Consider the following 66245-nt stretch of genomic DNA (forward strand, 5'->3'; position numbering starts at 1 on the left):
CGGCGCTCTCTGTGCGCCACATGCCTTAGTCTCCTGGCGGGATGTCTCCCGGCCGCGCGCCCCGCACACGCAATGTGCGCGCCGCCCGCGCGGCCGCTGTGCGGTACCCCGCGCAACTCTGCGCTGCGCCCGCGGCATGCCGCCCGGCCTGCGCGTCCCACACCCGCGCGCAGCGCTCGGCGCTGGCGGGTAACGGTGGCGCCCGCGTGTGGCCCTTGGCGTTGGTGAGCGGCGCTTGCACGCGCGCACGCCTGTGCCGTTCAGCCCGCGCGCCCAGCACGCGCAGACCGTACCTGATCCGTCCCGCCTTGGGCGCGGACGGGCGCGTGCACAGTCTACAGTGTATCACCACGTACAGTGGTAATGGCCTAATAGATCAGGTGTTCGGGCATCACTACCCGTGATGACTCAGTCCTTTATAATGTCGTGAGCCGAAAACACGGACAATCCTTCCCAATAAGCATGCAGGCCTCTGGAAAAGGAATGCCGCCTAGTTAGGGGCCTAGCACGTGCTCTTAGTCTTATGTTGGAGTTAATTGAGAATAGGGATGGCTTATGTACCCACTAGTGAGGGGAGGCCCACGTGTGGCTTAATTGAAATTCAAACAGCTCCTAACTACATATTTGCTTTTGACAAAATGTCCCAGTTTGGGCTAAAACTTGTGAGCTTTTGTTCATTGTTTAATTATACATTTAAATTAAGTTTTATTATAAACATACCAAATTATTTAATGTGAACAGTAATTTAACATATTTTATTTTTATAATAATAGAAGTAATTAATAAATGTTTTGATATTAATTTATCACTTTAAATAATACTTTTGAATAAATCTATGAGTCGGTTAAGATGCAAAAACATTAAATTAGCCCCAATTCTTTTCATTAAATATAGCTATTATCAGTCAAAATTAAATAATATTTAGTCTTAATGTTGCCCAAAGTGCTTAATAAAAAGCTAAACAAAACATATACTAAATGATAAAATATACACAAATATAAAACACTATTGTAACCGCATCAACCGCCAACAAGAAGTGTGAGAAGCCATGCAGCATGTTGTTACATCATAGAATAAATCTAACGTCAAGTAATTTACATATAGTCAGCATGTCATTTCAAGTATGAAAAGCGTTTTTGTAGAGTTTAAAAACATTATCCTCAAGTATCTGTCGCAGGAAACATGAATCTGCAAATTGTTCCTCCTAGGAACTGAACAGAGAAAAGTACCCTGGATGTTTTCCTTTGTACATACATTAGTATAATAACAGCTATTAATATGTCGATAACAAATCAGGTAAATTCTAGAATAAGAATATGAGAAGAAATAATAAAAATAAGCGTTTCTGAGTTTTCACAAGGAATTTATAGTATATATAGTATCACACTTTCTTCTTACTTCTAAACATTAAATTTGGAAGTATATCATAAAATACTTGAACCAGGAAGCATATGATTTATAGTTTGAGATTGATAAAGTAATGTCTCACGATTTAACTTTCTACGAAAACTTGATCCAAATCACGCAAGTAGTTACGTTCAAATTTAGATATCTATCCTCCAGTAACCATGGTAGAACACTGGTTTTTCCTCCATTTACTCCATAGGTTTACTTGCATGTAATGCATTTTATGAATATTCATTATTGTGTACAAAGCATAAAGCAAACCATTTTAGAAAATTTCTGCGCTAAGTTATTGAAAGACGAATTACGAAGTACATTTACACAAACATATTTAAGATCACTAAAATATTTATTCACACTTTCATTGCAGATAAAGAAATCTAACAGCAAGCCGTATATAATGAAAGGCTTTTTATGTTTTACGAAGTGAATTTACAGAAACATATTTCAGATCACTTAACTTGTTCTTCCCACTTTCATGTAATGTTTTCCCTAATGTTTATTTATAAGTAAACGTCGTTGTAGACTTCAGAACTCCCAAATTTATGCTGCAAATAAAGTAATAACTCGCGATTTATATATTGACGTAAATATACAAACACAAGAACCAAATCAAGCAGCCACAAACCCACCAACAAGAAGGTGGTGAAGTGTGGCAAGTTATTACAAAAGGGAAGAACAAAGATGAACAAGCAACATGTTCTGTGAAAGTCTAGTAAACCAGGCGATGAAGATATTCATTTTAGTGATGTCCAGGGAGCTTCTCCTTGATCTTCTCCATCATCCCCTTCTTCTCAGGCTCCTGGTGACTCACAGCGCCTTGAGGAGTGAACCCTAATCCTTGTTGTTGATGTGTCTGCTGTTGCTCTGTTTTTTGACCCGGCAACTTGTCCTTGATCTTCTCTTTCAAGCCCTTCTTCCTCCTCCCTCCCATCCCATCGTCTTCAGACTGCACCATAACACAATGAAAACCATCTCTCTCACTAGAAAAAAAGTGCATGCTCAAATGCTTATGATTGGACCACACTCCCCACAATGAAAACCCTTCTTCCTCTCTCCAGAGAAATAATCTCTCTAGAAAACCCTTCTTTCTCTATCTAGAAAATAATCTCTCATGAAATAGTATTCACTAAAAAAAGTGCATGCGCAACCGTTTATGACTGCACCACATTTCCCATAATGAAAACCCTTCTTCCTCTCTCCAGAGAAAAAATATCCACACAAAAAAGTGCACGCTCCCCACAAAAGAACACTTGTTTCGCTCTCTAGAAAATAAGCACTCATAAATGAATAGGCACTACAAAAAGGCATGTGTTTATGCACTAAAAAAATGCCGAATCTACTAGATATCATAGAGGGGGGGGAGGGGAGAGAGACAGAGAGACATAGGGAGAGAGAGAGGGAGAGAGACAGAGAGACATAGGGAGAGAGAGAGGGAGAGAGACAGAGAAACGTAGGGAGAGAGAGGGAGAGAGACAGAGAGACATAGGGAGAGAGAGAGGGAGAGAGACAGAGAGACATAGGGAGAGAGAGAGGGAGAGAGACAGAGAGACATAGGGAGAGAGAGGGAGAGAGACAGAGAGACATAGGGAGAGAGAGAATGAGAGAGACAGAGAGACATAGGGAGAGTGAGAGAGACATAGGGAGAGTGAGAGAGACATAGGGAGAGAGAGGGAGAGAGACAGAGAGACATAGGGAGAGAGAGGGAGAGATACAGAGAGACATAGAGGGAGAGAGAGAGGGAGAGAGAGAGACAGAGAGACAGACAGAGAGAGAGAGAGAGAGAGAGAGAGAGAGAGAATGTGGGAGCCATACACACCACAGTGACAACCCCGCTTTGCCCAACTATCAAACTAGCTACCCACCTATCAGTCTATCTAATAATTTATTTATCTCTCTCTATATCTCCCAAAAAAGTAACTTTCCTTCAACTTGAGATCAATCTATAAATACCAAGAGAAAACAAATATGCACCCAAAACAGATAGTATAGAGATGAAGATAGAGAAAGAGATGGAGTAATAAAGAGAGACAGGCAGAGAGACACAGGGAGGGACAGAGATAGAGATATAGAGTGCTAAAGAGAGACACATATATATATATTTATATATGAAGTGATAAAGAAAGACAGAAACAGAGACACAGATTGAGAGAGATAGAGATAGATATAGGGTGGTAAAGCGAGACAGACAGAGACAGAGAGACACATAGAGCGAGATACAGAGCTATAAAGAGAAACAGACATAGAGACCCATAGAGAGAGATATAGAGAGTGATAAAGAGAGACGGACAGAGAGACACATAGAGCAAGATACATAGCGATAAAGAGAGACGGATAGAGAGACACATAGAGAGAGATATAGAAATAGATATAAAGAGAGATATAGAGAGAGACAGACAGAGAGACACATAGAGAGAGATACAGAGCGATAAAGAGAGACAGAAGAGAGACACACAGAGCGAGATACAGAGAGATAAAGAGAGACAGAAGAGAGACACACAGAGCGAGATACAGAGAGATAAAGAGAGACAGACAGAGAGACACATAGAAGAGACACATAGAGCGAGATACAGAGGGATAAAGAGAGACAGACAGAGACACACATAGAGAGAGAGAGAGAGTGATAAAGAGAGACAGATAGAGAGACACACAGAGAGATATAGAGTGATAAAGAGAGACAAATAGAGAGAGATATAGTGAGAGACAGACAGAGAGACACATAGTGATAGAGATAAAGCAAATATCCGGCCGATATAAAGAGACAGTCAGATAAACAGAGATATAAAGAGAGATAGAGAGAAAGAGGGAAAGAGAGAGTTTTTTTACCGAGCTCGAGCTCGAGCTGCCAGATCGGCGCAGCCCCTGCGGCTGTGTAGCGGCATATCCGGTCGTCGCTGTGATCGGGTTGCCGTATTCATCTCTCATCTCCGACATTGTAGAAACTCTAATTCTCTTCTTACCCACAAGAAGAAGAAGAAGAAGAAGAAGAAGGCAAACGAGGAAGATGAAGAAGGCAAACGGAGAAGGAGACGCTTATGATGATGAGCGAGCTTGCAACTCTCGGTCATGAACTGCGAGTATAAGAAGGCTACGTAGAGGAGCTTTGCAGCAGCCCAGGTGCATCAGGAGCTGACGCGTGTTGACACGTGTCGAAGATGTAAGACGTGTTTATCTGAATCCACCGCCCTCTTGGGTGGGCCATGGACGGTGGGGCTGATTTGTTCTGCGGTAGGGTGATGAGAGATAGATGGGATACGAGATGGATGGTTGGATCAGATAGATTACATGGGTACGTAGATGCATGGATTCTATCAATCAAATCAAAGAAATATATTTTAGCAAATATAGATATATAGATTGATTGCCATGTATATAGGTGGAACGACAGACATGTGGAGAGTCAAATAATTTTATATATTGGTAGAAACATAGCTACATCGATCGATGGATAAATAGGCAGATATACATATAGGTCGGTAGATTGTTAGATGGGTAAATGTGAAATTATATAAATTTGTAGATTGGTCAATTATTAGATGGATAGGTTGGTGGGTAGATATATGGGTACGTACGTTGGTAGACAGATTCACAGGTATATATACATGTGGATACATACATTTATAGAAGTATACATAGAAAGAAATAAGTAAATGAATAAATATAGATACATACAATAAAATATCCAGAGGAACATGGACATGGAGAGGTAAGTGAACTAAGAAGAATGAAAATCCCACTCTGGAAAGTAGGTGATGATGGTAGAGATGAGAACTCCAAAACACATTCCACAATACAGATGCATGATTGTAACATAGGTATTAAATGTATGCAGAAGCAGACAATGCAGCATTACATCAAATGTTTATTTTAAATGATGGCACTACATTTAAAAATATATATACATAGATATTTTTTTAGGTGATTTGTAGGTAAATACATAGATGAATAGATGATATGTTGATCCGCTAGGCTTGCCAGATTGGATACCAGGAATATGAAGATCCACTGTTCAACATGCATTGGAGGGAGTAATTGGAAGGGGTGACTTCCCAATAATGTATCCATAAAAATTCGTGTATAAAAGTATATCTGGCCGCACTCATATGAGGAGTATGGCCAGATTTGTAGCCATTAGTATGGAGATACTAGTGATAGATAGTGGGTGCTCTTTAGTGAAAAGAGTTCACTGAGTTGATCCGTACGAGACGCTGAATAGTAGTATACCAAAATGATAACCAAGTTCATTCATTGTGTAAGTGGTCCTTAGACCTAAGGCACCAAAGATATCTTGTGGATGCACAATTACACTTTCACTATGACTTGCGAGTCCCTAATCATGGGATTCTAAATGGTCTTTGTTTGGGTGCATAAGTGGAGAAAATTGAGTGGTCGATTGAGTGGTCATCCACCATCGGTATAATAGAAGACAGCTCAATAAAGATGATGCGACAAAGTCCTTGGCCAACAAAATGAAATATCAGAGAATAGTTGTCCAATGATTTTAGAATGCATTAGCATCTACTCGTATGAACGATTTGGGTTTGAGAGTTGACCACGCCATAAGTCATCCTAGGCGCATCAAGTGGATGAGGGACTATAAGTACGTTATAAGTACAAGTGGATGAGGTTCATTAACTAGACTAATACATGGGCCTAGAGGACCACACACAAATGGTATTTTGGACATCGAAAGATATATTTAAGTATTGGAGATTTTATGAAAAATAATAATTTATTATACATAAGGGAAGGCCTTTAAAAATTCATGATAACACCCTAAATTTGGAATTTATTTCAAAAAATTAGTACAACTTTATGCACTTAAAGAGTTTAAAATGGGGTTGTTATCATATAATACTTGTTACTTAATTTTTCCAAGTGAATTTAGATTTTTCCCTAATTTTCTGTTAATTATATGAATTTAATGGAGTTAATTTAAGCTTGGAATAATGCTTTTTAATGAAAGTGACATGTTTAAAATTTAATTTTGAGGTTAATTAGTGTGGAGATGAATTACTGAAATTTCTAGAATTTTCTAGAATTTTCAGGAATTTTCTAGGAGTTTTTAGGACTTTATTGGATTTTTCTGGGATTTATTTGAGGAAGAAATAATTTTTTAAAGAGCAAAAGGATATATTTGCAAGGTGAAAATGAGTTTTAAAGTAATTTGAAAACTTTCATGGGATTTCGTAAATTTGTGTTGCAATTATACCCTTAAAAACAGCTCACTGTCGTTTCGGCAGGGGCATAGATCCAATTATGAAAAAATTTCAGGGATTTAATTAAAAATTGCCATGGTATCTTTGTGATTTCAGAAAATTTGGAGGATAGAGAGTGTGGAAAGGGGCATAGACGCAAATACTTTTGGGCGGCGTCAGGCGGCAAATCTCCCTTTTAAGAAGGACTTTAGCGCAAAATTTCCAGCAGTTTTTTTCAGCGTCGACGTGGCTTCATTTCAGTCGTCGAATGAGAATCCGACGATGCTTCATGAAGGGGGCCACCGGGCAGTAAGCTCACCACCCGTGCAGTGCATACAATGCACACGCACAGGCAATGGCATGGCGTGTTGTCTCAACACAATGAAGAAACGCACTGTACGTACGTTTCAAAATTTACAAGTTTGATTGTTTTAACCTTTTCTCTTTATTTTTATTTTTCGCTAGGGGGTACGTGGCGCTCACCGATCAAACCCGAGAAAATAATTGAAAATGTGTCATCCAATGATGAATCAACACATCATTGCGTGTTTCAAAAGAAAATAATTAAATAAATGGATTTAAATCCAATGGTTAAAATTGGTTTAAATTCATTTATTCATAACTTTTGATCCTGAAGTCTGATTGAGATGATTTTTTATGGATTTGCTTGTCTTGACCTCCTCTTTATATCTCTATGTTGGATCATTCAGATTAAGCCTATATTGATAGATAAAAAATAATTACTAAATAGGGGTAAAATGGTATTTTTTACCATGTAACCTAAGTATAAAAGCTGAATTTCGAGAGGGGGGGCTCATTCTGGATGGTGCTCTATCACAGCTGGATCAACCTATTTGGTGCCTTTTTTTCTTATTTGTATTTGAACTTATAGTGTATTTTTGATGATGTTTTAGTTAAATTTGTTCTTCGTTCTTCTCGATCTTGGTCTGAACTTCTAAATCGATAGGCTTGAGCGAAATGTACAAGACCTTACTGAGATTGAGAGGAGAGATTGAGAGATTTCCCTAGATATTCCAAGTGCACATTAAAAAACTATAAAAAACTTCAATTTCTAGAAGATTAAATTTCCCTTTTATTATCTACTAGTGTAGTTATTTTTTGAATTACCAATCTTCAGAAAACCAACCAAACCTAATCACATTTCTCCTCTCAACCTCTCTATTTGACCCCTTTGACCCTTCTCTTTGGATCTAAGAAGCCAATCTAGAGCCCTTAACTTCTTCTATTCTTCCCATCTCTTCTACACCCTTTTCTAAATTCATCATTTCATTAGGGTGGTTTGATCTTCATTCAAGATCAAAGTAACTATAATTAGGCCCAAATTACTCAAGCAGATCATCAATTGGAGTCCTTACTAGCTTCCCTTGGATGATACCCTTTACTTATCACTGCACATCTTAAGTAGGGTTTTAATAAATTTTACTGTATAAGCTGAAATTGACAACGACAAGGGATTATAAAATTGCATATAATTTACCCCTATTTTTGGCTTATCAATTCACCCAAGCCAAAATTGTTTAGGGTCCTTCCCCTTCTTCTCCCATTGCCCACACCTCCACTTTACTCCCAATGCGATCGAGATGGTATAAAGATGACAACGTAGGGTGAACGGATTTCGTCAAGGCAAATGAAGAGATTTAAAGTGACATGGACCACGTGGATACGTCTATAGGCTGATCAGATAATCAGCTTGACTCATCTCCCTCGAGGATCTAGTAAATCACGAATGTATTCCGTTCCAAGGTTATTCATGTCTTGATTTTGTTGATGTCGTTATGATTTTGTTATAAGTGTTCTTTTGCATAGAGTCCTTATATTCATCCAGATACATGCCTCTAGATCCCAACACCCTGTTATGTCAAATTCCCCTTGGTCTCATGGTCCATGACTGCTAGTGGCCTTTGAGTGTAGTTGTGATGGCTGTTGTTGTTGTAGTGGTTGTGACTATTGTTGTTGTTGGAGTTGCAATGGCTACTATTTCTGCAATTGTGGTGGCTATTGTTGTTTCTGTGGTGGCTTCAATTGCTACATCTAACCTTAGCCTACACCTACGGTAGGGTGCTGCAGTTGCGACTGGCCTTTTCCTAGGGCTAGGGTGGTTACTAATGCTTCAGCTACACTGTATGGGTAGGAGGAAAAATATTTATATGTATATATTTTTTCGTTAATAGTTAAACTTTTGTAAAACTCCAAAAAGCCGTTTCATCTTGAAATCTTCATCTGAAAGGTCAAGAAAATGAGAAAATGAGAAGTTGTTTAAATGATGAATGTTCAGGCACAAAAATAAAATCATCACTAACTAGGCCATTAAATTTATTAAGTATACTGTTACATGTTCCTAGAGGGTAACATACACAAAATCTAAGGCCATTGGTGGATATATTTTAAGTTATAAAGACTTTTTTGAAAAGATCATAAAAAGTAAAAATAAGAGGGGACCAATTTTATGTGTCTATACCATCTAGACCTGGGTGCCCCCCTTACGGTATTTTCTTCTCAAGCCGCTCCATCCCCTAGTGAGACTTGATGGTGAGAAGATCTATCTGATCTTCAAGGAGACTTGAAGATAGAAAAGATGATGACAATCATTACACGATTATGTGGTTATTGAGACACCCATGGCTTGAAGAAACTCTTATAAGGAGAAAGACAAGGTTTCAATTAGTTCCACATAATATGATAAGAGATAAACCTAAAAATGGTGATTAAAAAAATATTTTATTGTGTCATTGGTGTTTAGACTTACATAATAAAATTTACAATTCTCTTTTCAAAGACATCAATCATACGTTGAGAAAAAAGCAACTAGGTATAACCTTTTGAATTTTATTTTTTTCTAAATTAAGAATGTTCAGAAAATAAAAAATGCAGAATTAATTTAATGATTTTTATTCAATTATTTTATAATATTATGAAATTTTCATACATTTCTAATGTTCGGTTCTTGAATTTAAGAACTGCCGCTTGAGATCAAACCGACATTAAATTGTAGAACACAAATATATAAGATTAAAATATATATTTTTCATCGCAGCATATATATATATATAGAGAGAGAGATAAGCGTCAAGAAGCAAGCAGAAGTTCAAATTCAAGGTCAAGATCAGTGTATATTTATGAAAATTTTAAAAGGAGATATTATAGATAGAGCATTGAATTTCAGAACAATCCAATCTCCGTTCTATAGAGAGAAAGTAAAAATAGTGGTCTATAGAGAGAAAGTGGTAAAGTTAGGGGAAAAGTATCTTTCTTACTGCATTTCACATGGATCTTCAAATGTAAGATGATATGTGAGATAAGGAACATAACAGAATAATGCCCTGCACTTTGTATATTAATTTAGATTGAAATTAACTGCTTTTCACCTTCCCAAAATCCTCCAACTGCATGATTGATTCACCCATGCCTTGGCATTTCGGAAAGATTAAATAATGAAATCAAAGATCAAGAAGAAACTTACCAAATCAAGTAATGACCCTAGAGAAATTTTGACTCGAGAAGCTTGCAGTGTCCTTGGCCAATAAGGGTTTGTACAAGTTCAAAATAGAACCCGCCCCCCTTTGCTGACCTAATTTAGATAATACAAACATATGGATGGAAAGAGGGGGAAGAGATAAAACTACTCTTAAAATTTCATGTCGTTACTATGGTTGCATATCCAGATATAAGGGTTCGAAAATCATTAATTTGTAGTTGTATATTTTCTTTATTTAGGGTTTTTGCATCCTGATTCACCAAGAAAATATGTGTGCAATCATTTCCACAGTTGGTCATTTCTCTCTTGAAATTCAATGAGTCAACGTGTTACATGTGCAGAAATCAAGGTGGTTACATAACCAGAGGGAGATAGAGAATGAGAATATACATGATCCATGGTTGGAATGGCACCATGTATCCTCTCATTCTCTCTGCAGGGCAAGGCATTAAGTGCAAATAGGTAATTTCCTTAATGGTTTAATGATTCCATGTGTTCTAAGACAATGTGCATTTATTGCAAAAACAAGAGCGTCCACAGTTTTTCATTGGGCCATGTAGGGAATTCTGGTTTTCCATTAGTATGGAAATAAAAATCCTCTCTCTCTATCTCAGCTATGTGCCTGACAATCTAAAGAAAAACACTAATTAGATAGTAATTGGTCATTTTGACATCGCAAATTACAAATTCAAAACTGATGTGGCGAGCCATACCAGTCCAAATCAAATTATTGATGAAAAAAATTATCACAGCGCATGGTGGAATAACACGTAGACCAACATTTAACTCTAAAAAATGTATTAAATGTTAAATTGAACACTGAAATTTCACCATCGGAGTGAATAAATCATTGGAAACATTGAGAAAAAATGGGAAAAACCCAAAAAAAAATAACTGCCTTAATAATTGATAATTATTATTCTTTAGCTCATACAATTCGTTTTGTCATGAATATAATGTTGGAACAATCAACAATAATAGCAACAAAATCTAGAAAAAATCATGAAATCAGTCTGAAGGCTATTTCAAAAGATTTTAGCCATGATAACATGCAAGTATGAACAATATGGCTCAAATATTTATGTAATATGCATGAGTTCTCTAAATTGTTGTGAATGTCTCTATTAAGGTCCTCTATTAGTTTATTGATCAATTTTGAGGTGTTTCCATCTTTTTCTACATGAAGTATGGTTTTAGTGAATGATGGAGAATTTTATAATACCCAGTGTCATCCTTGGTAGGGAATAGGGTTGGGAGAGAGGAGAGAGAGAGAGAGAGGGAGAACGGGGATCTCTCTCTCCTGCCCTCCTATCCCGTCTACTGTGCCCCAACCTCTCCCCTCCCTCCCTCCCTCTTTTCACTCAGTCTCTCCACTCCCTCTCCCGTGCCCCCTCTCTTTCTCCCCGAACCTCTCTTCTGCTTCCCACCCCTCCCCCACGTGCCCTACCGTGTGTGGCCGTGCCCTCTCTCTCTCTCTCTCTCTCTCTCTCTCTCTCTCTCTCTCTCTCTCTCTCTCTCTCTCGCTCTCTCTCTCTCTCTCTCTCTCTCTCTCCCTCTCTCTCTCTCTCTCTCTCTCTCTCTCTCTCTCTCTCTCTCTCTCTCTCTCTCTCACTCTCTCTCTCTCTCTCACTCTCTCTCTCTCTCTTTCTCTCTCTCTCTCTCACTCACTCACTCTCTCTCTCTCACTCTCCCACTCTCTCTCTCCCTCTCCCTCTCTCTCTCTCTCTCAGTGCTCCCCTCCCACTTGCTCCCTCTCTCATTTCTCTCTATCTCTCTCTCGCTCCCCACCCCCCTCTCGTGCTCCCCTCCCCCTTGGTCCCTCTCTCTCTATCTCTATCTCTCTGATCATACATTTTTTTACCGTTTTAAAAAAGTGTAGCATTCGTGATCGTTCATGAACCAGACACAAACCGAAATTTTCATCTGTTCGTTCGTCGTCAAAACACAAACATTCCCATCTAGTTCCTTGGAGTGTCACACAAATGCTGTATTACGCAAACATAGCGCTAGGGCCAGAAAAGTTGAATAAAAAGGAATTATGAACTGTTTGAACACTCTAGAGCATGTGATGTAACTTGAGACCTCACGTGGTGATGACTCGACCTATATACAAATTGAAAAAACGTATAGGTTAATTTCATAGGAAATTTAATTAATTAATTACTTATTAAATTTATCGAACCTATATACAAATTGATTCTGGAGGGATAACTGAATATGGATTGAGCTGTGATATTGTACAGAGACAAGCTACAAATGAGCTGTGATAACTCCTGCTATACAAGGTACAAATGAGATTATCACCTGTTTCGTCAGCTATTGTGTATGTATTTTCTCTCATCGGCATGACACTCCCACAATGACTCAAGGTAATCAGTCACTCCAATTAGTAGTAATGCATTGAAAAATTATAAAAGAACTCCCACTTAGATATTTTAACTACCTTGGCCAATGACTTCTTTGCATCATCTTCCTTGAGCCATCTCGCATATTTAGAGAGGACAACACCTCTATAATCCCACAATCACCTTAAATGAATTATTGCTGCATCAAATTTGAAATACTGAGAACCCTGGGAATTCATTTGTACATAAACGAAATGTAATTGTTTATCCACAATGTTTTTAGTGTTTCAGGTCTAAGGATCACTTAACAATTTTGACTTTCCTTGAACTATTTTATAGTTGGGAGTAAACCTTTAAAAGGATTCATAAAAATGAATTCGATGCTCTTTTTCACTATGAGGACATGCAATCTTTCCATTATGTAACCACACAAACAACTAAAAGGTTTAACGTACTCATCAAATCAGTAGAACTAAATAGTGCTAATATATCCCAATATGTTGACTTCTGAGTATCCTATATATGTCTAGTTAAACTACATACTTAAAGATTAGAGATCGCTGCATAATGATTTCATAATTATTCATTTTTTCATTAAAACTATCAGTGGACTTCATTTTAAACACCAATAGTGGATTATATAAATATAACCTTATAAATAAAGCTTAAACGAGGCATGAAATCTTAAATGATTGGCTTTTTTGTAGGACACATTATCCATCTATGTATTATTTTAAAAATTATAATAATATAGCTCTATAGAGCATCAGACATTCCCATCACTAGGATCAACTAGGGAACCAAGACGATTCCGAAAGACTATTTCAATAAGCTAGCCAAATACTAGAAAAGGGAAGCAAGAGAAAAGTTCTGACATTCGAGATAACAGCACAAAAGTTAATTTTTTTAAAAGTGCTGAAAAAATAACCCCCTCCAAAGGAAACATCATAGGACAAATTTTGCAACTGCAGTCAGATTTCTCCAAAAAAAAGATGGAAAAGTGGGTGAACACAGAAAGAAACGAGGCGATTTAATTTTTCAAGCTAAGTTTCCAAGGCCAAGTGAAGACATCTCTGACCAAACTCTTTACGACTAGTTGATATCTCTGCTACGAAGTTCATTGAGTGTAAGCACTATGAAATTTTAAAGACATGAAGAAAACATATGTTACGGCATGATGCTAAAACATATGTCTTCGAGGTGCAATTAATAAGATATAAATAAATTTTATTCTGATTTTCACTCATAAAAATTTCCTGGATCAAAATCTTCCAGAGGAGAACACAACCTGAAAAGTGGGAATCCGGTTGACAGATGTGAAGATAATTTTCAGACATTACTTGAACATGAACATGAGCGAACAACTGAAGCCAGATCAGCAATGATCGAGCGCATTAACTTTCAAAGATCAATACAACAAACCTAAAGATGGAAAAATGGAGGAAATACAAAGATTGTTCTCCAAAAGGAATGACGAAAGAAGTATCTACATTTTATAGGTTCATAATCGTAAATAGGATGGCCATGCACAGAACACCCAACTGAACAACCAACCAAATATGTCAGGATAGAGAGCAAGAATATCAATAAAATAGTCCAAGATAAATCTCAAGAAAATGAAAAGAAATGATTACTCAACCACACATGCTTGAAAACACACACAAGGAGGCAGCTCCAACACGAAATGATTTTTTTTTTATCATAAATGTATTTTGCTACCAAACGTAGGCAAACGATGTATTTCTGCACTTAATCTACTGAAAACTGATAGGTATATTAATTGATCGAGACATGTATTTTTACAAAAATAGTTTGATGCACTGATTGACACAAATGTAGGTAGACAGATAAACACACATTTAGATAGATAGAGAGAGAGATGATCAAGAAGCATATAATGAAGTAGGAAACACTAGATACTGATTATACTGATGGGGTGTTCCCAGAACTGGTCCTTTTGAAAAGACAAATAAAAGGGTTGATGGCAGTAATATTACAGAAATATTTTCTAAAACAACCACATATTGCTAACTAGAAACCAGATTATTACTTACCACTGAGACCCAATATTTAACCTTCATCCTTAATCCATCAAAAAGCCCTCTTATCCTGCACTTCTGGTCAGGTAAAGCCCACGAAGCCCGGTTCAAAACTCGCCAAATCTATCACAGCTACACACTGAGAAGCCATTCGTTACAATCTTCCATCGCTTACCAGCCAGAGATAAATAAGATAGATGATCCCAAACTATATCAGGCTTATTTACTGAATCTTATCCCCAAAATTCTACCAGTAATTCCATTCTTTCTCTTTGGCAGGTCTCCCTTGTAAGAACCTCGATCCGAATTGATTTTCCTCTTTTGCCCTTCCCTCTCCGGCATAATGGGCTGACCTGAACAGATTGGACAAGGAGGGTCAAACTTGTCCTGCTCTGCTGTAACATTTTCCAAACAATCCGCGTGGAAAACGTGCCCGCAGCTCAATACACCCACCACGGGCGGCCCGCTACCAGTCAACGGAGACCGTGCGCCCGTTGACTTTTTGCAGATCCCACAACGTTGACATGAGTCTGTTGACTCGCAACGTGCCAGACAACTAGAAAGTGTTAGCTTTTCTACACTTGGATTCTCTGGGAGAGAACAACTCTGAGAGGAGGAAGACTCTCCTTTGCTGGCCGAGGCTGGCGATGATGGGTTTTTGATCGTCGGATGTTTCGGGATTTGATCGTTGGATATCTCCGGGTCTTGAATTTTTTCCTGCGTTTTATTTTAATAAAATTGATTATGTGCCGGATGTGAACGGAGCACTTGCTTAGGAGACGGGTTTTGACTAACCTTCACTGCTGAACTGTCCTTATGGTGTGATTGGATGGGATTAGAAGCTGCAGTTTAGATGAAATGGTGTTAATAATCGTCCACCAATTAACTCAAATGACAATTTACGATTTGAGTTTAAAAAGTTGACTTTTACATAGGGATTATTATCACAGGAACTCAGATCAACAGTTCAGATGATGTTTAAAGAAGTTAAGTTAAGATATATGTGAATTGGGAACTGAAACAAGTACTATTTAATTATGTTTTCTTCCCATGAGTACACGAAAATTAAGATTGGTAAATTAAGATATTTGTGAAGTATAAACGGAAATAATTAACATTGTTATGCATTCATCCCAAGAAATACACGTATTTTCAAATGAAAAGTAAAGAAAGATATAAGTTTCGTCATGGAGCAGGATCGATGGTCCAGATGGGTACTTCAGGAACATAAATTAGATGAATATGAAAGAAAACTGAAATAAATGATATTTAAGCATGTTTTCTTCTCACGACATATACATAAATTTCCGATGCAACTAAGTAAAGATAGATAAATTATCGTCAATGAACAGGATTAATGGTCCAGCTGATGTTTTGGAAACTTAAATTTATAGGAGTGTGAATTAGAACCAATGAAACCAATGACATTTAAGTACGTTTTCTTCCCACAAAATATGCAGAAATTTCAGATGCATGTATGTAAAGAAAGATAAATTTTCGTCATGCAACAGGGTTGATTGCCCAGATGATGTTTTGGGAACTTAAATTACGATAAATGCGAATTTCGAAGTGAAATAAATCGCAAGAAAATTTCAAAGGCAAGTAAAGAAACCTTACTGCCATGGAACATGACACTTGGTCCAGATAATGTTTTTACACGAATTAAAACACACTAAACGATGCTTTCTTCCCACAAATACACGACTTTTTCTGATGCAAGTACAGAAACCTTATTGCCAGAGAACATGATAATCACTCCAGATAATGTTTATACTAACTTCAATTAAAATTATAGTCAACTACAAAGGTAAACAAGAAACATTTGTCTGGGTCCTCTGCGTGGGCAATAGAGATCCTCCGATAATGCATGTGTAGACCAAAAAACTTTTTCGTCAAGGACTAGGATCGATGGTCTAGATGAAAGAAGGCAAAGCCAGCGTAGATCAGATCACCATCAGACAGCCGAGATTCATGAAACTCAAAAGGAGGAATATACAAATTGATAAGGTGAGATCAACCGAGAAGGATTAGGAAGAACCTGGTTTAGAACCTTCAGAAGTCAACAGTGACTCAGAATCTGTCACTGTTTTCTTAAACTTGGGGGAAGAAAATTTATCTTTTCCTGTTTCGCCACGGTTCTTAGTTTTGGAATCACTAACATTCTTCCGAATTCTGTGAGAAACAATGTGATTGCTGACTTGGGCATCTTCCACATGAGTCCGATTGTTCCGCTGAAGAGCCCACAGAGGAGAGAGTCCAACATTTCTGTGAGCTGACACTTGTGTCTCTCTTCTTTCTGAGAATTCTTGATTTCTTGACGCAACACAGCATTTGGCCCCCATTATCTTGCAGACTGAATTGATAATCTCGCTGAGATTGAATAATCAGGATGGCTGGATCATGTGTTGGGAATCAAAAAAACAAATATCCAGATTATGATTTCCCGATTCACGCAGTTTGTCGAATAATCTGAAAATGTTATCAGAATAATTGAATGAGTGAATGTTCCGTTTTAAATGATGCATGAAGGGAATTACAGGGAATAGAACACAACATCCCAATTAATTCGAATTTTCCTCTAGTCTGCAAATATAATCTCAAATATTAAGAACGTTTCAGAATAATTGATTGAAATACGAATAAAATGTCAAGAGCTATTGATTCGCCCTCTTAAATTGACAAATAATACGGATTAGAATCAGGTTACTCAGTCGGTATGGGAACAGAAAGCAGAGATTATTAGGTTGATCAGTGTTTTCGGTGTGATCTTCCCTCTTTTCTTCAAAAAAAAAAGGAAAGCAGAGTAAAATCCCAATTAAATCGGTTATACCCTTATTCTGTGAAATAAAGACACCTAAGAACATAAATGATGACACGGTAAAACAAAATCCTGCACCAAAGATTTGAGTGCGATAAATAGCAAGGAAAAGAAGACAGCCACGAAAAAAATTCAGTTTCAATAATTAACTCACACGGCCAATGATACTGGCGATTTTTCGAGAGATATATACTCACAGAAACGATTTTCATACAGTAGAAAAAAAGAAGCAATTTCAAAGTCGACAGATAGTAATCAAATCCATTCAACAATTAACACATACCTGTCGTCACGAAGACAGGTTTGTGTTAATTCAGTTTCCAAATTCACGGTTACGCTAAAAAACAGAAACATAATTCATTTTGAAATAAATCAAAGTCAACGCGGGGATCCAGAAGATGAAACACCAAAGGTAAAGACAATCATCCCCCAAAATCGAAAATATCGGATGAAAAACCAAGTCGACACATTCCAAAATAGAAATATTTCCAACAATCGAAGAAACTCCACAAAACAAATACAAAACATAGAAAAAACAGTTCACCAGACGCAGTTGCCGAATCAGAAGGCAGAAGAAGGACGATCCTCACCGATTGGAGTCGTCCGCGGTTTCATCCTCGGCCGTCAATCTCTCCGGCGAAGAGAAAAAGAAGACGAACAAGTCGCTGAAGAAAAAATCCGATCATCAAGGACGAGTCGAGATCTCGAACAGCATCATCTCCCAGTCCTGCACGAAGAAAGAGGATCGCGGAGATCACACGCCGCTTTCCCCGGAATCGTCGCGGCCATGGCAGTATCGATTCTCGCGTTCGAACTACGACACTCTCCAATAAGAACTAGAGAGATAGAGAGATAAAAGAGACTCAGGAGAGAGAGAGATTTAGAGAGAGAGAGAACGATATAGAGAGAGAGTAGAAAGAAACTGAGAGGGACAGACGTCGAGAGAGATATATAGAGAGAGAAGAGAGAGAGAGTAGAAAGAAACTGAGAGGGATAGACGTCGAGAGAGAGATTTAGAGAGAGAATAGAAAGAAACTGAGAGAGAGAGCGAGATAGAGAGAGAGTAAAAAGAAACTGAGAGAGCGGGATATAGAGAGAGAGAGTAGAAAGAAACTGATAGAGACAGAGATATAAAGAGAGAGAGCGAGATAGAGAGAGAGGGTAGAAAGAAACTGAAAGAGAGATATAGAGATAGAGAGAGAGAGTAGAAAGAAACTGAGAGAGAGAGATATAGAGTGAGAGAGAGAGCGACATAGAGAGAGAGACTAGAAAGAAACTGATAGAGACAGAGATATAAAGAGAGAGAGCGAGATAGAGAGAGAGGGTAGAAAGAAACTGAGAGAGAGATATAGAGTGAGAGAGAGAGCGAGATAGAGAGAGAGAGTAGAAAGAAACTGAGAGAGAGATATAGAGTGAGAGAGAGAACGAGATAGAGAGAGAGAGAGTAGAAAGAAACTGAGAGAGAGATATAGAGAGAGAGAGAACGAGATAGAGAGAGAGAGCGAGTAGAAAGAAACTGAGAGGGATACACGTCGAGACTCGAGAGAGAGATTTAGAGCGAGAGAGATAGAGAAAGAGAGTAGAAATAGACCCAGGAGAGAGATTTAGAGAGAGAGAGAGAGCGAGATAGATAGAGAGAGAGTAGAAAGAAACTGAGAAAGATAGACGTCGAGATATATACGTATAGAGAGAGAGAGAGAGAAAGATGGAGAGAGAGAGTAGAAAGAAACTGAGAGTTATAGACGTCGAGAGAGATACATAGAGAGAAACTGAGAGAGGGATAGATAGAGATATATAGAGAGGGAGAAGAGAGGATAGATAGAGATATATAGTGAGGGAGGAGAGAGAGAGATAGGCAGAGATGTAGAGAGAGAGAGAGAAGGGAGACAGAGATAGACAGATATATACAGAGGGAGAAGAGAGAGAGAGATAGACAGAGATATATACAGCGGGAGAAGAGAGAGAGAGAGAGATAGACAGAGATATAGAGAGAGGGAGAAGAGAGAGAGATACACAGAAAGATATAGAGAGAGATGTACAGAGAGATACGCATAGAGAGAGAGAGACAGAGAGATATACTGAGAGAGATGGACAGAAAGATATACATAGAGAGAGAGACAGATAGATATAGAGAGAGATATACGTAGAGCGAGAGATCAACAGAGATAGTCTAAGAGAGATAGACAGATAGATATAGAGAGAGATATACGTAGAGCGAGAGATCAACAGAGATAGTCTAAGAGAGATAGACAGATAGATATAGAGAGAGATATACGTAGAGCGAGAGATCAACAGAGATAGTCTAAGAGAGATAGACAGAAAGAGAGCGACCAAGAGAGATAGAGAGATACTGAAAGAGAAAGATAGAGAGAGATATGGACAGCGAGACTAAGGGAGGTAGAGAGAGACAGAGAGAGATACAACGAGAGAGGCAGAAAGAGAGAGAAGAGAGAAAAGAGAGTTAAGAGAGAGAGAACTAGAGAGGGACAGAGAGAGACGGAGGAGAGAGATAGATAGTTAAGATAGAGATAGAGGAGAGAGAGAGAGAGAGAGAAGAGTCCTGACGCTTCGTCTCAGCCCAGTGTTACGTCACATCTGACGGAGTAACTGATGTCCAGACTCCAGAATCAGCGAACATATCGAGAGACTCTCCCTCTCTCTCTTAACTCTCTGTCCTACCCTCTCTCTCTCTGCCACGTCGGATTGTCCGCTCTCTCTTAACTCTTTGTCCCACTCTCTCTCTATGCCACGCCGGATTGTCTGTTCTCTCTCTTTACTCTGTCCTACTCTCTCTCTGCCACGTCGGATTGTCCGACCTCTCTCTTAACTCTGTCCTACCCTCTCTCTGCCACGTCGGATTGTCCGACCTCTCTCTTAACTCTGTCCTACCCTCTCTCTGCCACGTCGGATTGTCCGTTCTCTTAACTCTCTGTCCTACTCTTTCTTTGCCACGTCGGATTGTCCGCTCTGTTCTCTGTCCCACTCTCTGCCACGTCAGATTGTCCGCTCTCTCTTCTGTCCCTCTCTCTGCCACGTCGAATTATCCGTTCTCTTTCTCTTAACTCTCTGTCCTACTCTCTCCGCCACGTTGGATTGTCCTCTCTTAACTCTCTGTCCCACTCTCTCTCTGCCACGTAGGATTATCCCGCTATCTCTCTATTAACTCTGTCCCACTCTCCCTGCCACGTAGGATTATCTGCTATCTCTCTCTTCAATGTCCGTCCCTCACTCTCTCTACATGCATCAGAGAGCTTTCTCTCTCTCTCTCTGACTAGGCCGCTACGTGACAGTTGGACCGCCCACGCAAGAGCCATTCTCTCTCTGCCATGTAAGACAGCCGGCCGCATTAATGTGGGGCCCACAAAACCGGCCCCACCTCGGACCGGCAGGCAGTCCACGTCATCGAGATCAAATGAATTAACTTAGACAATAATGGCAATTATTGAGCCCCTTCATATCTCTTGCAAACGAGAGGCCAGGAATGAACCAAAAGTCAACGGTGGGGTCCAGTCAACGCTTCAAGAGGTCGCCCCCGCAGCCGTTGTCGGGACACCAGTAGTCTGGTCGACCCGCAAGCTGCTGTCCCTCCTGTACACCGATTTGACACCCTACCAAGAGAAAAGTCAACTTCTTTGACCGGCATAAGCATTAAAAGGTCAACCTAAAGTTATGCACTCACATGAAGTCATCAACTTTATGTTGAAAAGTCAATCCCACAATTCATGAATCCCAAAGTTCATTTCATGAGTTGGCATAAAATGAAACAGTTAAGAAGACGAGTTTGATGTTTACCAAATTAAAATGAAAATTCAACATCATAGAAAGGAGGTCAAATGAAGTCAATCGGATGAAATTGGCAGGGAAATACACCGTTGACTTTTCATGAAAAGCCAAACGCAATGAAATGGATAAAATGAAAATTCAACATCATAGAAAGGAGGTCAAATGAAGTTAATCGGATGAAATTGGTAAATAGAGCGTTGACATATAATGAAAAGTCAAACACAATGAAATAGATAAGATCATGACAGTATTATTGATTACCTGGAATATAGTACCCAACTTTCGTAGGGCTTTGGCTCTTCGTTTCAGGACATCCTTCGGAACGGAGCCGTCTCTCAGAACCTGTCAAGCAGTAATAAATAGTAAGGCTCGTGGACGGACGACCGACAACGGGTTATAGAAGACGAGAAAACTTACAGAGCCGCACACACGTGAAAGCGTTGACTCTATATCTAGAACGTTGACTTTCCAGAAGGAGTTGATCATTTCTTCTTTTTTTTCTTCGAGCTGCTTGACCAGGTCTTCAGTGCTGACTTCACTTTGCTGTAGCACTTTCACTTCTTCTTGAATTTGCATTAAAGAGATTGCGCCTGAATTCATAACCAAAAGGGGCTGCTTCAAAATAAATTCATTTAATGTTGAAATACTTCAAACAAAAAACAGAAAAACATGAACCAATCATACATAATGGATTTTAGAAGCCAGAGAATCCTCTGTTCTATTTTTTTCTTACTTTTCTTATTCTAGAATCTTCTGGAACTAAAGAGTCTTGAATCTTTGCACTCACAAGTAACCCTATAAATATCGGGGGAGACCATGTGAGAAAGGATAGAATTTTGCCTCGTTCCTCAAACCCTAGCTCGTGAGGAACTGTATCATAAGTGCCGCAAGGAGAGGTTGTAGCTCAAAAAGAGATTTATCAATGGCTAGCAGACTTTTTTTTTTAGTTTTTTGTCATCAGTACAAAAGATTTAATTTATGCCTTCACATAATTTGATTATAAGAAATCTGCAAAAATATAAAAAAAAAACTAAAATTAAACTACCTGCTGCTGCATTGACTTGTGACTTTATGAAATGACCTTTGTCTCGAACCCACTCGGCAACGAAAGGAACTCCCATGAATAACTTGCTCTTGCCAAGTTCTTTAGCGGCTTGTCTTGAATAGATATATCCAATAGTGTGCAGCATAGCCTCCCCAAACGCTGAAAATTCCCATCAATATGATCAGCAAGACAAAATGTCCAACCAGAAATCTACGACTTTGCTTGTATCACACTGCAGAATTAGGGAGTCGCACATCAGGATCACGACAACATGTGACGACGACATCAACATTAACAGAAAGATGGCGAAATCAAGATGATGGAATCACTGTCAACCAGCAGCAACAGTTTCCATCCACAGTTTATAAAATTTGCCATCGTTCAAATTGACATTGCGCAAGTCCAGCCCAGAGTCTCTCCCCATGCAAGTGTCAATAAAAAAAGTAGCGATTGTCTGCCGCTAGTCCTGTTGGGGGTATCTCTCTCGGCCATTTGTTGTCCTCCCCAGGAAGCATCGCCACTCGCCACAAGCCAGAGCGACCATTGTTTCTGCTTTACGCTGGTACTGCCGATCACCATTTCTCTCCTCCGCACAGGAGAGAGCATCAAAATGACCAACAAAATGATATTTTTCTCCATAATTCCAAGACCTGGTGAATAAAAACACGATAATTCTAAACAAGATGTGCCAATAAAATACACAAACTCGTCCTGTGATGACGACAATGTCATGGTAGTTGCCTATTTGTCTACATCATCCATCGACATCATATAGGACATTTGACTGTCATCTTCCTCATTGTTACTGTCATCAGAGGCAGACGACATTGACAGAAGACGGACGGTGACTGCTGGTCCCTATCTAGACGTGTAGGGATTTTATTATTGGGAAATTCTCACAAAATGACGTTTCTATTGGTAAGTGAACAATGAAAAGGCTAAATTTATTTAATATGTTTATTGCACAGTAACCCATGGGCTAGACAAATGTAAAGGATACATGCTTAACTTATGCCCAAGGGTGGAGAGGACCAGGTAGAATGGACGACCCCAGCGTAGGACTGGGCACTTCTGTCATTGATGAATATAGTTCTCATTAAAACACCCAAAGTCTGATAGGAACCTCCCTAGTCCTATCAGAAAAGCCCGCTAAAAAGACTCAAACGGCCTCTTTATATAGTTTGGAGAAACATATCAAATAATTTGGTGAAGAGTACATCCTCTTCACAATGCCGCTTGGTATAGTTTGTGATGGTGGGTAAGGATGGACGGTCAGTCAAATGATATGCTTGACCTTGAGATAGGAGGGTGATCTGGACATACTTGCTTCATTGATAGAGGTTATGCCAAGAAAAAAACATTTCTAGAAGGCACTTGATGACGGGTACGCCATTTCCCCCCAAGTGGGTAGGTATAGCACTTGTTTCACTACCAGGTGCCTCTTCTTCCTTAGCCATATTGATAACGGATGAAGAATTGATCCTCAAGATACTGAAATGTTGTTATCGGAAAATGGAGATGTTTCCTTTATTTTATCTTATTGTAATTAACCCATCAGAAATCCGATTCTGATCTGATCCGTCATATTGGATCTTGGAGACATAATGCATTGTAACCTAGTATATATATAGTGGGGTTGAACGTGAATGAATCTAGAAGCATTTTCTTTTCTGTTTTTCCTCTTTAGCGCTTGGAGCAGCTACAGTCACAATGAGTGACAGAGAAGAAAGACCAAGCTCGGGGAAGACTCAAAGTAGTTGCAGGAGTCAAGAGTCACACAAGGAGTGTGACAAAATGACCCAGATCATTTTTCTAAGTTTCCCAGACCCATTATGGTCTGATGGCCTTAATGTTCTGCATTGGGGACAGAACATTGAGATATATTCCTCCCAGGAGGATACTGAAGTAACTACAAACTTCAACAGATGAGTGATTCCAGTTCCAGAAAAATATCAAGAAATTACCTAGCATGGGAATGTATCCAATAATTGATGAGGGAAGATCCACGAACAATAAAGCAGGAGAGTGAAGTCCAGAGAGAGAGAGAGAGAGAGAGAGGGTGGGGAGACGAGACAAATCACTCGCCTCTTTCCCTGAGGTGGAAGACCTCCCATGCAGATCCTTGTCGTCATGAACAAACTTCAAGAATCCCCTATGATAATTTAGTTCCTCTTACTTATTGGCAAGGATCTCCACGTATTAGTCGCCTTACATGTTGCCTGATGTGAAACCAATGGGGTGGCTTCTCTTTTTCCTCTTCTCCAGGCAGGTCCGATGGAGACCTGCATCACATTGAACTCATTCTAGAAGGAAAGGACCTTTCGGACCATATGTATATAGTTGCCGGTCCTGCTGAAAAGGGCTACAGGGTCCAGGAGAGAGAAGATGTCCTTGTTAAAACCTGGCTGTTGAGTAGTGTGGCATGAGAGGAGTATATTTTTTTTCTGCTTAAAACAGGTTAAGCAATCTGGGATCATGCACATAGAGGGAGCTTGAAAGGACAAGACTGGCACACTTACAGCCTATTAACAAAAGTGGCCAGTCTGGTGCGAAGAGAGAAGACAGTGACAGCATACACCAACCAACTGCAAGCTATTTGGAGAGAAATTGACTATTATTGCTCAGTGAAAAATTCAAATTTGAGAAGAGAGAGGGTATGCCTTGAAGGACAGAATCTACAAGTTTCTGACGGGTTAGAGTATGCAATAAGAGGTAGCGAGAAGCCAACTTTTGAACAGGGAGAAGTTACCTGACATAGAGGAGACTATCAAACATCTGCATGAAGAAGAGAATAGATTGGGAGTAGTGTCTGAACTATCTACCGAGGAGAATGGCACATGTTTGATAACTAAGACTGCGCAACAAAAGCAGCAGAAGCAGCAGCTGCCTCAGGTTGATCAAAATACTAAAACAGTGGCAACCAGGAGAGGGACTGTTCTGCAAATATTAAAAGAGGAATCACAATATTGACCGGTGCTCACACGGTTTGGGCCAGCCAGCCACTCTCAAGGATGAAGGTGACATCTGAACTGGCTTTTTGGGACTCGGCACAGAATTGCGCGGGAAGAGGAAACAAGGACGGTGGCCGAGCTCTAGCGGTGTTGTGGGCCATCTGGTTACATAGAAACGAGGTGTTGTTCAGAGGAAGAAGGGCTTCTACAGATGGAGTAATACATGAAGCAGAAGGAATTAAGACAGTATGGTCCTCCCAAGCAACGGATGAAGGGAGATATTGAAGATGTTTGAAGATGATTGAAAGGATGGTATAGGGCCTCTATGGTCCAAATGGGAAGTTCACCGATTCATTGGGTGTTCATCCCTTGTTATAGTTTCTAAAAAAAACAATATTGACCGGTGCTGGAAGTGGCACAGGAAACTTCGTCTAATCCAGGCCAATGCAATAGCCTCTATAAAAGGAGTAAAGGACGACTGTGAAGTCGGGGTCAGACAAGCAGAAACTGTCACAGAAAACTCCAGGGATGAGATAGAAAGCCCGACAGAGGAAGTTGAAAGCCTAAAAAAAAATGCTTAGCTCTACGTCACTGGTTAAATCAGGGGAACATTTTGTATCTTCTGCCTTCTTATCATGTCACTTACAAATGGATTGGGTAGTCGACAAGGGTGCAACGGACCACTTCACTACCCCCCAATCAGTCTTCTCCCATTACGTTTCTTGTTATTCTCAGAGAATGGCGATTTACTACAGGAGTAGAAATTCTCCGTGTTATAGGAATTGGCTCAGTCTTTACCAAACTGATACGGTCCCTATAAGGATGTATGAAAGAAGAAAGAGAAGAGGACAGAAAGATAGGGGCCAGCTGGCACTGAGCTGGCAAAATAACTAACAGTTTCTTGAATAATAGTTTAGAAAGGAAATAAAGAAAGTGGAGGTTATAAATAAAGGTGACGGGAAGGAGAAAGGGCACAGAGGCTTTGTTGTTTTCTGGGAGCTGGGTATTCTTGAGGAGAGAGGGCTGCATTCGGCATGAGTCTCTTCAGGGGTCGTGGCTGCAGAGAAGAACGAAGACGACGTCGGGGTGTTCTTACAAGAGAAGGAACAAGAGCGTGGATATTCTGTAAGTCCAATTTACAGCATTTTTTTTTACCAATTCGATACAGAGCGTATCACAAACCCGATGATTTCTTCAGGACGTCCTGCACATGCCAAAGTTTAAAACAGAACTTATATCTCCGCAAAGGCTGGTAAAATATTAAATGCTCGTCATTACTGGATTCTGATGGGTGGTTTATATTTGACAAGGTCTTCAATGAAAGGATTGAATCAGTTAAGCTAAAGAATGGACTCCTGCAAGTTGAAGATGATCATGGGGGTGCTATGTTGGTGGGAAACCCTAAGCTGGAGTATGAAAGAGAAAGAACCAGAGAAGTTGAAGATGATCAAGTTTCTACATTATTGTTTTGGACATCTATCTTTTCATATTTTGGGAGACTAGTCTCGTCTTTTGTTGAGCCCTGTGATGTTACTAAACTATTTTGTGATTCATTTCAGTATTGGAAGCATAGAAGTAGCTCACCCTTAATGCTTTTCTACAGTGATGTATTGGGGCCATATGTTTTTTGAAAAAAATATGGGGGCCATATATAACTCCTATAGACAGGAAATGGTGGTTCTTGATTCTGATTGATGACTGCACGCGGACGACGAGGGTACATTTATTTAAAAGAAATCAGAAGTTCACAGGTTGATACAACATTTTTTCATAATGGTCAAGAATTAATATGTTGTCCCATTCACGAAATTTTGCTCAGTAACTCCAGAGGCTATTTCAACACTACATTGTCTAGAGTTTCCCTGGATCATGGAGTTATACATGAATCTTCATGCGCAAATACCCCACTGCAGAATGGGATGGTAGAGACAAAAATTGGGCTCTTAGTGTGATACGGGGCTCACTCATACATACCTGGAAAGGAAGAAGAAGCAAAGTCTTCATCTCACACGTGCCACGTCAAATGAGACACAAGAAGAAGAATAGACCGGAGCCCCTCCAATAAATAAAGGAAACGAGGGATGCCTTGAGATCTTGGAAAATCAGAAGCAGTAGCTTGGGCTGAGTGGGCTATCCTCCCTTTCAGAGTAATAGGTGAGCGATCTGCTTCGTCTGTTGAGTTCCATCTCCTTCATTTCATATCTCTCTCTAGCATCATTCTTCCATCGTCTTATTTGAGAACAGAAGTGATATTCTTGGAAATCTCTGGTATTATCTTGAATTTCTAATTACAATTACTTCTGCCCATTTCTACATCGATATAATCCAGGAAACATATCATAGTGTCTACCGCCCCAACTTTATTATTTCATTGACAGATCCCTTCTCACTTCTAGTCAGACACTCTGCTGACTTCAGCATATCTAATCAATCGGCTACCATGTAAGAAGCTGGAGTTTCAAAGCCTGGAAGAACTAATGTCTAAATATTTCCCAAAGATGACAACACACTCCAACCTTCCACATTAAAATTTTGAGTGTACAGCAAATGCACATGTTCATAGTCCGGGTATGAAACTGTCACCAGATCTCTTAAGTATGTTTTTTATGGCAAAAATGGCAATCAAAATGGACAATTCAACCTTCTGCTATCTTCTTGAAAGAAACTCTTTACCAAATATCGTTTTAAACCAGAACAAGATAGGGAGTTATGATCATTTGGACAAGGTGAATATACAAACGCTGAATGCTAGATACAAGGAAGGATCTAGCTATCCTTCCTTCTGGATGCAGGCTCCTTGTTAAGACCCTGTGAGATCTTGGAATAAAATGGTATAAGAAAATCCCAAACCTTCAAGTGGTCGATCAAATGTCAGAGGAAAATGTAGGTACGTCACTGGAGAAACGAACATACAACTGTCTCTGGCTTTCACTGTCAGAGAATCAGAAAGGAAAGGAAAGAACAATAGATTGGAGAAGGCGCCGGATCAGTCCTCTCCTCCAGATCGCGATTGCAATACCGCACTCCAGCCCACTCTGGTCGTACAACTTATTCATTCGCCTCTTAACTCGAGCTGCCTCCTTTATATAGAGTCTAATAACCCTTTGTCAACTACGTTTGACTTTCCATGTGTCATTCTACGTTATTGGGACAATAAAGCTTCCTTGCATGGTTACTATGACATGAACGGGGATGGTTCGTATCACTCCTCTTCAGCCTTTTCACTCTTGTTGAACTGGACCTCAACTGTTTCTTAACTCGATGCCTGGTGCCTATTCCCTTGACTTTATTTGTAGGCTCATTGGCCCCTTATTCTTCTTAAGCTGACTTGGATCTGCTTCTTTTATTTGCTCATCTTTGATATTTTTTCGAAATGAACACATCCATTTTCTCTGCTATTCTCCAACCCAGAAAGGGTTCAAATGTTATCACCCTGGAAATGGTAAGTTCTTTATCTCCTCTGATGTAACCTCTAATGAAAAAGATATGTTTTATGCTTCCCAAAAGAATAGCAACCTTATGGTGAGTCAACTTGAGATAACGATGAACCTGAAGTACATGGATTACATTTTCCTATAACCGTTATGGCTAGCTATGAGAAGTTGACTCCTTCATATCGAACATTTATCTCCCAGCTCTAGGAAGCAGTCATACCAAGATCTGAGGAAGCGGCAATGAAAGATTGTAAGTGAAAGAAAGCCATGGAGCTGGAAACTGAAGCATTGGAACAGAATAATACCTAGGAAGTGTTTACCATTGCACAAAATGGAAAAAATTTCAGGCGTAAGTGGGCATATGCCATCAAATACAACCTGGATGAGTCACTGGAGAGCTATACAGCCAGACTTGTAGCAAAAGAATACTTAATCATGCGAAACTGACTACAGGGAGACATTTGCTCCTGGAGTAAAATTGAACAATGCCTGTATACTGATAGGTGTGGCAGCAAAATTGGGGTGGCAATTACTGTTGTTTGATGTAAAGAATGCATTTCTCCATAGAGAATTGTCTGAAATTTTCATGGAACTGCAACTTGGGAATCCTAATTAGACAAAAGAGAGGAAAGTATGCTGTCTGAAGAAAGCACTATATGGCCTGAAGCAATGCCTGCGTGCATAGTTCGGAAAATTTTCTCTTGCTATGAAAGACCTGGGATATGGACAAATCACAGGGGATCATACTCTGTTCCTCAGCCAAAACACCTCAGGAGTGGTGGTAGCCCTGATAGTTTATGTTGATGATATAATTATTACTGGCAATGATGAAGAGGAGATTCATCACTTGAGCACTCCACAATACGAGTTGCCTGCATCTTATGGGCAAGTCAAAGATTGGTACTTCTCCTCCGATAGATCTATGAGTTTTTATACGTGAACAAGATAAGGCAAGGGTTCGCAAGATGAACGTTGCATAGAAAGAGTGTTTCAGTAGAGTGGGTGTCCCTGGAAAGGATAGAGATTAGGCAGAGTGGACATAGTTGGTATGCTATACAATTCTTACTTTAACCTATCATAACAGCAAGAAGAGATAGTGCAAAGCCCCACATTACTCAGAGCCTGCACTTGTGGATTCAAATATGTGATATTTTTTTGAAAGATGGATTAAAATATGTGATAGGCGTGACTAGAGCCTATAAAATTTTATATAACTATTTATGTATTTCTATTCCGGTTTTTAGACCATTTTTTGCCAGATAGAATACAAGTTTCTGTTTTCTCGCCTCTTCTGCCCTTCTGCTTCCCAAAGCTCCCTTCATGGAGATCTAAAGTGTCCCATACTGGCTTCAAGGAGGCTTGCTGTGAGGATTGGATCTTACTTTCCCTGTTTTTCTGTTCCACACTCTTTCAATATACAATAAAAATAAAGATCAAGGATTTACCAGCTTGTGATAGACGATGAGCTTCAGAGTCTGCCCATGAAATAAACTCATTTCTATTTCCTGCAACAAATGGTTGAATGAGGTCTTTAAGTTTCTGAGATAGTTTCTCTTCCCTCTCCTGCTGTAACATCTGCATTTATCAAAAGAAAAAAACATTAAACGGAATGTAAGAAAGTAGTTCAGATGAATCCCAAGATAAATCTTAGTGATTTGAAATTATATAGATTTCACAAAAACTGATCGGCCAATAAATGTAAAACCTCGTAAATAATCCAAAAGGTAATATATCAACGTAGGAACATAAGAGATCATGAAAATGATATCTCATTCAGAATCATGCAAATAGAACGGATACCAAAAAAGTATAGCCAAAAAATAAAGTGTACAGTTCTTCTACACAGAGCTCAAGGCAGGTTTGTTAGTACTAGAATTGATTTCACAAATTCCCCTAGATCGTATTGTTTGGGATAGTCCTTTGGGGCCTAAAGGGGCATATTGGTGACATTGTATCTCACTCTATCTTTCTTTTCTCGGTAGTTCAGGTTTAGGCTGCTGGGCATCTGTAGAAGAGATCAGATAACCTTGTAGAGGCAGCTCATTCTAATGAAAAGTTTATTCAAGATTTGGATAACATCTCTTTTCACTTCTGAGGGAAACAGCTGTTCCGAAGAATTCTTCTCATTTTTTATGCCATAATCCTGTTCTTGTAGTCGCCAGTTCCAATTCACTCATAATGGAAAGCTGGTAAGAGATTTATTTAGGATCCTCCTGAACTTTTCCCATCATTATACTCTATATCCATTGCTAGCTGACTCATTGATATAAGAGGTTGTTGAAGATTTCGTGTACTTTAAGGAAGAACCTCGTGGATTGTATCTTAGACAGCATATTAGGCTCAGTTTTATAGTTTGTGCTAGTGTTATGTAGCATGTGAGCCTCATGGGCTACACACAGCTTGAGGCATTATACAACCATTATATTTGACCGTTTTAACTCATATTCGGTTGTGAATTATCCAGCCCAATACTCTCCTGGATATATCCATTTCATTTGGAGTAGAAAAGTGAGCCATTTTTATCTTTTCTGTCTGCTATTCTTCCTTCCTGCATCGACAGCTAAAATATCACTTTGGAAACTAATCTTCCCGGGAACTCATGAACCTAAAAGAAGGGTTCAGTATCTGAATATTGATCAGTGTTCAAGGACCTGACAAACTTTCTCACACATTTACCATAGAATGTTGATGAGAGCACACACCTCCGCAGATAAGAGCCAGAAATCAAAGTTGAGATAGAGAGGTAAATATCAAATGACACAGGAGAAACAAGATTGATTGGGGATCTAACGACTGGCCATTTCCGAACGGCCGGCGATCTCGCGACCTGCCAGCGCCTTAGCGACCGGCCGGCGCCTTCGTGATCAGCCAGCGATCCCTCGACCGGCCGGCGCCTTCGCGACCGGCGACTGCATGACCTACCGGCATCTCACCAATAGACCATTTCCTGTCTTGGCTTGATGGCGAGTTTCTGATTGTGAGCTCTTGATCGCGAGATCTTGATCGCGACCAAAGGTGGATTGCGAGTTCCTGACCTCGACCTCGGGATCAAACGGGAAGGCCGGCGACCTCGCGATTTTTCGGAAGACCATTTTGGCAGAGTTGTGAGACTTATGCGATCTAGCGACGACTTTGCGACCGACCGACCACCTACCATGAGCTTCGCAACCTACCAGCGAACTCGCAACCAGGCAGTAGCTTTGCACCAAGATGTCTACTGGCGACCTCGAGACTTAGCGATTGATGGTGGTTTTGCGACTGAGCAGCCGACGACCTTGAGGTCTAGCAATCAACGACTGTCTCCACTGCGTACGGGAGATCAGCAACCCCGGGAATTCCAGTCCAACGACCCAGCGTTTCTTGGTGATGAGATGCGGCAAGAGCGACATCACGCGAGCGCGTTTGGGGAAAGGAGAGCTCACGAGAGGGAGAGGTCGTGGGGAAGATTGCGACGATGGGGAAAGGATGGCGCCAGATCACAATCGAGATTGATGAGGAGGGCCGAAGAGACACCGGTGCGGCGAGTGCAATCGCGCCAATGGGCATATAGGACCGCATGATCAAGTGAGAGGGCGAGACCATGGACAAGGAGGCTCGATCACGTCTGAGGATGAGAGATGTTGGGCGACGAGGAAGGAGGAGGACTTGTCACGTTCCGTGCGACCTCGCGATCTCTCGAGACAGACAGGAGACTTTACCACAAGGTCGGGAGAGGAAGTTGGCCAAATGGAAGGGAGTTTTTGCGATCAAGGGAGAACTTCCACTATGCGCGTCCACAATATCAAGAAGCCGAAGAAAGGGGAAGGAGCCAAGGTTGCAACAAAAGCTTTGGGGCGTACCCGCCTCGCAATCTTCCCAGAGGACGCGAGAGAGATGTTGTACTTCGCGCACAGACACGAGAGGGAATCCGAAGGCGAGCTAGAAGCAACCACCGGAGGGTAAATTAGATTACATTGCAGTGGGTGGGATCCGCGAAAGAGATACCGTCACGGAAAAGAGACGTCCGAAGTGTAGCGCCACAAGCAGATCCCGTGGAGGGCCGCACGCAAAATGAAAATCCCGCACAAGAGCACCCCACCAACAATGCCGAGGGGGGGAAATGCCGAAAAGACGACGACAAGCCTATCCGGTCGTATGCAACTGCCGTAAAATTTGGGGAAGCACACACACTGCAAGTGGAGGAGATTGACGGATGGGTGGTGGTGGGACCAAGGAGACGGAGAAACCGGCACCCCCCCCCCCGCCCCCCCGCAGAGAGAAAAAGCAGAAAGTACAGAAGCAAGTTACAAATGTCTGAGAAGTGGACACAGAGCGAGGGAGTGTCGGGGAAGCGTGGTATGCCTCAAATGTAAAGGGGTAGGACATCAGAAAGCTGAATGCGCGGGGAGAGATAGAGAAGATGCCAAGACTCAAATTTCCGTCATCGCGAGGGGCAAGACAGCCCCCCAACCAGCGACTCAAGCCTATTTGCCGCCTAACAATATGAGCAGACAGCAGGGGGCCCGCATGGGTTGCCTAATTGGAGAAATCACGAAGGGAGCTCCTTCGCTATTAGAGGTACATCGGGGGCAGCTGGAAAAATTTACAACCCTGGATAAACCTGAAGTATGGCTCCTCGACTGCGGACAGTTCTTCCTGAGGGGGATCTCCATGGCAGCCTACATAGAGGCAATAGGCTGGGAACAGGTGGTTGGAGATGGAAGGCTTAAATGGCGTCCGGTACTGCCAGGGGACGGATCGGCCAGGAGACCTACTCACATATCCATCATTGTAGCCCGTGGCATCCCTATGGGGCATCAGATAGGGTAGGCGCTAGTCCGTCCTTTGGGCACCCTAAGGCATATCATATCTGACGGTTTGGAGTCCGATGACCCCAACATCGTGCTTCTAGAAGTGGAAGGGAGACACGCATCATCCCCACCACCTATTCTAAACCTATGGGGCCCGGATGGCATTTTTGAAATCAGAATCGCCACTATACCACCCCCGCCGCCACCACCAATGGGGGGAATACTGGGCAGTGAGACGATAAAGTATTCAAAGGCGCTCCACCAAGAGGGAGAGACGTCTAGCGCAAAGGACGTCATAGTCAATCTGGGCTGTCTCCAATCAGCTGCAATCGTGGAGACGGAAGACAACCAAACGGATGGAAATCGACGGGTTGATATTGACACAACACGCGACCAAATTTCCGCTCAGGGGCAGCAGAGGCCTGAGTCTAAGGTCACGGTGGAGACATCACAAATCAAGGCAAGGATGGGTGACGAGACCAAGTGCCCGGACACGATGACCCACGCAGAGGAGGCAGTGGAAGGGTTACCCCCTCAGGGCGAGGCTAAATCGGGAGAGGGACCCGAGCGACAGGGCTGCAGTAATACAACCGACAGAAACCTGAGGCCAAGCAAAAAGGGAGAGAAAGGCCCAGATAGTCTTGTCTACAAGCGAAAGAAGCTCGGCATACACCAGGATAAGCGAATCGTCGCATGGGCCAAAGCAGGTAAAAGTGGACGAGTGCTTCTGGCCGCGGAATTTATGACCAAGAGCAACGTTAAAAATGAAAGAGGGAAAGGAGACTACGGGGCACAAGGGAAAGGCAAGGAACCCTTGGGGTCATCCAGTTGCAGGGTCATGGAGTCTGCCGGAGTTGAAAAAGTTGCAGAAGAGGGTTCGATTATGACCCCTCGGGCTCAAGTGATCCGGCATACGATGGGACTGAAGCTGACTCTGGGCGACGGCGGGGGAAAAAATAAAAGATTAATATGAAGTGTATGTCATGGAACGTTCGAGGCCTCCGGGACGAAGGGATTCGTCCTGTAATGGGAGGCTACTTAAGAGAATGGGGGGCCACAGTGGTATGCTTACAAGAAACCATGCTTGAACGTTGCGGGGCTAAGGAGTGGAATGAAGTGGGCAGAGGTTTCCTAGAGGGGTTCCTAGCAGTCAATGCGGTTGGACGGTCCGGTGGAGTACTTATAGCATGGAATGAGGCCTTGTTCACAAAAGTGGCAACATGGACAGGGCAGTTTGCTGCAGCGACCAAATTGAAGCGTTAGAGCGACAATTTCAAATTGGTCGTAGCCTCGATATACGGTCCAGCCAACATCCAGAGAAGAAGAGGCCTATGGAGAGAGCTGGCTGAACTAACGAACACTTTCAGCGGGTACCCTCTGCTACTGGGGGGCGACTTCAATGTGACACTAGAGACAAGGGACAGACCAAATGAAGCTGGAGAGCAGGATCCTGACTCAGAAGATTTCTGGGCTTTGATTGCAAAGACATCACTGCAAGAAATGGGGCCCACCAACTGCACTTATACGTGGAGAAGCACAACGGGACGCAACAGAATGTCGTGTCTAGACCGATTTCTGTGCTCAGTAGAGCTAGCAGAATGCTTCCCTTTAGCAGAAGTGAGATCACTTCCCCGCCCCATGTCCTGGCGATACACCGATAGCATGGGACTGCAACGAGATGACTAGGAGATCCCCTTGTTTCAAGCTGGACAAGTCGTGGCTACAAGAGGTGGGCTTCAAATAAGAGGTGAAAGACAAGTGGTCATCACAACCCCGACTACTATCTGAAGCAGAGACATTAGCCACCAAGCTGCAGGCACTCCGACATCACTTGGAGGAATTTCGGAAACGAGTGTACGGGCAGCGAAAGATATCTAGGAACGAGGCCCTTAGCAGTATCAAATGTCTGGGCGACCTAGAGGGCACGAGATTCCTGGACGAAGAGGAGGCACATGAGAGAAGAAAGTGGAGGGGGGTGGTAATGGGGGAAGACAAGAAGCTTGAGATGGATTGGAGACAAAGATCCAGGCAGCTGTGGCAAAAGGTTGGCGATGCAAACACGAGATTTTTTCATGTCACCGCAAATGGAAGACGTCGGAGAAATAGTATATAGAGAGTGTCGGTGGGAGGCCAAGAACATGTTGGAGCGCAAGGGGTGGGAAAGGCAGTTGCAGACCATTTTCGAGCTTTCTATAATGAGGGCAGACGCAATAGGTGGACGTGGTGCAGTCGGGGGATCAGACTACTGGATCCTTTGCGTAAATTAGAATTAATCAGCCCTTTCTCGGAGGTAGAGGTCAAGGCGGCAATTAAAGGTCTCAACGCAGAAGGAGTGCCAGGTCCGGATGGCATGCCAGTCTTCTTCTATAATGAATTCTGGGAGCTGGTAGGTTCAGATGTAATGGCCACGCTTGAAGAATTCCGCCAAGGGTCGCGCAGCATGGAGAGACTAAATAGAGCCTACCTGATCCTTATACCTAAGCACCAAGGCGCCGAAAGAATTGAAGACTTCCTCCCTATTTCTCTGTCCAACTCCATTTACCTAATCATCGCCAAGGTCTTGGCCAATAGAATGAGGAGGGTGATTGGGGAGCTTGTAGGACCCTCCCAATCAGCATTTATCCCAGGGTGGCAACTAGTCGACAGTTGTGTTGCAGCAGGCGAGATTTTAGCGGCTTGGAGAAGACAAAAAATCAAAGGCTTCATTGGAAGGTTGATTTCACCAAGGCATATGACACATTGGACTAGGGCTTCCTAGTGAATGGATCTCGTGGATGAAGAGATGTATTACAACACACTCCTTTTCAGTGTTAGTGAACGGGAGGCCAGAGGGTGGATTTATACAACCGCAAAGGGAAGTCAGACAAGGATGGCCACTCAAACCCCTTCTGTTCGTATTAGCGGTAGATGCATTAGCCACATGTACTAACATGGCCTGCTTGCATAGCCTCTTGAGGGGCTACCAAATGCAGAGCCACCCTGAGGGAATACCTCTGCTGCAGTATGCGGAGGATACCATTTTCTTTATCGAAGGCTCGGTGGAAGAGACAAAAAATTTGTCCATGCTTATCGATTTATTTGCAGACTTCTCAGGCTTACGTGTAAACCGGGCCAAATCAGCATTTCTGAGTCAGAATCTTCCCCAAGAGGAGATGGCACAATGTACCAGAGCACTGGGAACACCAATAGGCAGCCTCCCTATGAGATATTTGGGACTGCCACTGACCCGAGGGCGGTTGACTAAGGCCGACTGGCAGCCAGTGATTGAGAAAGTCGAGCGTCGGCTGGAAGGATGGCAAGCTAAGGTGCTATCCTGAGGCGGCCGGCTGGTGCTATTAAGATCAGTACTGTCAGCTATTCCTATCTTTCATCTTTCTGTGTACAAGATGCCAGTTGGGATCAGTCAGAGACTCGAAAGCCAGATGAGACGCTTTTTCTGGAAGGGATCCGGAAATGATCAGAGCCGAGGACTTGCTCTGGTCGCTTGGGACACCATTTACAAACCCCTCAAGCTGGGAGGCTTGGGTGTGCTGCACATCCAAAGCATGAATACGGCCCTTTTAGCGAAATGGGTAACAAGGATCATGCAACCAAGCAAGGATCAAATCATTCAGATCTTGAGAGACAACTACGGCGAGGGCCTAAATTGGGATGAGAAAACGGCTACGTTTAGGGGGGCGTCACCGTTTTGGCAAGGCTACAGGAAAATCTTCCCCAAAGTTCGAGATTTCTACTCAGCCCGACTAGGAGATGGCTCGAGGTTTCGCTTCTGGTCACACCACTGGTCGACATGTGGACCCTGAAAGAAAATTCCCGAGGCTATGGGCGCTAGCGCAATGAGCTGAGACTACAGTGGGGGAGTGTTGGGATGACACATGGAATCTGAGATTCGTGGGTGCCCTATCAGACAGAAGAGCGGCGGACCTCTTGGAGATGCAACAAGCTTTGAATCAGTTTCGTCCCAGTCAGGACAAAAAAGATGGTTGGGACTGGACCAATGTTCCTTTTAAAGTGCAGAAAGCCTACGAGGGGATTCGTCAGGGAAACACAGAAAACTCAGAGACTTCCCCGGCATTCCGGATGATAAGGCGCCTAAAGGTCCCACTGAAAGTAAAGCTCTCCGGGTGGCTTCTACTTCGAAAGAGACTGGCAACACGAAGTTTTCGAAGAAAAATGTTCCCTGACGCACCAACGGAATGTGTATTATGCACAGGAGGAGAAGAGGACTGCAACCATCTATTTTTTGGATGCCCTTTTGCTCATATGATATGGGCCACACGAGCTCAGGCGGTGGTGATCACGACCTCAGAAGAGGCCTTTTGGGAGTCAATGCAGAGACTTGGTGCCAGTCGAAATGAAGAGGAGGGCAAAGCGATGACAGTGCTTTGGGGAATTTGGCGCCACCGAAACGAAGTGATATTTCGAGGTGGAACAGCCTATACGGACGGGCTAATCCATGAGGTGGAGGGTCTCATGGAGGCATGTTTCCCCAGAGTCAGGATTGGAGGGGGGCGAAGTTAATCACTTTTGCAATTGAGCCTTAGGGCTTGAGTCATGTACACATTGGGTGGTCACCGATCTTTTCGGGTGTCTGCATTTTATCATTCAAAAAAAAAATCAAATGACATACTGGAAATCATGGACTACTTTGAAGCTGAAAGCAATTTGAATGTTTTGGATACTCGCAATCCATGCCTTCACCAAAGCCCTAAGCAATTCGCAATCCATGCCTTAACTAAAGCTGCTCCCCCAATATCACATGGAGCCTTAAAATTATGGGGATCCATCAGAAATCTTAAAATGAGGATCTTGACAGATGAAGGGCTGATTTTCAACTTCACTAATCAGAATAAGGTTCCCTCATTAAGTTGCCCAATTCAACCAAGCCACAAATTCGGTATTTGGTACGGAAATGGATCATATAGACAGTTGTGACAGGAATATCCGCTAATATGATTCTATCTCTTCTGAACCTTTTAATTTGAATAATTTTAGTCCTTTCCACCTGATCATCAAGACTCGGTTTTGTCTATCTGAAGGACAGAGAACATCAATCATTATTACTCTGCAGCAACTGCAGGAGTATATTCCCTTTCTCTCGATTATTGCCTTGTTTGGGACCATAAAATTTATTCGATCCCTGCATCAAAGCCTGCAAACATATCTCCTTATAGATATTCCCATTTTCACAAAAAATACGGTGGAAAGTCTTACCCAAGGGGTCATGGATCTGGATATCATCCAGCAGTCCAATAGTTGTTTCCCCAGTCTTGTCTTACAAGTTAAAATAAAGATGCAGTTTTTGACTATGTATCCATTCCATAAGACAAGGATATCCATAAAAGAGCATTCAAAACATAGCTGTCTAATAGTTGTTTCTCCAGTCTTGTCTTACACGCTAAATAAAGATGCGGCTTTTGACTATGTATCCATTCCATAAAACAAGGATATCCATAAAAGAGCATTCAAAACACAGTACAGCCATGTCAAGTTCAACGCAATGCCTTTTGGATGAAGAGTCTCAAAAAACCGAAACTGTTTGTCGTGAGTAAAAGCAACATGACATCAGGAAATGACTTGGAAACTGCAAAGGAAAACCATCACAAGGCTCCCAGCTACCTGTACATTGTGAATCATTGCATTTGACATAGCTACACAAGAGCGATGACATTTGACATAACTATACATGAGCAACCTCGGTGATTTGACTAACCCCAATTTATCAGAAAACTGTCCATGAATACAATGAGCCTGGAAAAACTTATGATCCAACTTGAGCAGCTGCGCAAAGTAGATCAGTCATATCATAATGCAGATTCTAATAACTAAGCTCACCATTGACAGTCTCTTGTTTCTTTAAATAGTCAAGCCATTGAATCAACATGTTTTCAACCAATTGGATAAATGGTTCTTGAGCAACCAAACTTATGACATCATCATGTATGCATCAGTATCTCAGGAGTAATCGGAGGGTGGTTACCAACCCTTTTCGGGTGACTGCCTTTTTTGTTATTCAAAAAAAAAAATCAGTATCTCAGGAGTGAAACCAGCATATCAGCTATTCACGATATAAATCCCCTCCCTACTTCCCCGTCAAAGGGCTTCTCTCCTCTTGATAAACATTCCATATTCTTCCCTCAGTCTAGATAAGAACTCATCTCCTCTTGACAAACAGAAAGCCTTTAAGTGCAACTTATCCTCGTTCAGAAAAACAAGATCCTAAAGCTTTAAGGGCACCTTCAGAGGGTTGTTTAGTTACCCAAAGAGGGCACAAATATTTACAAACGTATATTTCAAATTTCTTCATTATTGTGAGCTTCACATTGGAAGAATTGACGCAGCCCCAAGAGCCACACTAGTGAATAGTTCAGGTCTCAACATGATTCTTACTGAATGTAATTTGATTTAATGCTTGACCCACAAACTTTTTCCAAGATAAATGAGCCCAATTAGATTCCAGAGGGGGATAGTAGGATGAACAGTGAATGAGACGGCTTCTGTGTGAGGAAAGAGAGTGGGACAGAAGGGAAATGTGCGGGATATGTGACCCACAGAGATGGTGCTGCTGGAGCTTATGAGGAGAAAGGGAACCTGCTGTGCCAGCGGGTGAAGGATCAAGAGGAGGGAGATGAGAGGGGCACAGATCAAGGAGGCAACTCACAATGTCTCATTTCCTGTCCCTCTGTGGCAGAGGGCATTATATGCTTCGGGAGGGTCACTCCTGGTCCTGCTGGCCCTTCTTGAGACTTCAACACTCATGGATACCGGAGTGAGTTACATCAATAATCTCCCCTATTTTCACCAGCTCGTCCTCAATCTGGAGGTCACGAAATTGGTCACAGAAGGTGGATGTGAGTTTCCATGATGCTTCAAAGTCAGGCAAGGCATTCCGACGGGTCAAAAGGAGTCCTACAGAGAGGAGGGGTGGGGGGAGGAAGAAAGAAGTGCGCTTCTCAGGTATCAAACACCATTTCTGTCTGAAAGAGCTACAGGCAATGGTTGAAGACAGTATTGGGGGACCAGAGCACAACGAAGTTGTGATACATGGAAAACAAGATGAATGCACACCTCATGGGGAAAGTTCAAGTGAAGGCGACCAAGCCAATCAGGTGGACAATCTTGTACGGCCTGAAGAGCCAGAAACCTATCCTTGAACGACTGGCTCTGGAGAGGGAGTTCATGCGGTAGGATCATGTTATGAGCCTGAACAGTATCAATGAGAACAACACTCAATAAACTTCCTAGCTTCAAGTAAACGGGGCTGACCATCGCAGATTCCACATTGCAACAGTACTGGTCAGACGAGTCTTGATTGCGGCTATCACACACTGAAGATGCACCCGAAGAAGGTCAGGGGCTTGTCTTTCCAGAGTTTGTCAACTATCGAACAGAGTGTTGCATCCAACAGAGTGGGGATAAGACAAAATGGTTGATACTTGGGGGATCGAGTCCCATATATGGCTTGGAACATAGACATCTTGATGCTCGAATAGAAGCTGATGGTATAGTTGAGCTCTGCGCATAGCTACGATTCACTCAATCAACAGGCCTGGCGTGCTGCAAACTATCGAAGGTAAGCCTCAAGACTGCAGTTGGTCACCTCTGTCTGGCTGTCCATCTGTGAGTGATAAGCCAAGCTGCATTTTAAGCTTGTTCCTTGTGGGGAGTATAATTCATTACAGAATGCTATCCTAAATGCATTTACTTTGTTGGAGAAGATATAAAAAGGGAACCTCTATATCTTCATCACTTCTTCGGAAAAATGATCAGCCACATCTGGATCCTAAAACCAATAAAGTGGATGAACTTGTTCAGTCAGTTCACCAGCATCAGAATGGAGCGAATTCTCCCAATTAGGTTAAAACTTCAACAAAGTCGATGGAAATGTCCCAATATGTTCCAGCATAGGGAGAGGCTGGAGGAGACCTGTCAAAGCTAAGGAAGAGGTCATGAATTGCTGACACGCATTCATGTCACATTCCATTCCCACGAAAAGAAACTTCTGCTTTATGATCTGGTGGTTCGTAAAAATTCACCTCATCCTCCCACTGCACAGCCATGGCACTCTTCAAGAATCTGTCAGACATTGGCTGACAAAGAGAGCTTTTTTTTGAGAAATATAAAAAGGGTGTACACCCGATGAATTGGTGAACCCCCCATCAGGACCTTACAGTCCCTTTAAACCCTCAATCCGATCATATTAAAATCCTCCCCTCCCAGCCAGTCGCCCGCTGGAGCCATGTCGCCTTTAAACCCTCCACTTTGTGTATGGCTCTATCTGTAGACGCCATTCTTCCCCTGATCAGCACCTCGTTTTGATGCGCAACCAAATGGCCCACAACACTACCAATGATTGGCTACCTTCATTTCCTCTGCCTCTGCAATTCTGGACTGAGTCCCAGAAAATTTCTTCAGATGTCAACCTTCAACTGTGATAATACTTGACAGGCCCAAATCGTGTGAGCAAATGAGCACTCAAAGAATAGATGATTTCAGTCTTCTTCCCCATTAGAGCATAGCAGGCATTGTGCCAATGTCTAGGGATAATAGCCTTTTGCAAAAGACTCTTGTCATTAGTCTTCTTCGTGCTAGAAGCCAGCCAAAGATCCTCATCTTCAGCTGACAAAGAGAGCACTACATCCCTGCCATCATAAAGCAGAGCATTACCGATGATAGAGTAATGAGAGTTGTTCAATGTACCCTTGCACATCCTTAGTGCTATACTCTGGAGTAGGGGGTCTTGGGCCACTTCAACCAAAACTGTGCCCCAGCCTCCCCATGTAGGGAGGAAATGACGAGGAGCTGGCCCTCCTCAAATGCCCACAAATAAGACAGGCTGCCAGAGACCTTGTTACATTTGCCTTGTGTTGGATGATGAACTGATAACCCATCAGTTTGAAGAGCAGAAAATGATATTCCCTGTGGAGTTCACTTTGTTGAGCACATACTTCACACCAGATTGATCAGTGTTGATAATGAACGACCTGAACATGAAGTAGTGCCAACATGTATGGATGGCAAGGATGATGGTGAGTAGCAAGAGTACATATGCCGAGTCATTCCACGTCATAGGAGGCAGTGCCTGGCTAAAAAATGCCATGGATCTGTCTAGGAATATCAGCATGGCTCTCACACCCATACCTGGGGTAAGAATTTCATGGAAGACTGTTAAGACCCCAACCTGATCAGCTCTTACGAGAGGCAAAGGGAGCCCAAACGGCTGCCTTTATTTAAGGCCCAACAATGTCACATCTAATTATACAGAGGGAGAAGATGAGAACCAAGATTAGTATAACAGAAACGATAGGGCAGGAGCATTGTATCGATTCAACCAGGTTGAGATGGGATAAGCCAAGTCAGTCCCCCCCCCCAACAAGAACTGAACGAGGATATCCCGCTTGATGCTCTAATAACCTTTTCTATCGAAGACCAAAGATACATTCTCCATCACGAGCTGCCTTATTTATAGCCGTTGATCTTCCTGCCTTTATGTGTTTAAACTCTCACGCGCACGCTTGCACATGAGTTCCTGCTTCGGGGCCTCCTGATATTAAGTCCTTGAACATAATATACGGCATTGAACTCCGAGTGAACATGCTCAGACTACTTCCAACAGCGTTGACCACATGGACGTGTTGCTCACCTGCATATGTCACACCTGAAGTTGATAAAATACTGGAAACACCAAGCCGCAGCCGAAGCCATTACATCAACCCCCCCCCCACAACTTCAGTCTGCTGCTGCTAGCACTACTGCACCCCAAGAGCTAATGTCGTACCAGTCACTGCCCCGGTGCCTCAGCAGTGGCAGAGGTCATCTCGCAGCATCTAAGGCATTCGTTTTACCACAAATGCTGCCAAGACCAGCATCAGTCCTAACACACCAGCCCATGCAACCACATGAAGCATAACTGTAAGGTGGATGGCCTGCAGCAACCATATCCATCACATCACTGCTGCTTTCATACACTACTCACAAACAACATCCACCACGGTGGCCTAGACCACAACTATGGTACCTCATCTGTTGTGTCAGACGGAAAGATCGCTGGTGGAGACCCCAGGGTTCACAACCTCCCATTCCAGAGTCAGACTACTTGATCTTCCCATGACACACCCCACAGCCCAGTAAGATAGAACCCGCTAGGCTGACCCAAACTGTTTGGCCCACCCGGCCCACCAGCCAGCTGACCATTATACAAAGCCCATGGACCCACCATGGACCTAATCCAGAAAGCCCCTGCCCACCTAATGCCTGCTGGACAGGACAAACCCGGAGCTTGTTGGTCTCACAGACCTCACAGACCAGCACTCATCGACAAACCACCAAATCGACAGCCACAAACTCCCACCACATAGAGCACGCCAAACGCAGTCCAGGCCGTGGACTAGGCCACGATCCAGCAACAGCTGAATCCTGAACCTAGCCAGGTCCATCAACATCCCAGACTATGAGACAAAAAAGATATACCAAAAAAGTATTATTTCCCAACTTGAGATACCTTCCCGATTATGAACAATAGACCAATGTTTGTATCATGAACATTCCCCTTATCTCCCTATTTGTCATGCTGACATATCTTTTCCCCTTTGGGCCTCTCTTATTTTCTCTTCCTAACCTGTTCATCTTACATTCATCCCAACCTTCACTTCTCTTTCACTGCCTCAACCCACTACCACCGTTTTGGCAATGCAGTTGTTTGGACAGAGTTACTCACAGCAGCATGCTGACATCCTCCTTTGTCTCTGTTCATATCTCCATCCTAGGAGTCACCAATCAATCCTCTATCTCTTATCCCATCTCTTAATCCTGTATCTCTTCCCTCCCTTGAAGGCCAACCCCCTACTGCTGTTTCCAGTGCCAACAGTAGCACTTCATGTAATTGCTCTTCCCAAGTTACACCCTTTGAGCCACTATCTTTTCTCATATCGCTGTTTTGTCCCTTTCAAAGGCCTCCTTATCACCCTTGACTCTTTTCCCTTCCACAGTCTGTCATTGAGGTCTTAGCCATCAGAGAGTGCAGTGAAGATATGGATGAGGAGACTGTTGCCTTTTCTGCGAATCACCCTCCACCATACACATCCAATTGGTTGTCAGCTAGTAAATGCAGTTGATATTATACATGGCCAAGAAGAGCGGTACAAGGCTTGTTAGGTGGTTAAAGACTCCACTCAACAGTACTCTCAACTATCTGAAATCAGTTTCTTTGCTACAAAAAGGGCACAGATCACTTGATTCTCGCTACAGCTGACTGGCGGCTTGATTGATTTTCTCTCTAATATAATGTCCTAAAATCCTTATTAAGGGGATCTTCATTAAGAAATCTTTATCTCTGGCCACCAATAACGCGTATCAATACTCCAAATTGAGTTCTTTGTCACAGTATGACCATCTCTGATCACAAATAGTCCCCTCAAGATTGGTTTGGTCTTTCAAGTAGCTATAACCACAGTAAAGCCTATAGCTATAGCTATAGGCTTTTAATTAAGCTCCAAGCACTCCTTATCAGGGGTAATGTGAACCATATTATTCTTGATCACAATTACTCATCTGACATTCAAAAACTTGAGATACATTTTGCTCAAAACTTTTAGATTAAAAGCCTAAGGGTTCTTTGTTATTTCCACTGGTATTATTCCGATTCTGCAGAAGTATAAGTAAGACGCCTGTTCCTTAAACATGTAAAGACGCCTGTTCTTAAAAGAAAACGTCAGAAGAAAGGTGGCCTCATATATGCGTTATAACTAACACCATGAGTGTGGAGAGAGAGACAAAGATAATTTTTTTGCCATAGAGAAACCATGATGATTTTAAAGGGTCGGTTTCATTCATTGGCTCCTTTCTCCTCCTCTGAGCTTATATGGCACAGGATTCCCCTTATGCCCTGACACAACAGCGATCCAGCCTATGGAACCTTTCCTTCACTCCCTATACAAATATATATTCCATCCGATCCTCTACAATTGAGAGGCAGATGTTCAGGAATCGATTCCAAAACCTTTATCATTGGAGACCCTCGTATTTCGTATCGACTCAATCCAGGTGTGTAACAATGTGCCATGTACTTCCAACAAGGGTTTACTCAATAAACTTCTCCCACATGAAAGGCCTGCCCCATTGATGCTCAATATCTGGTGCCAGGGAGGGTAAAAAGGGACATCTCTCTTTCTCTTGCTATCACTGAAGACATAGCCTCTACAGTCGATAAAGATCCTTTTGATCCACCAGACCTAAATGTCACCTTATGGATGCTCACAAGATTTCTTAAACTGGCTTCTTGAACTCTAGAGCAAATTTCTCAACCTCCTACTGGAATCTACCTCGGATGACAGAAAATTCCTATCTTGTATGATCCTTGGAGCTCTGATACCATGTCAGAGTTTTCCGCAGGAAGAATAAGTCCCAATAAGGAGAGGAAGGTCACCCAGCCACCTTCAGCAGTATTTCTTGAAGTGAAAACCCATCAGATACTTTCACTATTCCAGTCCACTAACATATGGGGCATAAATCAAATTAATGGGTCGGGATCATTACTACTTAAGCAGATACATCTGTTACTAATTGGATATACTAAAGCACTCCTGGAAAATAAAAAATAAAAACATAAGTATAAAAATAACAGAAAATAAATAAATAATATGGTTATGAAAATACAGTTATGAAAATTATTTATTGCAACAGTACTAAAAACATACAAAAGAATTTCAGAAAAATAAATGAAAGCTCTTGTTACATTCAGCCATTACAGATATGAAGTAAAAGCATCAGGTTTTAGTTTTATTGTAAAATAAGTAGGTTTTTGTCCACCACCTTAATCTTTTCTTGAATCTTTTGTCTCTGAACAACCGGGTCCTGAATCTCCAATTCAACCTCAATGGAAGCAACAGATGCCAAGGCAAGTTCTCCAATATAATCCTCAAATAAATCACTCCCAAAAAGCATTCCAAAGACAGCAGATGGGTCTTCCATTGTTTCCCTGACATACAAGATGAGACAGAAATGATTATGATCCACAATTTTCAATTTCCTTTATTTCTGTCGCCAAATCTTTTTTGACACTTTACCTAGCAATAAGTTTTTCTTGCCTTAAAAGAACTCTTATGTCAATAAGTCTTTTTAATCAATTTATCTTCACTGCACAGAGGATCTTATTCATTAATTGCTTATTTCTTCATCTTATTGTTGTATCTATGTTCAAGTGAATGAAGTCACAATCATGTGAACTAAACTCACTTCAACCCGCTCCTGGGCCCTAGCCCACTCTAGTCTCTTATGGCCATTTAAACTGGAGACCGTAAGTAAAAAATAAGCCGCTCATTTCCAAACCCAAACGCGTGGAGGATGGCAGCTGGTCAAACCTGTTACAGTAGAATTGACATGGTACCAGAGACATGCTTCAACTGTTCCTGCTTCTTTCTCTGTTGCTGATATTGATTGTCTTCCACTTTTTTTTCAGCCGTGACATGCCAGTTTTCCATTAATTTTTATTATTTTACCCTGTGTATTTATGTCTTTCTGCAAGTCCCATAATAAGGCCCATGCGTTAGAGGTCTTACAGTGGGCCCAGTAAGGGCTATTCAATGAGAAAGACCAACATCGTAACCCTACATATCGTGGGGACTTGTTTTGAGTACATTGATGAAGTCTTTTTGTCGACCACATCCATCAGCTAGGGGTTCCAGGAGGCGCTGCCAGGAAGGTTTCATAAATGCCACATTCGACAGCTGTTGATCATCATCATCAGTCTCCACCACAGGGAAAAGAAGTCAAAAAGGAACAAGACACTACATCCCGAATCAGAGTAATTTCAAAAGTGTAGGACAATGGAGAGAAGCCTCTCTCTATGAAGATTCTACATCCATTGCCTCGGGTAAATGAGAATATTAAATTCTCTAAAATGAAATTCTATCAGTGGCAGAAGTTTATGATGCCATCTTTCAAAAAAGTAAAGTTTGAGATCCTGACATTGAAGGCTAGGCGTATGAGTTAGTCGAGTAGATGACCCAGTGGTAGAAGATAGTGAATGACATAGATGATAACCCATTGAAGGATTAGTGCTTGAGTAAAACACACGGACTTACTTATTAAAGGTCAAGAAAGAAGTCGGCCAAGTCCTCAACAAGTTCTGTGAGATGTCTCAAACTCAATAATGGGTTGCTATGAAAAGGTTCATACCCGACAATGCTAAAGACTACTTCAATTAAAAAAAGTGACCAATTATTTTGAGCACCTAGGTAGTATTCATGAATCGCTATGCGTGAGCATACCTCAACAAAATGGCCTAGCTTAGTGGCAGATCAGATATGTTGTCTGCTGCTAGGACTGTGCTACTCCACTGAGATGTTCCCAGATACTTCTGGGTGAAGCCTTTCTAATGACTACTCATCTGATTAACTGCATCTCATCTAGAACGTTGGCTTATGGCAGCCCTTTGGAAAAACTCTCTACCATACTCCCTAAGGTATAATCGAAAATTCACCTTCTTCCTCATGTATTCAGGTAAGTATCTGATAAGCATCTCTTGAGGACTTACCAAAAGAAGAAAAGAAGAATCACGAACTCCACACGTGCGAGCTGATCCACACGTGCGTGAGGGTTGGAAATAAGGCGGGAACTCAGTTTTTTCACATAACGGAGCACCAGCCTATAAATAGGTGGACCCCACGGCGGGAGAGGCATCGAAAAAGATTATCAAGAAATCGTCGACGAAGATCCTCCTTCACTTGGCTGCCTTCGACCGATCCGGCGGGCAGATCTCTCCACGGATTGAGGAGAGTCATCTTCTTATCCCTTTCGTCTGAATCTGTATTTCCTTCTGTTTGTTCCCCGAACATTACGAATTCGGTGTTGAATCTTCAGTTGATTGTTTCGTGCTAAAGGGAAGAGGTTGAGAAATAGTTATTCTCAATTGTTAGGTAACATGGAGTCCTAACAATTTTGGTATCAGAGCACTTTTCTGGGAATTAACATTACAAATCTCCACGACGGATTATATTTCCAGCGAAAGTATTGCACAACTGTCAACGAAATTTCAAGTACCAGCTAAGGAATTGTCAGATCCTTGATTTTCAAACATTATTCTGATACGAGTTATAATTTGGAGCCGAGAAATTACTGTAATCATGGCAGATCTGGAAGAAAAACTAGAAGCTCTGTCACTCAGGATCGAAGCTAACCAGAGCAGAGTTACAAATGTGTTTGATCATATTATGCAGGAGATAGCCAGCATGTCAGCTCAGCTCAAGAACAAATCACCGATCAATGGGGGTTCCAATACACGCCCTGAACTACCAACACTGCCCCCAGAGAAACGAACGGACTTCGACAATCGATTTAAAAAGGGGTGACCTCCCTGTTTTTTCAGGATATCAACCAGAAGCTTGGCTGAAGTGCGTCGAGAGATTTTTCTGTCTTCATCCTATGGAAGAACACGATAAACTCCATCTGTTAGCCTTACATATGGACGACTCAGCTCTTACCTGGTTTATCCACACTGAGGAAAATTTTGGAATGGTGACATGGATTGATTTTAAAAATCATTTTGAAGGGAGATACGCTCCAACCATTCATGTTCTTCATCAACAATTGTTTGAAATCAGGCAAAACAATTCGGTGGGAGAATACAGGACAGAATTCGAAGTCATTATCATTAAGCTACACTTAGTTGCTCCAGAAATCAAGGAAAGTGCCTATCTAAGAGGGTTATTACCCGAAATCCGGACTGAAGTACTTAGATACAGGCCTTAAGGGCTAAGAGAAATCATGGATTTATCATTGCGAGCAGAAGCGGATTTAGGTGTTTTATACAAAGCCTGGCAGTCGAGGTCACCATATGCAGATTTATCACAAGACAATAAGACCACCCCCCGGATCACTATGCCTTACTCCACTAAAGCAAACCAAGTTCCTACGACTCAACATAAGTCGAATACCAACTATGCTCCACAGTCATCCAATTCTCAAAGCAACTCCAAAAATGGACAATATGACAGATCAGGGAGAAAAAGAAATTTGAGAATCACAGACTCAGAATACCAACAACGAAAAGACAAGGGTCTATGCTATTACTGCAATGATAAATTTACTCCTGGACACCGCTGCAGGAAGAACCTAAATTTGATTTTGGCCAGAGAGGGAGATGAATCGCCAGAGTATTGTGACCCTGTTGAAGAAGAAGATTTAATGCAGACAGACGATGAACCCATTACAGAGGGAGCCCTCTTCTTAGCAAGAGTAAACCTGAGACAAGCTCAGAGGCAAGCTGCTACAGGAGCTTTAAAATTGTGGGGATCCATCAAGGGATCTAATGTGGTAGTATTGATTGACGGAGGAGCCACACACAATTTCATTAATCCGTCTATATTGCATTCCCTGGAAATTCCATTACTAGCTGGACCAAGATTTGACCTAATGCCAGGAGATGGATACATGAGATCTTCCCAAGGAATATGTCTCAATGTGCACCTATATTTACAAGGGATGGACATTATTCAAGACTTCTTTCCCTTATCTCTGGGGAGGTTCGACGTGGTCTTAGGTGTGAAGTGGTTGAGGACCCTTGACTGGTTTTATTCTAATTATAACCTCTTGACTCTCAAGGTGTTATGGAACAATCGAATTTATACACTCCAATCAGATCCTGAGTTCAGACCGTATGGGGAAACTTCCAATCTACCTCCTCAAGCCATCATCAGACACAAACGACAATTCAGAAGACTTCATGAGCTCTGCGACCCCAATCAAGCCATGGTACTCAACCTTCAACTCTCTTCAGTTATTTCAAATTATGATTAACTATACCCTTCGGTATTTGAGTCCAATATGAAATTGCCTCCTAAACGAGAGTTAGACCACCGCATACACTTGATTCCTGGATCAAAGATAGTAAACCTGAGACCTTACCGTTACTCTTATCTGCAAAAAAATGAGATGGAGACATTGATCCAAGAAATGTTAGACGCCCAAATTATCAGGCATTCAATTAGCCCATTTTCAAGCCCGGCTTTACTCATCAAGAAAAAAGATGGCGGTTGGAGAATTTGTATCGACTACAGAGCATTAAACAAGATTACAGTTCCTAACCGATTCCCCATTCCAGTCGTGGAAGAGCTCTTAGAGGAGTTACATGGTACCACTATTTTCACTAAACTCGACCTTAAATCCGGTTATAAGAATGAATGAAAAAGATATTTCTAAACGGCCTTCAAAACACATCAAGGACACTATCAATTTTTGGTTATGCCTTTTGGGTTGTCCACAGCTCCTGCTACATTCCAAGGGTTGATGAATACTATATTCCAACCGTATCTCAGAAAAGTTTTGCTAGTGTTTTTTGATGACATTCTTATTTACAGTAAAACTCTAGATGAACACCAATCGCATCTTAAGTTGGTGTTGGAAGTACTGCAGAGAAATCAGTTGTGTTAATTCCAAAAAGAGTGCTTTCCATAAAGACAGAATAAACTTTCTGGGTCACTGGATATCCGCAGAAGGAGTCTCGACAGATGCAGAGAAAGTGGAAGCAGTACAGAAGTGGCCCTTCCCTACCAATATCAAACAATTGAGAGGATTTCTGGGATTGACCAATAATTATAGAAGATTTGTGAAGAATTCTACCAGTATTGCTCTCCCATTGACTATGCTGCTTAAGAAGAATGCCTTTGTGTGGACTCCTGAGTCTGAAGAATCATTTTCCACACTAAAGAAGGCTCTAACCACTACACCAATACTAAGTTTACCGAATTTTGCACCTTTTACAGTGGAAACCAATGCATCTGGCTTTGGAGTGGGAGCAGTTTTAACACAAGATTCTCACCCTATAGCTTATTTCAGCAAGGCATTGTCAAACCGAGCTCAATCCAAATCTACCTATGAGAGATAACTTATGGCCGTAGTATGGGCAATAAACAAATGGAAGCACTATCTTCTTTTTAATAAATTCTTCATTTTGACAGATCAATCTTCGCTCAAGTTCTTAAATGATCAACAGGGCATTCCGCAACCTTATCACAAGTGGGTTTCCAAACTGTTGGGATATAATTTCGATATCAAATACAAAGCAGGCAAAAACAATACAGTAGCAGATGCTCTATCTGTTGGGATATAATTTCGATGGAAGGAAAGACTTTCCACAGTACTACAGTGACTCATTGGTGGGACAAAAGGGTACTTGAGGAAGAAATTGCACTGGATCCTTTACTCGCCAAGATCCGTACTTTGGTACTGGACAAAGATGGGAAATATCCGGAATACTCAATACACCAAAACTTATTGTTTTATAAAACAAGACTGGTACTCCCGAGCTCATCCTCTCTGATTGATAAGGTTCTACATGAGTTGCATGACGCAAAGGTGGGGGGACATGGAGGATTCTTGAAGACCTACCAACATATATCCCAACAATTCTACTGGAGAGGAATGAAGAAAAAAATTAAAAGTAATGTCTAAGCCTGTCAAGTTTGCCAAACTCACAAGGCATCCACCTTGAGTCCAGCTGGATTATTAAATCCCCTCCCAACCCCCGACAACATTTGGGAAGACATCTCCTTAGATTTCATTGAAGGTCTACCTCCCTAACAAGGGTTTAACACAATACTGGTTGTGGTTAATAGATTGAGTAAATATGCCCATTTCATCTCTATTAAACATCCATTTACGGCATTTGACATAGCCATGGTGTTCACTAAGGAAATTGTGAGATTAGATGGAGTACCCAGATCAATTGTCTCTGATAGAGGCAGTGTCTTTACATGCAGATTTTGGAAAGAACTTCATCAACTACAGGGGACAACTCTGAGACTCAGTTCTTCTAACCATCCAGAAACCGACAGGCGAACAGAAGTAACTAACCGGACACATGAAGGCTACTTGAGATGTTTTGCATCAGAGCACCCAAAACAATGGGTAAAATGGCTGCCATGGGCTGAGTATAGTTACAATACATCTTTTCACACCGCCATCTGGATGACACCATTTAAGGCCGTATATGGAAGAGATCTACCTCAACTTTTAAGATATGAAAGCCCCACTACACCACTTGATTCCTTGGATGATTTGCTTAAAGAAAGAGACCACACATTAACCATACTTAAATCTCACTTGGCTAAGGCACAGCAAACTATGAAGTATCAGTCAGATAAACACAGAAGAGATGTGAACTTTGAGAATGGAGATTGGGTTTACTTGAGAATTTGCCCCTATCGTATGAAGTCTATTGCAAGGAAACCATGCGAAAAATTGGCTCCTCGATATTATGGACCATATAAAATTATTCAGAAGTTGGGATCAGTGGCTTATAAACTGGAGTTACCAGAGAATTGTCGATTACATCCTGTCTTTCATGTTTTGCAACTTAAGAAGGCTATTGGTAATAATTCAGCTAGCACTAATATTCCGACTAACTTGTCTGAATCCTTGGAATGGCAGGTATATCCGGATTGCATTTTATCCTATCGATTCAACAGAGAAGGGATGCAAGTATTAGTCAAGTGGAAAAACCTGCTGAATTATGAAGCTACTTGGGAGGATGTCAACACGATTAAACGTCAATTTCCTAGTTTTCCAATTGGAGACCAATTGGTCTTTGGGGGGGAAAGTATTGATAAGCATCTCTTGAGGACTTACCAAAAGAAGAAAAGAAGAATCACGAACTCCACACGTGCGAGCTGATCCACACGTGCGTGAGGGTTGGAAATAAGGCGGGAACTCAGCTTTTTCACATATCGGAGCACCAGCCTATAAATAGGTGGAGACCATGGCGGGAGAGTCATCGAAAAAGCTAATCAAGAAATCGTCGACGAAGATCCTCCTTCGCTTGGCTGCCTTCGACCGATCCGGCGGGCAGATCTCTCCACGGATTGAGGAGAGTCATCTTCTTATCCCTCTCGTCTGAATCTGTATTTCCTTCTGTTTGTTCCCCGAACATTCCGAATTCGGTGTTGAATCTCCAGTTGATTGTTTCGTGCTAAAGGGAAGAGGTTGAGAAATAGTTATTCTCAATTGTTAGGTAACATGGAGTCCTAACAGTATCCTATGTGCACAGCCACTCTCAAGGATGGATATGTATTTCCAAACACAAGTACATCCTAGATCTTCTCAGGGAAGCAGGCCAACTGGTGTGTAAACAAGAAAATACTCCAGTGTAAGAGAGAAGTAAGAGAGATAGGGAGGCTGAGGGGGAGACGAGAGAGAGAGAGGTTCCTGGGGTAAGAGAGAAGAATGGGAATGGGAGGAGATGACAAAGGAACGATGAAAGAAGGAATGAGTTGCTGCTTTCCAGGGGGATAACATCAAGCCTGCAATCCAAGGATGGAGAGGAGTTACAACTGCAAGAGAGAGAGAGGGGGTGACTCCTAGGATTGTTTACTTCTCAACTCCTGCTGGGCCACCTTGAGGAGGGGTTTAAGAAGCCTCCTTAGTGTCCTGGAGCTCCATGTTGGGCCCGCTTGTCTGTCTGGGCCTCTTCCAATTATCAAAGGAATAAGATCCAACTCTGAATCATTTGAATACTCAGCCGGTATGTTGACCAGCTTGTCCTCAAGCTAGAAGTCAGGGAACTCAGTATGGAGGGTGGATGCCAATTCCCAGGAAGAGGTTGGGTAGGGTCCAAAAAACTGGTGTGAGAGCTTCTTGGATGCGTGCCTGGCAAACTTCAAGCGACACGGGCGAAGCTATAAATAGACGCTGTCGTGCAGTACACATTCCACATGATAATGATTTGTCAGTAATTGCTTTTATGGTAGATTGTGGTTGTTCTTGACCATAGATGGCTTGGAATGGTGTCATCTTTATGTCATAATGATATGTCATGTTGAAACATAGCCCAGCCAGTGAAACCATGTGCTCTAATCTTTTGGTTGCTCAGCCCCAAAACGGGAAGATAAGCCTCCAGGCTGCAACTGACCACCTACGTCTGTCCATCCGATTCTGGTTGATAGGAGCCGTGGTGCAACCGCATGCCCTGCAGCGCATGTAACTCGCAAGAGAAACTGCTCATAAAGATGTTGAGGAGATCCAAAACAGCAGCCCGGGGTTCCAGTGGGCGCCTTGAACTGTTGGCATAGCAACAGGACTATAACCTTTAATGTTTGAATGCCAATGCTATGTCCAAACACACCAATGCCATACTGGTATGTTCAGGCCTAGAGTACCAAAATGTGTAGTTTTTGTAGATCCTACAAGATATATTCTAGAAAGATAATTGTTTTTAAGGATGAAGTATTCGATGATGTCAAGGAGATAACAATGGAACGAGTACGTCGAAGAAAAATCAAACTTGGGAACTGACAGAGTTTCTTCGAGGAAAAAAAACTCAGTTGAGTGCTAATCCTAAATATCACAACTGCCTTTAGCTTACATTAGCAAACCCTAAACTTGGGTTCTAAGATAAGTTTAAGGAACCACAGGTCGAGGATTAACCTTTAAAAAGGGAAACCTTGCACAACAAGAAATTTACAGTGATTCTAAATATGACGGATCAATGGTTATGTGCATGTCAACAAGTGGGTATAGTTCTTTCTGTGCAGGAAATCTTGTTTTATGGAGAAAAGGCAAGGAGGGGTTTCCAGATAGAGCACTAAAGCTGAGTCTCAAGCTATAACCCAAGGAATTTGTAAAATCCTACAAGTGCAAGCTCATGGGCTGTACATTCCTAAGGAAATGCTTAACAAACTATACCGAGACACTGAATCACCAATGAGTACAGCCCATGCCTGGTACTTCATGCTCGCATTAAACATACAGTAACAGATATGCAGTTCATCTAGGAGAAATTGGAGAGAGGGGAACCATGCACATTTTATATTAGCTAAACAGATCAATTGGCAGATCTGTTAACTGAAGGCCTCCAAAAGCCTCCGCATAATGTCCCCATCTATAAGCATGGTATGCATATTCTACGCACCCAACTTGAGGGTGAGTGTTAGAATATTATGCTAAGAATGTCTACTAGACCTGACTGGTAAAAGTAGGATATTGAAACTAAAAGATATAACTAACAAAAAAAGAAGGGAGGCTTCTAGCTGGAGATTAGCCAACTAACAAGGAGATGAATCTAGAAAAAATTTGATGTATTTGGCAGGAGAGACTGAGGTGTTCTCAGCTTGGACAGGAGGCTACTAACTCCAAGAACCAGATATTATCCTGGTAAAAAGAGAGTAAACTAGGAAATCTGACTCTCAGTATGACACAGCACGATAAATTACGTTCAGTTGATTCTTGAGATACATTCGCTTGAACTTGAGACCTGTCAAAGGTTCCATGATGAATATCTTTTTCTTGACTTTCCTCATTTTTCTATGAAAAAAATAACTCTCTTCAGAGAAAATGTTCTACAAAAAAGGCAAATTGTCGGGTCCACAACCAAGATATTGATTCCAAATGAGAGAAACGTAGAAATTAAAGGCGAAATAATAACAAAGAGTTAATGATGGAAACTTGACAAGAAAGATGTATATGACGACTACAAGTGGATCATAAAAATTTTAAACAAAGACCTTTCAGATCATTCGATCATACTTACTCTGAAACTCCTTCTTTCCCATAACTATCATAAGCATTGCGTTTTGCAGGGTCGCTCAAAACTTGATAAGCCTCACCAAGAACCTATACATTGTTGGGAAAAATTTTGAGAAAATAATAAACACATGGAAAGGTGCAACAATAGGTTCATCCCTACTGGCAATATAGAAATATATCACATGTTTTCCCCATGGTGAGCTTAAGGGAAAAAAAAATGAAAGCAGCCGAACAACTCCCTAAACTTGTGACACAGCCATAGTCCATTTCAAGACCTGCCACTGAGCTTGGGCGACTGAAGGTCAATAGACTCAGGAGGTGAGATGTGCTTTGTACGTACTTCCCTTCCTTTAGAACTGAGATAAGCGATAGAACTATACATAAAAAATCTGATTTCTTTTATTAAAAAAGTACATAAAAAATCTGATAACTCATGATTCATGCATTCTCCAACAAGAAAATGTATGATCAAGAATTAGGACTCAAGAAAATATTGGTAAAACTGAAAATTTCCAGTGTGAAACCTCTTTCCGAGAAGTTTATTTGCCTCTCCACCAGGTAGTGAGCAATATCTTGCGATAACAACTACTCAATTTTCATCCATAGTTCTTTATAATACAGGATAGGACAGAAATATCTTAATGAAATTCCTAAACTTAAAAATGATTTGACCCCACTTCTGATTTCGATTCTGAAATAGAATGTATACCATTATACATGAGTTTTGGCATCAAAAGAACTTTTAACATCGTATTGGTATCTTACAAAGCCATTGATGAAACCCTTGTGCTGAAAGGTATAAAATAATAGCTTTCAAATAAAGAGTCAATGGCCCATCCATTGCTTCTTTGCAACCCAGTGGATGAAAAGGTGACCGAACCGATTGATATAGTTCGTGGAGCTCAATCTTTATTTGAACAAAAATTGTGAAATCGAGAATGAAAATTAACTAAGATCGACCCTTCACTCTAACACTCCACCTGGCTATGGAGTAAAGTTAAATTTTATTCAAAGGGAGATATGCAAACTGTAACAATAAAGTGAAAACTAGAGCAAATTAGAGAATGACCATACGGTTCTCCTATAGAAGGCATAAATTATCTGTCAGGTATTCCAAAACGCAAAACAGTATAATCTAAAGACTAAGAAATTGGTTCCGGAGAACACTTCTCAATGAAGCAAAGTTAGAATAATATTTTGTTTTTTGAAAATAAAAAAGGTTAGAATAATATAGGAAGCACAAAGAGAAAAGACAAGGTCTACCTGAAAATTACGAGCTGCCTCCGGGTTCCCAGGATTCTTGTCCGGGTGGACTAACCTTGCCTGCAAAAGAAATAACACTTTCTCTCATTCAGCTTCTTTGAAAATAAGCTCTCTTTATCATAGAACGATAGCTCATCCATGGGGAGTACTGTGCAAAAGCTCATATAACTACAATGTCAACAGAGAACGCACCTACATTAATTCATCCAAGGACGACGGAAAGCTTTTGCAAAAAAAAAGGAATGAAATGAAACAAAAAATTATCCAGACTCCCAAATTTTTTTGGAGTGCCTCAAGTACCTTGATATAATATGCTTTCTTAATCTCCGAAGCAGTGGCAGTAGGGCTGACCCCCAGAACATCATAGTATTCCGTGTCTTTCACCATTTCTAAGACACCACGCGATCAGCCTGCAAAGACCATTTTTTGAATTTAACCAAATAGATTTGTACAAGCTTAGATCGCACCGCTGCTACCAAGAATTTCCAGGATAGATACGATCTTCGGATACAAAAAGGATGGCGTTGGTACCAAATTACTTGTACTTTTCAATACACCGCGAAGTCAACGGAACATCGGCAATCAGAATCGAAATTCGTAAAATTTGGATGTGAAGCAAGCAAAGACGATAATAGAACCAGATCGAGAGCTCGATTAATTACCAGAATACGTTCAAGATTAATCCCCCAAACTGAGGAGAGCTCCCAGATCAACGCGACCAGGAACAGAGCAACTGTGGAGTAACTGTGGATTATAAAAAATAGGCTTTTATTTATTTATATATCTGGGAAAACGCGTAATTGGGCCAAAGCAACTGTTTTAATTTCATTAATCAGTTTAATGAGGATATTTATTAAAATGAGGACCCTTTTCTACTATCTATCTATCACAAATACGTTTTTTATTTATTTATATATCTGGGGAGAACCCCATAATTGGGCCAAAGAACTATTTAAATTTCATTAATCTGGTTTTATGCGGATATTTATCAAAATGATTGTCCTTTCTAAATAGTGTAAATTATGAATAGAGTGTTTGTCTATTTATATATTTATATATCTGGGGAAAAACCCATAATTGGGCCAAAGAACTATTTTAACTTCATTAATCTGTTTTTATGCGGATATTTTTCAAAATGCTTGTCCTTTCTTAATAGTATAAACGATGAGTAGACTCTTTGTCTATTTATACATTTCGGGAAAACATAATTTGGCCAAAGAAACTACTATAATTTCATTAATCTGTTTACATGTTGATCTTTATTAAAATGACTGTCTGCTGTTCCATCCGTAGTTTTCATTGAAAAAATATTAGATTTATAGTCATGTTTCCTACATTCCATTCCCAGGGATTGGAAAAAATTAGAATTCTCCCTCTCTAAGATGTTTAGTATATAGAATAATTTCAGGAATGGATAATCATTACATTTTTATAATTTAAAAAAGAAAGTACATGCCATTTAGGTGTGAAACCCCATTTTAAAAAAGTGAACAAGTTTTTGGTAGCAATTAGTTGAGTAGCAAAGTCAATATTGTCATACATGATCTTATTTCAGGGGTGATTTCAGCCAAAATTGGTTCAGCTGTAGCCATGAATTGATTTGGAGAAGATCTCTTGAAAAGAATTTAGTTCCAGTTCGGTCAACTCTCCATTATCTATCTTGGCTGAGAACTTGCATTTCCATGACACTGGCTTTTTTAATTATGAAGCAGGGATAAGTGTTCAAGTGGTTTGGCCAATAGTGGGTCAAGATATATTCAATGGTTTTAATTTTCATCCTAAGAGGATAATTTCAAATAATCAGTATGAAATTTAGATATAACAGTACTTTCAAATGCTGGAAAACCTTAGGAGATGAATCAGCTTTTAAAACATAGCTGCTGTGAAAGTATGATACAAATACGGACAAGTTTCTATACAAAAGATACGTTATCATTTTATTTCATTACTATTTGTTGTTGTTCCTCAGTCTCATCTTGACTTCCATCTTTCCCCCGAAGTCTCACTTAAACTCTATGCATCCATCAATTTTCTAGGTTATGAATGCCGCAGTCTAATCAATGGGGGTAAATTACAAGTTGTGGCTAAGGTTTTACGATCCAATTGGATCAACCGGATTTATGAAATCATTATAACAAATGACATTGATCAATGATATGTTCAACTTATTCAATTGATGGATCCATCCGAATTCCAACTGACTGAGTCAGCTAATCTAATCAAGAGGCTTGTTCGATGATCAGTCAAAATTTGTGATTCAGTTCCCTTAACCCATTTATGATAATCAAAATTTGACACATTTTAATTAAAATTTGATGAGGTTTTTACAATTTATTTGCATATTATAAGATCAATATGTAAAGTTTTGAACAATTTTTTAATAATTAGTCCGTTTATAAGTTTCCAATTTAATTATTTATATGTGGCTTGTTAAACAATACCTTCAAAATTGTAATAGATGGAACCAGATCTCACACTGTATCCTCCACTTTACTTACCCAACAATGCATAATGAAAACAGCCCAAAGGGGTGATAAACCTAGAGTTCAACATGTTAGCATGTGAATTTTTCTGGCATTATGAATGTAATAATCAACAAAATTTATAGTCTAACCCAAAATCCGTCAATCTAATTGATGACAATTGCATCTATAGAAGTGACAAAGAGGAGGAGATGTGACATTCTCAGTACCTACATTGATGAGAGACTTCTATGGTTTGAAGAATCTCAACAACTGATAACATGAGAATTACCATACAAAAATCATGTATATTACACAACTTTATACATCAAATTGAACCTATTTGGAAGTTATCATGGTTTAAATGGGTTGAAATATCTTTTCGTATGACTTTTTTTTATTTTCCAATGTTTTTGGTATTTTTACAGATGTTCCTTAAGTTATTGATTCACAACTTAACTATAGAATTCATAAAATATGTTTTTCTTTTTAGTAAACACATTTTACATGTTTTACGGGGTTTAAAAGCGGTGTATTACATGTTGTCTTCTGTTTGCCGAATGTTTTGCTAACTATTCACAGAGCCAATCAATAGAAGGTGAATCATTACATTTTCGTGATTCAAAGTGACACAATGATTTTTCCACGGGCTATTTTTTTATCATTGTACGAGACATATCGCACTATGATTCTTCCATTGTGACTGAGACATATGAATGTATAGATGAATGAAAAAATGCTGCTTTCTTTCACCTAAAACAGAGGTATCAACTGATTATAATAAGTTAAAGAATAAATTCAGCACACCTTTTAAAGGATTTTGAAATTCTAAAGGTGACATGTAGTTATCTCCTTCATTTAAAAGGGGGCACTTTTATGATGTGTAATTCAGAGACATAAAAGCATCAGTTTTGTGATTAAAGCTTTCTTTGTACTACATACATGTGGAGGTTAGCTTACAAGCCCTGGGGCGCCAAAATCAGCCAAAAAGGCGTTGAAACTTTTCTTTGTCTTATTATTAGTTTAATGACACTATCTTTCATGTCGCAATGTAGTTGATCAGCGAAAAAATTAGGAATAGGGCATGGACAAATCTGAGCCTGGTATCTGGTCCAGTTCTCAGCCGCTTGGATAATATATATTGAAGATACAATAGCGGAAATTAAGCAAATGTAAAAATAAGATATCTTGAGATCCAACTATGGGATTGAGCGCAAATTGTGAGGGTAGTCTTGTCTTTTAATCCTATATTTATCCAGATTGTTGGATTAATTATAAACCTAGTCAAGGGAGAGTAAAATATTGATGAACCTTTCCCCAAAACTAGTTGGCCAGGAATGACACAACAGCAGCTTCAAACAAAAAATTTCATACATCTTAGGTTCAAATGATTGTTTTCTTCTTATTCTCGTGATGTCCTTCTTGAGAGTATTAAAACTCAACTCATGGGTGGGAGGTACATGCCCTTGGAGGATTCTATAAGATTAAGAGAACTTCATTGCATTCAAAATCCAGATTTAAAATCATACAAATAATAAATGATGTTCCTCATAGTACTATCTTACATTCATATATTTGTTTCAAGTTAATCTGATAAATCTATTTACTCCTATTTTATCTAATTTCTCTTTCTATAAAAGTTTACCTATTTTATCTTTCTTTATTTATAATTTGATTTGTACTGAAATTTGATTCCCTATATAACGTATGTCTTCTGAAAGTTTCACAACAAAATGTCATTCGTCCCCTTCAATTTCAGATTCTAATTTTTCCCACAAAACATGTAACAAATACTGTTCAAAATTTAATCAAAGCATGTTCTGTTCTGCAATTTCTCTTCAGTTTCAGCAGCAGTTGGGGCATAAATTGCACTTTTGAAATTTTTATGAATGAAAATTAAAATATATTAAAATCTTGTTTTTTAATCCCTTAAAAGTCATATAAATAATTATTAATATCTCTATTTATTTTACCATCTTTAATCAATATATAAGTTCCAATTTTTGTGGATCATTGCCTACGAGTGAGTCGACCTTTTTCTCATTCTATACTTTCTGTATTTTGAGAAAAAGGGAAAATATATAGGATAAACTCTAACAACATGTTTAATTCTCGTTAATCACACCCAAATTTTAGGTTTATTAATGATCAAAATTATTTTCACCAGATACTTGCCCTCCTTAGTTAATCACCAAGACCTCCATTAAATACTACAGTTTCAATAGCTTCTACCTTTTCACCTGCTCTTAGGTCGGTTAATGATAGGAGAGATATTCTCTGATAAAAGGATAGCGGATTCATAAGAAAACATTAATAATTTGAATGGATCTTAATGAGATAAAACCCAACAGATAACCCTTAAAGTCATTCCAACTAATGTTTTAAATAAATCCATCTCACTTTACTCCAAATATATATCTCTTAGTTGATATTAAATATCTCTCTAAACCAATTTTATTTATTATCTCTCTCCTCGATCTATGTCTCAGTCCATGTAAGTTATAGTCTGAAGTAATCTAGGGCTTTCTTACAATCCTGAATATAATTTTATCAACTATGTCTTAAATGAATTTTCTTCTCAATGTAAAATCTAATTAAATCTAATTATTCATCCCTCAAGTTAAAAAATAATTAATGCTATTTAGTGAGATCATCTAAAAGGGGTGCACCTTGGGAGCCACATTGACGAACTCAAATTTAGGGTGTTCATTTTTTTATGATATTTGATTTAATCAATAATAATTTATAAACCTTTACTCATAAAATAGTTCTATTTAGTGATGAGCAAGGGTCGCCCCCCACAGGGAATGGATATTAGGATTTAAATACTCTTTATGTGATGATTCAAGATGGATGAGAGGATATACTTATAAAATCGGATATTTTGATGTGATGAATACAAGTTGGTGAGAGGGTGAATATAATTATTTAATAAGGATTATATGAATAATAAAATGAGGCATAGGTCAGAGGACGTGGATAGATCAAATGAAAATGAGAGAGTGGGATAGATGAAGACGTCATGTGATGATGGATGTAGAAGATGGATAGGAAGGTAGGATGGTGAAATGGGTGAGTGGATGGAAGATGATGATGAGAATGAGTTTATGAAAATATGGATGTAGATCTAACTAAAAGGATGTTAAGGAGAGAAACCAATGTTAGGCAAAAGATTAACCTTAGATCCCTATGTTCCACCGGGATCAAGACATTTTCCTAATGTAGATCAACCTCTCCACTTCTATGTTGATATTCCCCAGTCACTCAAAACACCAAGAACACCTTGATGGAACTTCAAAACCCGCACTCTAATACAATTATCCTCTCTAGGAGGAAGTGAATTAAAATATATTTGTTTCTAAAAATCTGTTTCTCTGTTTATAGATCCAACCATATGGATGGGAAAAGGCCGGAAAAACAAAGCTGCGCTCAAAATTTCAGCCTGAAACTCCGGGATCATCAGATATCACAATTTGAATTTGGATCATTCTTTGCCCTCCAAATTTTCTCTCTCCTCAAATTTTGAAAGTCTAGACAAAGTCAAAGAGGCATTAGATAACTCCAAAAATAGATATTAATACATAAAAATGTTTGAATTGTACATTTAATTTTAAAAATGATATAACTTTGAATATAATGCAAAAAAATTCAAGAAACATTATACTCCAATTGAAAATTTATGTTCTTTCAGAATTTGATGCCAGAAAAACCATTGATAATACTTAAAATGTATAAAAGGCAATATGAACCTATTAAAATGTGTGTTACCACACATCTCCTTCGTTTCTAAACATTGTAAAGTATGTTTCAACCTTTAAAAAGCTTATTTCTTGTGTTAAAACATTTTGGCTTTAGATTTATGTAATTTGGCCTAGATTAAATTGCGTGAGTAAATCTGAAGAAATATGTAAATAAGATAGAATTTTCAGATATGGGCCAAAATATAATTTTACTTGTGAACTTAATTGGACTTTAATTACTCTTTTATAGTCACATTATCCTAAGTGAAAAAATGACAAGCATGAAATAATCACATAAATTGAATTTATTTTAAATAAAATGTATAAAAAGTAATGTAGAATCAAATAAAAAGAGGTAAAGAGCTTCAACAGTCTTTGATTTTGAATTTGAAAATGCCTAAATATTTGTAACGAGAAAAAAAATTACATTATTTTAATATGTTTGTAAATAAAGTTTCATCTATTTGTCGTATGTTAAATTAAAATATTCCTCCATTTTCTTATCCAAAACATAGTTAGTGAATATCCTCAAAATTTGCTAAATGAAATATCATTGGGTTACATTTATTCGTACATTAAAGGACTTGAATGATGCTGTGTTGATCTATTTTTGCCAATACTAGACAAATTACTGATAGTCGTGTCACAACAATTAGGTAAAATGGCAGAGGTACTCATAAGACCAAGATTGATCCTGACCATATACAAGAATATAGACAGAGTCTAACTATATGGTTTTAAATGAACTTTTGATCTATAATTGATCAAAACATATTCTGAGAGAGAACTATTGTAGATAAACTCTCTCTCACCTCAGTATTATAGTATTTCTATTCTTAAAACAAATAATTATTACATCTATAAAGAAGTGAAGATTTGAAGCAACAAACTTTTGTCTGATTCACCTACGCATTCGTAAGATAATTTTTCTACTTTTTTTTACTGTATTCCTAGTTTTTTTGCATGATTAATTTATAAATGTTGAATATTTCTTCTGATGAGAATCCTACTGATCTTCAATGGATTAATAAGTTCTTCTATATTTTGAATATTTTCTAAGGGTCAAATCAAAATGTGACTTTCCTGATCCCATTTTTGGTTTATCATTCTGCAAGCTGATTCAAAACAAATAAAATATTTGTAAGGCAAGAGATAACAAGATGCAAAGTGTTCTCAAATATGTAATAAGAGAGTTGAAACATAGATTTGTAATTTATATTATAATTAAAGTTCTATCTAATGTAACAAGTGAGTTAGAGCACATCCCATGAGATTGGAGTTATATTTGATTGTTTTTGAATTTTAGGAAGAAAAGATACGAGAAACTTATGAATAAGACGGTTAATGATACCAAGATTGAGGAGACATGAGTAGAAAGAAAAAATAGCAGACGTTTGTGTAGGATATATATACTGATAATATTGATATTTTTACAATTAGGAATTATGTTGAATCTTATTTCAAATCTTAGATTAAATCTAAGGAGATGGGGTTTATTCCTTTCATTAGCATGCCATGTGTTGGGACAAGTCTAATGGGGATAGTCATGTCTGGTGAAATATGAAGTCTAGAAGGTGCAAAGACATGCTTTGTGCAGAGGCAACTTGATGAACTCAAATTTTGGGTAATTAGGAATTATGTTGAATCTTATTTCAAATCTTAGATTAAATCTAAGGAGATGGGGTTTATTCCTTTCATTAGCATGCCATGTGTTGGGACAAGTCTAATGGGGATAGTCATGTCTGGTGAAATATGAAGTCTAGAAGGTGCAAAGACATGCTTTGTGAAGAGGCAACTTGATGAACTCAAATTTTGGGTAATAATTTGTCGTAATCAATACAAAATTATAAACCTTGAATTGTAAAAGATTTGACTAGTTATTTATGGGCGAGGGTCGTCTCTACAGAGAGCAGATATTTGGGATTGAATACATTTTGAAATGGTAATTAAGGGACGAGAATATATATATTTTATAAAATAAGAAATGCATTGAGATGATAATGATGATAAATAAATATGTATGTGATAATTAATATGAATATATAAAACTAGAAAAATATAGGATGATGATGACAGGTAAATGGATGGATGTGAATGGGTAGATCTGGATGAATGGATATGAAAGAATGGATGGATGTTGATGGACGATCTTTAGAAGAAGACAAAGTAAGCACAAGAAGACACCATAGATCCTTATATTCCCCTAGGATAAATGTGATTTACGAGAGTGGAGACCAAGAAAACTTGATGGATCTTGAAATCGATTTCTTTCACTCGACCTACAAAAGGGGTAATTTTAGGATAATTTTTACGTTGATAGAAGGGGTCTATTTACAGATCAGCCCATATGAAGGGATAGGGAGAGAGAGAAGCTACACTCAAAGTTTTACTCTGAAACTACTTTTGGACAGTTAGACATTACAATTTGAAGTTGAATCATTCTCAACTATCTGATTTCTCTCCTCCTTGGTCCCCGTGGTGGATTGCCAACATGACACAAATTTTTTGGAAAACCAGAAAAAAGCTATTAAAAATCTCATTAAAAAAATACTGAAAGCATTTTTTAATTCATACAATTCACAATTAAATTCTGGAACAATAATATGATTTCTATTTTTTTGTATCTAATAGAATTTTTGGAAATCATAATCATAAAGGGCATAAAAAATTCAATAAATTAAGTTTTCTACTGACCATTTAAAGTGTTAATTTCATTTAAAGTCTTAATCACATAATTATCATGATTCATAAATTGATTCCATACACTTAGGAAGTTTTATATGGTCCCCTGGTTGGCTGTAGTTGAGTAATTGTTTGCCCTTATGGTGATGTCCATGATGAAAGAGTCTATCGACGAAATATTTTTTTGTAGAATAGCTTTTACTCTTTGCCTCTGTACCTTTCTGTTTTAAGCCGGTTTGGGGCGAAAGGGAGTAGGTCTTCCCTCTTCAGTGCTAGATTT

General features: G+C 40.2%; 2 protein-coding genes across 4 annotated transcripts; both read right to left on the reverse strand.

The window, feature by feature from the left end:
• Positions 1 to 12541: 12541 nt before the first annotated feature.
• On the reverse strand, positions 12542 to 18272 carry LOC144702964 (uncharacterized). Of its 3 annotated transcripts, none has more exons than XR_013581434.1 (5): positions 17891 to 18272; positions 16521 to 16951; positions 15278 to 15324; positions 14498 to 15199; positions 12542 to 12642 (listed from the first exon to the last, which is right to left on the reverse strand). XR_013581434.1 is itself a non-coding variant. In XM_078574996.1 (4 exons), the coding sequence occupies exons 2-4, from the start codon at positions 16822 to 16824 to the stop codon at positions 14702 to 14704; spliced, it is 849 nt and encodes a 282-aa protein (XP_078431122.1). In that variant the 5' UTR covers positions 16825 to 16951; positions 17891 to 18272; the 3' UTR covers positions 14342 to 14701. The 3 variants fall into 3 exon arrangements, 1 of the variants encoding a protein (XP_078431122.1); XR_013581433.1 differs by lacking the exon at positions 12542 to 12642 and adding an exon at positions 13809 to 13984; XM_078574996.1 differs by lacking the exon at positions 12542 to 12642 and having other exon boundaries at positions 14342 to 15199.
• A 2430-nt stretch (positions 18273 to 20702) lies between these two features.
• On the reverse strand, positions 20703 to 57852 carry LOC144702963 (chaperone protein dnaJ 10-like). The gene is made up of 10 exons (XM_078574995.1): positions 57744 to 57852; positions 57382 to 57491; positions 57082 to 57141; positions 55823 to 55905; positions 46114 to 46279; positions 29959 to 30088; positions 22129 to 22287; positions 21501 to 21673; positions 21345 to 21425; positions 20703 to 20908 (listed from the first exon to the last, which is right to left on the reverse strand). The coding sequence occupies exons 2-10, from the start codon at positions 57466 to 57468 to the stop codon at positions 20819 to 20821; spliced, it is 1029 nt and encodes a 342-aa protein (XP_078431121.1). The 5' UTR covers positions 57469 to 57491; positions 57744 to 57852; the 3' UTR covers positions 20703 to 20818.
• Between the last annotated feature and the right edge of the window lie 8393 nt (positions 57853 to 66245).

The sequence above is a fragment of the Wolffia australiana genome, chromosome 5, assembly GCF_029677425.1.
Source record: "Wolffia australiana isolate 7733 chromosome 5, ASM2967742v1".
NCBI lineage: Eukaryota > Viridiplantae > Streptophyta > Magnoliopsida > Alismatales > Araceae > Wolffia > Wolffia australiana.

Excerpts from the sequence above, each read along its gene's own strand:
- LOC144702964 (XM_078574996.1), bottom strand. The coding sequence starts at position 16,824 with ATGGGGGCCAAATGCTGTGTTGCGTCAAGAAATCAAGAATTCTCAGAA. Across the intron at positions 15,325-16,520 it reads TTCTGAAGGTTCTAAACCAG|CTTCTAATCCCATCCAATCA; the intron begins GTTCTTCCTAAT and ends TCTAAACTGCAG. Across the intron at positions 15,200-15,277 it reads AGGACAGTTCAGCAGTGAAG|GAAAAAATTCAAGACCCGGA; the intron begins GTTAGTCAAAAC and ends AATAAAACGCAG.
- LOC144702963 (XM_078574995.1), bottom strand. The coding sequence starts at position 57,468 with ATGGTGAAAGACACGGAATACTATGATGTTCTGGGGGTCAGCCCTACT. Across the intron at positions 57,142-57,381 it reads AGAAAGCATATTATATCAAG|GCAAGGTTAGTCCACCCGGA; the intron begins GTACTTGAGGCA and ends TTTCTTTTGCAG. Across the intron at positions 20,909-21,344 it reads AGTTGGGTACTATATTCCAG|GGTGTCAAATCGGTGTACAG; the intron begins GTAATCAATAAT and ends TTCTCTTGGTAG.